Genomic DNA, 72,089 nt, shown 5'->3' with positions numbered 1-72,089 from the left:
ATGTTAAGTTTGAAAATAAACGCAGTTGACAGTGAGAGGACTTTCTTTTTTTTGCTGAGTTTATGTGCATGTGTAGCATGTAACAATAACAGGAACATATCAAGGATAGCATCACAAATGAATACAGAAATACCACTTGAAGCTTGATGATTAGTTGATCATTTCGATCAGCTGTGCAGTGCTGAGGCAAAAACAAAAATGTGCACCCATTTGAGTTCCCAGGACCAGGACTGAGAACCACTGCTCTTCATTGGGACCTCTTCATGTGTAGACAGGTTTCATGGCTCTCTTTATCTGAGGACAGAAAACCTCACAAGACTTCATTATAGTCAAATTACACTGCACTAAATATTATGTTACCATTATCTCCATCCTCACTTCTAGGGACAGGAGCTACACAAAAGTACCTGCCCTAACCAAAATAGCCTACTCTCTCACTGACAGTTGGGTCTACTATCCTATCACCCTCCTCCATGGCTGTTAGCTAGCTACCTACAAATGGATTTGGAGTTTGTTTTTTACAGTGATAAATACATTAAGATAGCTAGCTAATATGAAGTTAGGTAGATGGTGATATTTCATTCACTTAGCTATCTATACGGTATGTGAAGTTGGCTAGATAGCTAGCGAGCCAACTAGATAGCTCATTTGAGTTAGCCTGTAGACGCTAATAATATATTGGGGGTTTTTTCTCACATTTTGGAAATGTATTTACTTATGCGAATAGGTTCTCCCAGCCATGTGGACAATTGGAAACAGGGCAGCAAATTTTGTTTGTCACCAGAGCGTTTTAGAGGATATTACTATTGAACTATGTACTCATTTAATAACCAGACCTTCATACAAACTTGATATCCTAAATCATTGACGCACAATTGAATATGCTGCCAGCACGCCCAAAGCGAGTCACAATACAGTGGCACTTTACCGCTGTATAGTGTACATTCACCGTTAATCAACATCCACGTCTTCCGCTCGCCCGTGGAACAGTGGGTTAACTGCCTTGCTCAGGGGCAGAACGACCCATTTTTACCTTGTCAACTCGAGGGATTTCATCCAGCAACCCTTCTGGCCCAAAGACAATTAATCAATTCGTAAATGCTGGTTATGAAATTAACCAAAACTTGTTTTTCACAAATGTAGCACATTGTGAATTATGCAAACAATGTTTCCACTCAGAGAATGAGAATTGCAAGTGACTGTTGCCGAAATTAATACATGCATTAACATAATTTATGCAACCAAAGTATCTAACATTTTCTAGGCCTACTGGTGACATATGTAATGGGGAATTTATTTAAAAATAATATATTAAAAAAATAATCATAAGGCAAACAATTCACACAATGAATTGGCTGAGTGCATGCATTCTGGAGAGAGATGCTCCATATCTTTGCCACACACTCCCCCCCCTCTAAACATTTTAAATTATTCTCAAGACAAATTATCTTCACACATATTTTAGATGCTTTTCCCTGACAGCCACAACTCAATAATCAGTCAGGCCTATTGCCACATGCGCTGCCCAAATAGTCATAGGCCTGCGCACTTGTGATTTGAAACAATCCAGAGCAAAAAAATGAAGAAGCTAATGATCCTCTGTGGCTAAGTCATGCTCGCTGGTGAAGTATTTAGAATTATTTTTATGTAGACAGTAATTATGTAATTTTGGCGGGAAAACAGCATCTGAACAGTACACTGACAAATTGCCATTCCAAAGTGACTGAAACCAGAGATCTGGTGCCCCAAGGACCAACTTCCCCCAATTGTTTTATTTGTAACAGGCACTTCTATTGTCCCACTAGCACGGACTTTGCTCATACATAGGGTAACGACCCTGGGCCTGCTTTTGCGGCACAGTCGATAGCGCGCCGGACCTCGGGCAAGAACGTCGAGCGTTCGAGACCTGCTCCCTGCCGTTTCATTACAATATGTTGAGTGAAAATATACTTAATACAATTGTAATGTGTTGTCTCAACTAGCTATTTTAAGATGAATTCACAAATTATTAGTAACTATGGATAAGAGTATCTGCTAAATTACTTAAATGTAATAACGAGATACTCATGTCTCCACCCTAACAGTTGTCCTAAAGACCGGAAGGCAGGCAACAAGCTTTGGGCTGCATATTCAGCCCATATAAATCTATTGGGTCTATTCTGGACAGATTTTGGCGCGTGAACACTCTGGTTTCCCCTCTTCCTCTCTGCTGAAAATATCTAACCAGAGAAAGCAAACTGCGCCCCTCTGTGTTACTATATGTAGGCCATGTGTCCGATTCTGTCTGGACATAAATAGTATGGCATGCCATACTATTCTTATCCAGACAACATAATCTACATGTTCTGCACATACTTAGACAGGGGCTTTATCTGAGCTCGATGCGTCTTTCTGTCCGCGCGCCTCTGCACGGGGCATGATGATCAATATTTCAATATTTTATTTGGACAGGCAAGGAGGTACGGCAGTGCGGGCGAGGACCTCTAACGCCGCTCCTGGGTGTGCATGTGTGCAGAGAATGTACGATGTATTTCTTTAAAGTTGGCAATTTCAAAAGAAAAGAGTGCTTCAACAAAATAGGAAAGAGTCAGCGAGGTAGAAACCTGAGGCTATTTTTGCCTCATCGCCTGTCACACCGGCACAGTGCGATGCACGTACACTTTCTGACCTCCGCGATCGAAGCTGTCGCTCGGAGGGTGGCGGCCGTTCCTCTCGCCTGTCTCATTATATGCGCAGCGAGATAAAAAAAAAAAAAAAAAAGCTTGGCTGTGGCTGTGTGCTCACTTCGCAACAGTTAGTAGAAGGAGAATAACAAGTAGAAACTCCTGAACCCCAAAACCAATCAAATTGAAATTCCACAGGCAATTTGTATTATGGTAATTTCTCTAATGCAGATTATAAAGTAATTGCTGACAATGTATACATAATACGTCTTGGCCACTTACGGGTTGAAGACAAAAGACTACACGGATGTCCAGTATACTGCCCTACCAAGAGAAAGAGCAGTAACTGTGCATTTGGTCCAACATTTGTTATTGACTTTTTTTTTCATACATTAAATACATGCTTTATCATGTGGACAAATATCCATCCTCCATTGTGTTGTTGCATGGAGGAAATGGGGTGGGGGGGTCATGTTTGCAGTAACTACAAAAAGTTAAAGGTGAAACCAAAGGAAAAAAGGACAGTAAAACTGCCGTCACTGAGCTTTGTGCTGCAGTGTCTATGGTTGACCTTAGTATTATGTATTGTTCATCGCTGATACAAGTATCAAACTATATGACACTGACAGCCACATACAAATAAATATATTAACACAAGTTTGTGTCAAAAACAATCGGCATGGAAACCTGTTCCAGTCGGTGTACCAAACAAGAAGGCAGTATTATTATGTAACAAAATGTGGAAATAGTGAAGGGGTCTTGATACACTGTACTTCCATCATTTTTTCTAAACCGGAGCTGGTTATCTTAAGATGAGTCCCTTGACACTTGTGGGGGTCGCAGAGCAAAACGGAGAACACCATCGTGTTCGTCAGAGTCTCCCCTTTCCATATAGTTTGTGGGTCAATCGTTTTGTAGGTCAAACCGTTGTGACACTACAGACGTTTTCGGGAGAAGACCGATCTTCAGGATGTCTCATGGTCTGTCAAACACCGTTCTAGCTCTGCCACCTTTCAAGTGCGACATCAGAGGTGGAGTAAGATGCATCCAATGCAAACACATCTGTAGTTTAAACTATATCACAAGCTTAAACTGATGAATTTTAAATGGGGATTAGTTCAAATGTTACTCAGATTGACAACTCTAGGGGGGTTAAAACACTTATTGCACACAGAGTGAACCCATTAAACGTGTTATGTGACTTGTTAAGCACATATTTACTCCTGGACATATGTAGGCTTCCCACAACAAAGGGGTTGAATACTTATTGACTCAAGACATTTCAGATTTTCATTCTTAATTCATTTGTAAACTATCTTGACATTATGTGGTATTGTGTGTAGGCCAGTGATAAAAACAATCTAAACATAATCTGTTTTATATTCAGGCTGTAACACAACAACATGTGGAATAAGTCAAGGGGTGCTAATACTTTCTGAAGGCCTCATTATAATTCTCTGAGTTCTATGGACATTTCCTTGGACTTCACGGAATAGTTTCTGACTTGCACTTCTTCAGTGAGGTTTAATGGTGGTTGGCATTTGTTTATTTCACCTTTATTTAACCAAGTAGGCTAGTTGAGAACAAGTTCTCATTTACAACTGCGACCTGGCCAAGATAAAGCGTAGCAGTGTGAACAGACAACAACACAGAGTTACACATGGAGTAAACAATAAAGTCAATAACACAGTATAAACATTTAAAAAAAAAGAGTATATACATTATGTGCAAAAGGCATGAGGAGGTAGGCGAATAATTACAATTTAGCAGATTAACACGAGTGATAAATGATCAGATGGTCATGTGCAGGTAGAGATACTGGTGTGGAAAAGAGCAGAAAAGTAAATAAATAAAAACCAGTATGGGGATGAGGTAGGTAAATTGGGTGGGCTATTTACAGATGGACTATGTACAGCTGCAGAGATCGGTTAGCTGCTCAGATAGCAGATGTTTAAAGTTGGTGAGGGAGATAAGTCTCCAACTTCAACGATTTTTGCAATTCGTTCCAGTCACAGGCAGCAGAGAACTGGAAGGAAAGGCGGCCAAATGAGGTGTTGGCTTTAGGGATGATCAGTGAGATACACCTGCTGGAACGCGTGCTACGGATGGGTGTTGGAGCTTTACCTAGCATGGACTTGTAGAGGACCCGGAGCCAGTGGATCTGGCGACGAATATGTAGCGAGGGCCAGCCGGCAAGAGCGTACAGGTCACAGTGGTGGGTGGTATAAGGTGCTTTAGTAAATGCCGTTGAGAAATGCTTGTTGCATTACAGCCCCCAACTGCCCCCAACTGAACTGCCCCCAACTGAACTCAAGTATAGATCCATTACACTTTGATACAAAATGGGAAAGGGGAAGCAGGAAAAATATATATATATATATACAGTGCCTTGCGAAAGTATTCGGCCCCCTTGAACTTTGCGACCTTTTGCCACATTTCAGGCTTCAAACATAAAGATATAAAACTGTATTTTTTTGTGAAGAATCAACAACAAGTGGGACACAATCATGAAGTGGAACGACATTTATTGGATATTTCAAACTTTTTTAACAAATCAAAAACTGAAAAATTGGGCGTGCAAAATTATTCAGCCCCCTTAAGTTAATACTTTGTAGCTCCACCTTTTGCTGCGATTACAGCTGTAAGTCGCTTGGGGTATGTCTCTATCAGTTTTGCACATCGAGAGACTGAATTTTTTTCCCATTCCTCCTTGCAAAACAGCTCGAGCTCAGTGAGGTTGGATGGAGAGCATTTGTGAACAGCAGTTTTCAGTTCTTTCCACAGATTCTCGATTGGATTCAGGTCTGGACTTTGACTTGGCCATTCTAACACCTGGATATGTTTATTTTTGAACCATTCCATTGTAGATTTTGCTTTATGTTTTGGATCATTGTCTTGTTGGAAGACAAATCTCCGTCCCAGTCTCAGGTCTTTTGCAGACTCCATCAGGTTTTCTTCCAGAATGGTCCTGTATTTGGCTCCATCCATCTTCCCATCAATTTTAACCATCTTCCCTGTCCCTGCTGAAGAAAAGCAGGCCCAAACCATGATGCTGCCAGCACCATGTTTGACAGTGGGGATGGTGTGTTCAGGGTGATGAGCTGTGTTGCTTTTACGCCAAACATAACATTTTGCATTGTTGCCAAAAACTTCAATTTTGGTTTCATCTGACCAGAGCACCTTCTTCCACATGTTTGGTGTGTCTCCCAGGTGGCTTGTGGCAAACTTTAAACGACACTTTTTATGGATATCTTTAAGAAATGGCTTTCTTCTTGCCACTCTTCCATAAAGGCCAGATTTGTGCAATATACGACTGATTGTTGTCCTATGGACAGAGTCTCCCACCTCAGCTGTAGATCTCTGCAGTTCATCCAGAGTGATCATGGGCCTCTTGGCTACATCTCTGATCAGTCTTCTCCTTGTATGAGCTGAAAGTTTAGAGGGATGGCCAGGACTTGGTAGATTTGCAGTGGTCTGATACTCCTTCCATTTCAATATTATCGCTTGCACAGTGCTCCTTGGAATGTTTAAAGCTTGGGAAATCTTTTTGTATCCAAATCCGGCTTTAAACTTCTTCACAACAGTATCTCAGACCTGCCTGGTGTGTTCCTTGTTCTTCATGATGCTCTCTGCGCTTTTAACGGACCTCTGAGACTATCACAGTGCAGGTGCATTTATACGGAGACTTGATTACACACAGGTGGATTGTATTTATCATCATTAGTCATTTAGGTCAACATTGGATCATTCAGAGATCCTCACTGAACTTCTGGAGAGAGTTTGCTGCACTGAAAGTAAAGGGGCTGAATAATTTTGTACGCCCAATTTTTCAGTTTTTGATTTGTTAAAAAAGTTTGAAATATCCAATAAATATCGTTCCACTTCATGATTGTGTCCCACTTGTTGTTGATTCTTCACAAAAAATACAGTTTTATATCTTTATGTTTGAAGCCTGAAATGTGGCAAAAGGTCGCAAAGTTCAAGGGGGCCGAATACTTTCGCAAGGCACTGTATATATATATACACTAATATATACACATCTTTGTTTAATTACACTACCAACTAACCCTATACTCATTAAAACCTTATTCCACTACTTTTACCCCTATCTGTTCCTACCCCAGGCCAATAGAACAGGACACTACCACTCAACACATGCTGTAACTCTTCTGAAGTCAAATCTCATACCCCAAAGTACTGCTCTGAAGCTGCCACCACAACATATATTTTCTGTGACTATACGTTCCATCTCTGCGTTATAACCATTGCGATCAACGCTAAGAAGCCAACTTTACTGAAACGTACAGTGGGGCAAAAAAGTATTTAGTCAGCCACCAATTGTGCAAGTTCTCCCACTTAAAAAGGTGAGAGGCCTGTAATTTTCATCTAGGTACACTTCAACTATGACAGACAAAATTAGAGAGAAAAAAATCCAGGAAATCACATTGTAGGATTTTTAATGATTTTATTTGCAAATTATGGTGGAAAATAAGTATTTGGTCACCTACAAACAAGCAAGATTTCTGGCTCTCACAGACCTGCAACTTCTTCTTTAAGAGGCTCCTCTGTCCTCCACTCGTTACCTTTATTAATGGCACCTGTTTGAACTTGTTATCAGTATAAAAGACACCTGTCCACAACCTCAAAACAGTCACACTCCAAACTCCACTATGGACAAGACCAAAGAGCTGTCAAAGGACACCAGAAACAAAATTGTAGACCTGCACCAGGCTGGGAAGACTGAATCTGCAATAGGTAAGCAGCTTGGTTTGAAGAAATCAACTGTGGGAGCAATTATTAGGAAATGGAAGACATACAAGACCACTGATAATCTCCCTCGATCTGGGGCTCCACGCAAGATCTCACCCCGTGGGGTCAAAATTATCACAAGAACGGTGAGCAAAAATCCCAGAACCACACGGGGGGACCTAGTGAATGACCTGCAGAGAGCTGGGACCAAAGTAACAAAGCCTACCATCAGCAAGGGCATTGAAGATGAAACATGGCTGGGTCTTTCAGCATGACAATGATCCCAAACACACCGCCCGGGCAACCAAGGAGTGGCTTAGTAAGAAGCATTTCAAGGTCCTGGAGTGGCCTAGCCAGTCTCCAGATCTCAACCCCATAGAACATCTTTGGAGGGAGTTGAAAGTCCATGTTGCCCAGCAACAGCCCCAAAACATCACTGCTCTAGAGGAGATCTGCATGGAGGAATGGGCCACAATACCAGCAACAGTGTGTGAAAACCTTGTGAAGACTTACAGAAAACGTTTGACCTCTGTCATTGCCAACAAAGGGAATATAACAAAGCATTGAGAAACTTTTGTTATAGACCAAATACTTATTTTCCACCATAGTTTGCAAATAAATTCATTAAAAATCCTACAATGTGATTTTCTGGATTTGTTTTTCTCATTTTGTCTGTCATAGTTGAAGTGTACCTATGATGAAAATTACAGGCCTCTCATCTTTTTAAGTGGGAGAACTTGCACAATTGGTGGCTGACTAAATACTTTTTTGCCCCACTGTATATCCTAACATGACTTCGTCAGGTAAATACTCAATCAAAGCTCAAAACAACAGACTGAGTCACCTCTGTTTCACTGGGTCTGCGTCGCACCAAACTCCTGGTGTTTGTTACGCCCACCATCTTCAACTGCTCCACCGCCACACATAATGCTACCCCAGAAATCACTTCATTGCTTGCTGTTAGGGGTTTCAGGCTGGGTTCAGGCTGGGTTTCTATACAGCACTTTGAGATATCAGCTGATGTAAAGAGGGCTATATAAATACATTTGATTTGTTCTCCACTCAACCTGAAACCACCCATGGATCAGCCAAAAGGCCTGGTTCCACCCTCTTCAAAAGTCTTACACCCACATGACCAAATGTATCTTATTCATAGACATGTCCATCAATGCAAGGCTAGGGCGCCGAGCTCCTCACAACACCTTTTCCCCCTTTCCATTTCACCCCTCCAGAACTCAAACTGGTCTCCGGCTCACTCTGTTTGAACTTGAACACCAATCTTCCTCAACATACAGTCTCCCTTGTTATTGCTTACTTCAAGAGATTCAAACCCATCATTTTCAACCCCCTCTCTCTTCCCTCCAATGCTCTTCCCTTAACCAATTACCCGACTGCTTCTGAAAATATTCAACTTTTCCAAACCAAAATGTATTTTTATCCTCCCAGAAAGACACGCTAAGCCCTGTACTACCTCCACTTCAAATTCAGTCAGCCAATCTACCTCGGTGCCCAGTCAAGACCAGTCTGACATGAATTTCTTATTCGGCGGAGTTTAACAGTGGTTGGCATCCAATATGTTACATTACCACCCCAAAGTAAACCGGAGTATACATCTATTAGACTTTGTTATACAAAATTGGAAAATTCAAATAAATATGTATTTTTATGACCATACCAACTAACTACTCTCCTTAAAAACCCAATACCTCATCGACAACTTGAACTCTATCCGCTCCTGCACCATGCCATCGGCATGACATCCATTTTCTGTGATTTCCATTCCATTTCTGTAGTACAGTTGATAACCATTTCTAAGAAGCCAACCTTACTGAAGCATATATCATGCGTTGGCCATGTAGTATCTGTGATCTACATCGGTTTATATTAGTTACTATGCTGTTACTAAGCAGTAATGTTTTACGGCAGTGTTATGTTACTACACCTAATAGGAAATGCACATGCGCACCATTGGGCCGGGGGCTGTAGAGCACGAGAGGTTGACTAAACGAAACTAACTGTACTCCCGTCTCCTGCCTGGTCATTTCTCCACAACACAAAAATTACAGGCCTATCCCTCTGTGCTGTCACAGATCTACTACTCACAGGTGTCCTCTAAGGATCCCTCACCCATGACCCATCCTCCTCTACTTTCTTCACTGCCTCAACAAATGAAACCTGCACTACTTTGACCACTTCAACCTGCCTCTCTCACACAGGACACTTCCAATCCCCCAGCAACATGAGCACCCCTACAGTTGACAACTTTATCCACACAAACTACACAATCCTCTATCCCATGCCCTCCTGCACACTTCCCACATCTTGGAATCTCCCTCCTACACACTGCTGCGACATGACCATAAACGTTGCACCTGAAACAGAGCAATGGGTTCGGCACAAAAGCTAACAGGATAACTGATATATACTAACATGACCTTGTCAAGTAAAGACGGACTCAAAAAGGACTGACAGTGACTGTTTCACCACCGGATCTGCGTCGCACCAAACAGCAGGTATCACAAACATCAGGAATCTTCAACTGCTCCAGCTCCACACTTAGCGCTAGGGCTCTAACCACTCGGCGGCAGGGTAGCCTAGTGGTTAGAGCATTGGGCTAGTAACCGAAAGGTTGCAAGTTCGAATCCCCAAGCTGACAACAACAAATCTGTTGTTCTACCCCAGAACAAGGCAAGGCAGTTAACCCACTGTTCCTTGGCCGTCATTGAAAATAAGAATTTGTTCTTAACTGACTTGCCTAGTTAAATAAAGGTAACATCAGTTTAAAGAACTCCTTACAATTGTGCACCTTGTGCCCACTCCCTCTGGTCAAAGGAAACACAAACAGATATCATAAGTCCACTACATGTTTCAACAACAAGTCCACTACACTGTTTCAACAGCACCTAACTCCTTCCTCACCCACCCTGAAACCACAAATGGAGCCACATTCTCCAAAAATATCACTCCTACTGGACCAGATTCTTCTTCATGCCCATTGAGTTCCGAGCTCCTCACTTAACTCACACTCCTTCACCTCCAGAACCTGTTCTTGCTCACTGGACCGTGCCCCAGGACGACCTGACATGATGACTCCTTGCTGTCCCCAGTCCACCTTACTGTGCTGCTGCTCCAGTTTCAACTGTTCTGCCTTGTTATTATTCGACCATGCTGGTCATTTATGAACATTTGAACATCTTGGCCATGTTCTGTTATAATCTCCACCCGGCACAGCCAGAAGAGGACTGGCCACCCCACATAGCCTGGTTCCTCTAGGTTTCTTCCTAGGTTTTGGCCTTTCTAGGGAGTTTTTCCTAGCCATCGTGCTTCTACACCTGCATTGCTTGCTGTTTGGGGTTTTAGGCTGGGTTTCTGTACAGCACTTTGAGATATCAGCTGATGTACGAAGGGCTATATAAATAAAATTTGATTTGATTTGTTCGCACTCAACATCCCAACTCCATGTTGATCACCTTTCTCAAATTGAAATCCAACCTCTGCTTTCCTAATGACTTTCTCCCTCCCCATTCCTCAGAAATCCACCTTTCTGCGTCCCTGTCCCAACACTCCTTTTCTCCAGACTTCAACACTGCCCACCTCCGAAAAGTGTCTCCTCCAGGAGTCAAGATTTTGAGAGCATCTTCCCTACACTCCTCTCCATTCGCTTTCCTTCTCATGTGCCTGCAAAACATGCACTGGGTTTGGGCTGAATTGGCCACAGGTGGAAGCCAATCAAGTTGTAGTGACATCTTAAGTATGATCACATTTTGTTGCACCTGGGCTCAATTTGAAGTGGCATAGCAAAGGGGTGTGAATACTTATGTAAATGAGATTTCTTTATTTCATTTTCAATACATTTGCTAATTGATTAAATATTTTTTTTTCCACCCATCAACATACAATATCCCATAATGACAAAGTGAAAAACATGTGAAAAAAAAAAAAGATTTAATCAATTTTGAATTCAGGCTGAAACAAAATGTGGATTAAGTCAAGGGGTATGAATACTTCCTGAAGGTTACTGTACGCTCTACTAGTCTGGACAAGGTACACAATTAATGAATTGAATGTCGCCTACAAGTGGGCCAATTGACTGAGGCTGTGATGATCAAAATGTAATGCCTGATTCATACAATACTACTATGGTGAATGCTTACCCGGGCTGATCTACAAATAATGAGTAGTTATGATGCAAGGGGATTTGTAGTCGGTAGGCACCTGCACTGTTAAACAAGCCCATAAACCCCTCCATTGATTGGTCTTTTGACTAAACGGAAAATCTCAAAAGATCTGATATGATTGGGGGAAATCAGAATTGGGCTGCTTCTGTAAACACAGCCTTAGTATTCATCCTTCAATAAACCACCGCTCCAAGCGCAGTTATGAAATGTGAATTGAGAAGGAATTAACATTTTCATCTGGTATAGTTTCAACATTTGTCATTATGTAATGAAGCAATGCAATTATACTTTAGGACCAAGAAAAGCCCTCCTACACACTTTCCCTTTCCAATGAGGCAAAGAGAATAAGTGTGCAAATGCAAATCCTGTATTGGGTGACATGTGAGCTCTATTATAGCACCTGAAATCCCTGGATTGTATATACACTGCCTCCTAATTGGCCTCACCAGGGAGTGACACTGCCCGACGGGGGAGTGTGATTGTATGAATTCAGTTCAGTGGAGACCTTTTCAAATTGGAACCAAAGAAAAACATCTTCCAAATATAGTTTAGTATTACATACCATTTCCAAACAGACAGTGTATGTAATGCTTTTACACTGTAAAGCTTAGCAGAACCATCCATACCTCATAATTACCAATAAAACGTTCAGAGAGACCAGCATAAAAATGAACCCACAACCAAAACTGTGTTTGAGAAATATTTTCTTATTCAGGTGTGTAGCCAGTGAGAACAGACGTTTTAATGGAATACTTGGTTACAGTAGGAGAGTAGTAGAAAGACAGACACCAGACCACCACAGTTACCATGGCATCCCTCAATAGCCAAACTAAGATAGACATCAAAAGCTACCATAAAAGCTACCATAACGGATGGCAATAACTGTCCTCTAAAAGGACACTTTTACTTAAGTCTACGACAAGCATGTTATCATGTTTTGAAAAAGACACCATCAAGACATACTGATATAATTACTCTCGTGTAAAGGTATGAATTCATAGCTGAAATTAAAAATACTGCGTAGTGAGAGTGCGTATGGTAGTTTTAACTGAACTGCAGGAGAGGGCGGGTCTGCAAGTTGTAGGACGCTGGAGGGCAATGCGACCTCAAAATCAGGGTGCTCGGCTTCGTTAGGGGAGATGGGGTTGCCTCTCGCCGTTTACAACATCTTCCTTTTCTCAAACTCCTGTGGAGAGAGAGGGACAAAACAGAGGAGGGAAAGAGAGATTATTTATTCATGTGGATTCACACAGTTTGCTTACATCTGGAAGCTACAGGGGGTGGGGGATGATGGGTGCTAGTAGTCCCCAAAAACGCACTTTCCTTTCTCCCCGGGGGTTGGGGGGGGATGTCTTCTTCACAAATGGCACTCCCATTCCCTACATAGTGCACTACTTTTGACCAGAGCCCGATGGGAGCCATTTGGGATGTAGACAATATATTTATCTCATTGGGGATTCATGAAGAGTTTATAAGTACAAATAAATTCAGAATTGTTATTTCAGATGCAAAGATAAATACCTTACAGACCGAATAAGGCGCCATGCAAGGCTCATATACAGTGTGGAATAGTCCAAAACACAGAAAACATGTATATTCACACCAAAGCATCAAGATCCATAGGCATGTGACATGACAGAGAAAAAAATGTGAAAGCACATACCCAAAAGGATGAAGGAGAACATCACGCATGGGATGTCACCATTTACATACACCATTTCCTAAATAATCAGCAGAGGAAGGGCGATAGAACAAACACTCTCCTTCCCTTCCTCCTAGAATTTCCAATTTCACAGAGGAAAAAGCTTATTTTATGCAAATGTCATTCATCAGGTCTGCAACAACAGATGCATGTTGCTGCCCATTGGAAAAGGCCTTACTTTTAAAATACCTGGATGTCTACTGCCACCAAGTGGTTGAACAGATCTACTTCGGCTCAACACTCAACTTTGACACAGTGCTAGAGCAACTTGGCGGGGTGTGCATGTGTCATCTGTAATGTAATGCTCAGGAGTGTTAAGGGATGGGTTAAGTGGATCTGTACGCACTGATCAAGGTCAGGCCCTTGACTTTCTGAGAAAGAGGAGAGAGAGAGAGAGGAGAAAGCGCATGGGGTTGAGCGGGGCTGTGTTACGGCTTCATGGTGGCCCCGAGGCATCAGGCACTCTCTGATGGATGAAAGGAGGCAAAGGATGGAAAAATGGTCCTCTCAGAGACTGTTCTGTCTGCTACCGCACGGCAAGTGGTACTGATGCCCCAAGTCTGGTCCCGACAGGACCCTGATCAGCTCCTAACCCCAAGCCACTGCTAAATAGTTTACCAATAGCTACTCAAACTTACGCTTGACTCGTCACATACGCTGCTACTGCTTATTACCCGTCCAGTTGCCTAGTCATCCGTACCTATATGTACAGATCTGCCTCAATAACCTCGTACCCCTGCACATCGACTCTGGACCCTCTTGCCTAGTCATCCGTACCTATATGTACAGATCTGCCTCAATTACCTCGTACCCCTGCACATCGACTCGGGACCCCCTTGCCTAGTCATCCGTACCTATATGTACAGATCTGCCTCAATTACCTCGTACCCCTGCACATCGACTCGGGACCCCCTTGCCTAGTCATCCGTACCTATATGTACAGATCTGCCTCAATTACCTCGTACCCCTGCACATCGACTCGGGACCCCCTTGCCTAGTCATCCGTACCTATATGTACAGATCTGCCTCAATTACCTCGTACCCCTGCACATCGACTCGGGACCCCCTTGCCTAGTCATCCGTACCTATATGTACAGATCTGCCTCAATTACCTCGTACCCCTGCACATCGACTCGGGACCCCCTTGTCTCGTCATCCGTACCTATATGTACAGATAATATAATAATATAATAATATATAATAATATATGCCATTTAGCAGACGCTTTTATCCAAAGCGACTTACAGTCATGTGTGCATACATTCTACGTATGGGTGGTCCCGGGAAACGAACCCACTACCCTGGCGTTACAAGCGCTATGCTCTACCAACTGAGCTACAGAAGGACCACAACAGATCTGCCTCAATTACCTCGTACCCCTGCACATCGACTCGGGACCCCGTGTATATAGCAAAGTTATCATTACTCATTGTGGATTTATTCCTCGTGTCATTATTTTTCTATTTTACTTTTCTATTTTTTGATGCATTGTTGGGAAGGGCCTGTAAAGTAAGCATTTCAATGTTGGTCTACACCAGTTTTTTTTTACAAAACATGTGACATAAAATTAGATTTGAAGAGGGCGAGAGAGCGAGCGAGAGATGCAAGAAGGATCGTCCTTGTGCGTGACAAATAGTCAGGAGGGGAGAGTGTCAAAGGTGCTCAAGACAGAAAGAAGGGGAGAGGCGGAGCAAGATGAGAGATGAGGGCAGGATGAAGGAGAGGAGAGAGGGAGGGATGAAGAGTGCTGGTGTGCGACAGGGACATTTTGTCAAGAAGGGAGGCCATGAGAAAGAGTGAAAAATGGAGAGAGCAGCACACATGGGTGAATATATATATATGCCATTTAGCAGACGCTTTTATCCAAAGCGACTTACAATCATGTGTGCATACATTCTACGTATGGGTGGTCCCGGGAATCGAACCCACTACCCTGGCGTTACAAGCGCCATGCTCTACCAACTGAGCTACAGAAGGACCACATGAATGGAGGTTTATGTGGGCTTGACAGAGTCTGGGTGGAATGCTAGGTGAGTGGAGTTTGCACTTTTGGATCTATTCTATCGGTGACAAGCAAGCTTAATCTAGCGCAGTTACAGTATTTGAAAGAAAACAAATACTTGAATCTAGGTGTGGACACAAGGGGAGCTTCACTGACCAAGCAAAAACACTAAAGGGTTGGGCATTGTACTGTACTGAGAGCTGAGCATGTTATACCAAACTACCCCCCACGGGCACTACTTTCTTTGTTTGCTCTGGTGTGTCGTGTGTATTATTACGCCAATTACAGCAGCCGCCAATGAGATTAACAGAGACGTATGAACACAATGGGCTGGGAAATTAACAGGCCGGGAAAGAGTTTTTCATCATTATGCGCAATGATTATGAATTAAACCAAAACAGCGCTACCACCGCACAAATCCATATCTGTGTGTTCGGGTTTGCCACACTGTGCTCGCTCGTAATGAAAGAATAAGATGATGAATGGGTGTAATACACACTTTAACTTTTTATACGTCTTGTTAAAACTGCCGTCCTCCGGTGATAAATTGAAATAAACAGGCAGCAGCGGAGCTAAATTGCCCGCCCCGGCATCAACAGCCATGGTTATTAATTTCCCCCTTTCACCTCGCTGTTGCCTTTTGTTTATTACGTATTAAAAAAAGTTAAATCCCAAGTCCCACAACCTTGCTTGTTAACGAACCCAAACATCAACAGACTCTAGTAGAAAAAAAATCAAAACGTACTTAACCAACAGTAAACTCTGTTTAGTTCATAGTTTTTAGTATATTTGAGGGAAGAGGCAGAGTTGGGATGTGGGACTAAAGTAACCCTTTTGTCGTCCTCCCCCAGCTGCAATGCGTGAACGGTACGGTTCGTCGCAACACTGAATGACAAATGTTCTCTCTCTACTGGTCTCACCCATAGAGTTGGCTAGAGGGCTCTTGAACCATGGAAAGGAGAGATGAGCTCTTTAATACATATCTCTAGTCTCACCTTGAACATGGTGCTGCCCAGCTGGGCAGGGGACATGCTGACCACAACGCCCGCCTGCTGTAGGGCGGCAATCTTCTCTTTGGCTCCGCCCTTGCCCCCTGCGATGATGGCACCGGCGTGACCCATCCTACGGCCCGGCGGGGCAGTGAGCCCGGCGATGAAAGACACCACAGGCTTGGCATTCGCTCCCTGGGGGGGGGAGGGGAGAAAGAGCCCCAGTCACTCTTGTATTCTCAGAGACAAATAACAAAATAGACACTGCAAAACAGACAAAATGTCTTCCTGTTAACAGCCCCTCTTAAATAGGCATTCTTAGAAGGCATCTTACATTATTATTAAAACAGATGATAGTGTACAGTAAATGTTTTATTCACATTCATGTCAATACGATATTACATGCTCTGTCCAGATGTGTGTGAAAGAGTCAATGAGACCATTTAAATTGCATGGGTGTGAGCGTGGATTGGCACACATACACCCTCCACACACACCCCCCTCCCTGCCATTTCATATGATCTCATTCTTGCAGAAGCAGGTAATTAGTCACACGGACACTGATTAGCTCTGGCCCCGTCCGCTCAGCTCGTCCTGATGGATGGCTAAATTCAACATTGGAGATAATCTTCTAGTGCTGGCGGGAGGGGAGAGAGAGCTAATATTTCACACTCAGGAATAACATCATACTGGGGATGAAAGACGCAAGGGTGGGGGGCTTGTTCATTAGGGCACGCGAAGGAAAACATTTTGAAATGGGTAGCGAAAAATGAGCGTTTCCTATTAGACCAGGTACTCTCGTAACTACCCATTTCGGTATTTATTTTTGCCAAATGAACACAATCCAGACCTCTCTTCAGACGCTCTTTCTCGGGTACTTGCCTTGTGATAAGGCTCTCCCTCCATCTTTCTCTTGCGCGCTCTTTCTCTCCCTCATTCCGTATCCTTCAGAGGCGTTAACACGGCGTGTCAAACAAACTGGCCGACAAGCCAGGGAAGGTGGGCCTCCTGCCTATGGCTTGACTTCACTTCTACCATTTCAACACAGGCGTTCCAAAAGGAACGCTCCTGAAACTGGCAGGTAGGTACAGCAAGACGACTCCTATTCATTTCAACACGCTTGAAGACACTGGATAATTGTTTAAGCAGAGCAGCCAATCCGCTCGTCTCTCAGCCAAGAAAATCAATTTTAAAAAGGTTTAAAAATTTTAAAAAAACCTGGCTAACAACGTACAGTATTAACAAGAGATGGCTCTGAAAGCAAATGTTCACTGAACGGGGGAATATGACTGCAATCGAGGGAAAAAAAGGTGCCGAGAGGATTCTAATTATTAGAGGTGAATGTTTCCTCTTGTAAGGTGGCCCAACATTTTTCCCTTTAAAATGGGTGAGATCGAGGGTGGCCATGCCGTCCTGCAGGCTTTTGTTCCACACCTGAATCTACTACTCAGCTGCTTTTCAGGACCTTGACGAGCTGAAGCAGGGCTGGAGCAAAAGCCTGAACATTCAGTAGCTCTCCAGGTGGAGGGATGGCCACCTCAGTTTCAACCTAGCTAATTTCCGATTTAAACGAAATTGTTTGACTACAGAGGTAGCAAAACTGTACTTCAAATCTATGATACTCCCCCACTTAACATACTGCTTGACGAGTTGGGCCCAAGCTTGCTGTACAACATTAAAACCTATTCAGTCTGTCTACAAACAGGCTCTCAAAGTGCTTGATAGGAAGCCCAATAGCCATCATCATTGTCACATCCTTAGAAAGCATGAGCTCTTGAGTTGGGAAAATCTTGTGCAATACACCGACGCATGTCTTGTATTCAAGATCCTTAATGGCCTGGCTCCCCCTCCACTCAATATTTTTGTTAAACAGAAAACCCAGACATATGGCAGCAGATCCACAAGGTCTGCCATGAGAGGTGACTGTATAGTTCCCCTAAGGAAAAGCACCTTTAGTAAATCTGCATTCTCTGTGAGAGCTTCCCATGTCTGGAATACACTGCCATCAGACACACATAACTGCACCACATATCACACTTTCACAAAATGCTTGAAGACATGGCTAAAGGTCAATCAGATTTGTGAACATGGTCCCTAGCTGTGTGTTGCCGCTTTCCATGTTGTCTGTTGTCTGTAGCTTGTGAGGTGTGGAAACACTGTTGCTTTTATGAATTTTGTCTTGCTGCTTTTTGTCCTATGTTGCCATGTCTTGCTTGTCCTATGTTGCCATGTCTTGCTTGTCCTATGTTGCCATGTCTTGCTTGTCCTATGTTGCCATGTCTTGCTTGTCCTATGTTGCCATGTCTTGCTTGTCCTATGTTGCCATGTCTTGCTTGTCCTATGTTGCCATGTCTTGCTTGTCCTATGTTGCCATGTCTTGCTTGTCCTATGTTGCCATGTCTTGCTTGTCCTATGTTGCCATGTCTTGCTTGTCCTATGTTGCCATGTCTTGCTTGTCCTATGTTGCCATGTCTTGCTTGTCCTATGTTGCCATGTCTTGCTTGTCCTATGTTGCCATGTCTTGCTTGTCCTATGTTGCCATGTCTTGCTTGTCCTATGTTGCCATGTCTTGCTTGTCCTATGTTGCCATGTCTTGCTTGTCCTATGTTGCCATGTCTTGCTTGTCCTATGTTGCCATGTCTTGCTTGTCCTATGTTGCCCTGTCTGTATGCCATGTCTTGCTTGTCCTATGTTGCCATGTCTTGCTTGTCCTATGTTGCCATGTCTTGCTTGTCCTATGTTGCCATGTCTTGCTTGTCCTATGTTGCTTGTTTTATGGTGCTATTGTCTATATTGTAATTGTTTTTAATAACCTGCCCAGGGACTGCGGTTGAAAATTAGCCGGCTGGCTAAAACCGGCACTTTTACTGATACGTTGATTAATGTGCACTGTCCCTGTAAAAATAAAAAATAAACTCAAACTCAGAATCTCTATTCACAATGCCTGTCCCTGTCCATACAATCTTATTCATTATGATCAACAAGTCAAAACGGATCCTGGATTCATCAATGCAAGCCCAATGCCATTCCTCTAGCTAGGCCCTCAAGACTCCAGTTCTGGCACTCGCTTGTCCCGTCCTAATGAATTCTCAACTTTGAGAAAATGAACCATCCCCGTGTGTATCAACACTTAAATCTACCTAAACATGTTAGGCTGTAATTAGTCAATTAATGTTTGTCTTCCCTCAGAGAAGAAGTCGGTGCATAACAAGAGAAGCTGAATTAGCATTTGAATGTTCCCACCGCCTTTGTCCTCCATTGTTAACCGGGGAGATGCATTATGTTAGTAATGGAATGAGAGAGAAGAGGAGGAGAAGGTTGTTTCCCCACCTCTTCTTCAGTTTGTTCCCCCACAGGAGGGGTGGAACAGGAGGCAGGGGTTGTTTCTAAAGGGGGAAGCCTTGCTGTATGCTCGAGGGTAGAGCCTCAATCTTGTCAGATTAAGACAAACAGACAATTACAAAATGTACGAGGCCCCCTGTTCACACACTAGATGTGAATGTACGAGTCTGCTGCCCCACCTCTTTCTAAAATCACTCCCCTGCCCTCCTAGACAACAATTGGAGTGTGTTAGTGAATTACAAGGGCTTGGCGTCAGGCGTAAAGCACCTAGGAGAGAGAGAGAATGCAAGAGCAGGGGCTAAGAGTCAGAGGATAAAATGAAAAAGGATTATAGGATATGTTTAGTGTTCACGGAGGGTTAGCTGCCAAATACTCTACACCTGTCTCATTGGAAAGCATGGGCCCAACGGTGTTCGGTCTTAGTAAGCCGTTTAATTTTACAAATGCATGGAGACTGAATAATACTAGGTGGGATTTAGAAGCCTCAAAAAGAAAAAAAGAGAATGAGACCTTCTGTAAAGGTGACTTACACAGAATAAAAATGTAAAAAAATGCAACATGCAACAATTCCACATTTTTTTTACAATTACAGTTCATAAGGAAATCAGTCAACTGAAATAAATAAATTAAGCCAAAATCTATTTCACATGACTGAGAATACAGATCTGCATCGGTTGGTCACCAAATGGCTGATCGCGATCTTCAAGACATTTCCAATGAATGATAAAGGCTTGCTTTTATTTTTTGCGCTGTTGGTGGAAGATAAACTTGATTCAGAAGCCCTGCGCATCGGGTAGGCAAAGTGATCCCATTTCTAACCATTTCATTTGTCTCAAAACATCGTGCCTACAGCTTTCACAACCCCGGCCACAGCAAAGTTTGATACTAGCCTACGTGAGATTTCATAACTTTTAAAAGAATGACCAGAGGGAGACTTCAACACCATTACAAAACAATAATGATGATGTATTTGACCTACTACACAAACCTCATTCCTACAGAACTGTTTTTATTAGGTTAATGTAAGTTAAGTAATGTTTTTTTTTAATCTGAGAAGTAGATCTCTGCCTTATTTTTGACTGGGAAAATGATCTTGACTCAGAAAAGGTTGGTGATCACTGCTTTATACCAACCCTATTTCAACAGTCTTTACCCAGCACAACCAAACCTCTGCCAACCTTAAGAGTATTTAGACAAATTACTTAAAACATGCAGGTAAAATGTTGTACAACTTATGAGAATTTACTAGATGTAATAACGTGCTTTCATAAGGCTTAAGTAACATTATGTTATGTCTATGTATCAAAATGTCAACTGACTCAAAATCAATTTAAGACCAAGAGCTCCGCTGTCTGCCCCGTCTTCCGTAATGGAATCGATACGAGGCCGTCGTTAACGGTGGCGACGTCTCAAATGCACCCTAGTCCCTAAATAATGCACTACTTTTGACCAGAGTCCTATGAGCCCTGGTCAAAAGTAGTGCACTATACAGAGAATATGGTGACATTTGGGATGCACCCAGGGGACATCTAATACATCTCTTCCAGGAAGATAAAGTTCAATTCATGTAATGTTGCCTGACCGTTCATTGATCATGTCCTCTGCGTATTTCACACCAAACCCTCATTTGTAATCTGTCCAGTGTGATGAAATTCATTAAGGAGCAGTCCCAAATGACACCCTACTCCCTACCACACTACTTTTGACCATGGCCCGGGCTTTGGTTGAAAGTAGTGCACTATATAGGAAATAGGGTGCCATTTGGGATGCAACCTAGGATGATGTGTCTGCTGTAACTAATAGATTGACGGTTTTACATCTGTGCAGAAAGAGATCATTTTGAAATGTCAATCTATACTTGTAAGGGCATACCAATGTGATATTGTATTCTACTTTTCATCAGAGTCCCAAATGGCACCCTATTCCCTAGTGTAATTGTATTGTACTTTTCATGTATGATTCCCTTAAGTGTCTGAAAATATGCAGAGCTGATCTTATGACAAATTAGAGTAAAATAAATGTATTTGTGTGCATGTTGTAGATTCAAAAATTCAATACTGACAATAGTATGTGTTAGAGAGTATTCAGATTTTCATACCGTATTACTGGAAGTGCACACAGGGATCTCTATTTCTAAATAAATACATTTTGTATTTATTTTTGAAGCACAACATATTTATTTTTTTAGGCAATATGGATCTTGCCATCTAGCCACTTAGCTAGCAAACCAAATGCATAGATGGAGCCCTGAGCTGGATATAATTTACTTGGCAAATACATGGTTAACTTAGTTATAACTTGTAGTTTTCTAAAAACCTGGGGATTTGGGAAAGCTACCGACATTTTGCAACCCTAGAAAAGAAAATGTCTGATGCATGGAATTGTTCAATGAGAATCTAAAGAGAGGAACGTCAATTTAGGGCTGGCTTTGCATTCAGTGTTTTCATTTCTCAACGTTGACAGAACAGCAGCCCAGATGAAACAATTTCAGGCTTTGGTTAAACTGCTGCCTCTGTGTGGAGCGTTGAACACCAATCGACTTTCTGAGAACTACCCGCGGCTTACACGCTCAAATTGGATGAGCCGGGTTGTACATGAGGAAGGGAGAGAGGCTGCGTCCCAACTGGCACTGTAATCCCCATGTAGTGCACTACTTTTGACCTGGGTCCAAAGGGCTCTGGTCAAAAGAAGACCACTATTAGGAAATGGGGTGCCATTTTGGCCTTAGCCAAAGAGTTGTTCTCCCGACACAGAGGGTGGTGAGAGAGAGATTTGCATGCATTAGGGCAGCAGAAAGCACATCAAATTCATATTTATCTGCCGAACACCTGACACAGACAAACCGCATAGTGTGTGCACATACGCGTCACAAAAATCTCCTTGCTCAATCAAAATTCTGTGTCTTGACAAATCTAGAGGGCAACACACACACTTGGCAATAACTGTCGCGCTGAAAGGCACTTAACCACTTTTCAAGCCTTGCATAATTCACCAGCCATGCTCCAATCGTCAGTCTCTCCCACATCTGCCTGAAGTGTCAATCAAAGGTGTGTGCCGTATTCTGCACCATGAACCCTAACCCTCTCCCTCACTGGAAGTACATGCACTCTAGCTCACACCCTCAGCCTATCCAGAACCCAAGGTCCATTAGCAGGTGGAAATACACACAAACAGTGTCTTACTATACTTGAGGACTTTTGGGAAACAACAATTGTTTCCTATTTAAAATCCTATTTTCCCTAACACTAATTCTAACCTTAAAAATAGCCTTTTTACAAGTGAGGACCGGCAAAATGCCTCACTTCTCTGAATTTGACTTAGTTTACCATTCTTGTGAGGACTTCTGGTACTCAGAAGTATAGTAGAAATGCGTCCACTCGCAAACAAGTTTTGGAACTGGGGGCTCTGGGTGTGCCCTCCTGAGGGCAGAATCAAAGCGATGAAAGGGAGTACCTGACAGAACCACTCATCTTTCCAAAAGGGTCTGGATGATTCCCAAAAGCACTGGTGGACCATTGACAAAGTGTTAACAGTCTGGTAGCATGTTAATAATGTGTGTGTCTCCTCTTACAGAGTTGTGCTGTTTGAGGTAATCGGCAGCATTCTCCTCGGCGTTGCCGCCGATCTCGCCGATCAGGATGATGCCGTCAGTCTTGGGGTCCTGCAGGAACACCTCCAGGCAGTCGATGAAATTTGTCCCATTGAAGGGGTCCCCACCGATGCCTGAACAAAAACCACACAAACCATTAGAACACAGTTACGCTGCTTATATCCATAAGATGGATGTCAGATGTGACCGTAGGCATAGAGTACAATGTACTTGTCATTTTTCTTTTTGATTTAATATGTCACTAGGAAAGTGTTACGTACGCATTAAAAATAACTACACCGAGTATACAAAACATTAGGAGCGCTTTCCTAATATTGAGTTGCACTCCTTTTCCCCCTCAGAACAGCCTCAATTCGTCAGGGCATGGACTCTACAAGGTGTCGAAAGCATTCCAGTGATGCTGGCTCATGTTGACTCCAATGCTTCCCACAGTTGTGTCAAGTTGGCTGGATGTCCTTTGGGTGGTGGGCCATTCTTGATACACATAGGAAACTGTTGAGCATGAACAACCCAGCAGTGTTGCAGTTCTTGACACAAACCAGTGAGCCTTGTACTTACTATCATACCCCGTTCAAAAGGCACTTAAATATTTTGCCTTGCCAATTCACCCTCAAGTCTCAATTGTCTCAAGGCTTAAAAATCCTTCTTTAACCTGTCTCCTCCCCTTCATTTATACTGGTTGAAGTGGATTTAACAAGGAGCATTCAACAAGGGATCACAGCTTTCACCTGGTCAGTCTCATGGAAAGAGCAGGCGTTCCTAATGTTTTGTAAACTTAGTGTACAATGTCTTCAGAAAGAATTCAGACCCCTTGACTTTTTCCAAATTTTGTTACGTTAGACTTATTCTAAAATGGATAGAGGAAATACATCCTCAGCAATCTACACACAATACCCAATAATGGCAAAGCGAAACCAAGTTTTTCGAAATGTATTTGAAAAAAAACAAAAAAAAAACTTGTTACAGGAATTAAATTCCTATATGTTTTAATACCAAATTCAAATTAAACATCCTCAATTTCTAAGAATTTGTAAGACTCTTATTTGCATAAAATGGACAGAGACCAGTCTCAAAATCAATCAGCAGCGTTTATTCTCGAGAGTACTGAACATGATACGGTTTACCACAGGTTATAAACTGAAAATGACGTCATTAGTTTTCGAACTGTCCCGTCTCTTCTTCACCCTGGTACAAAGGCTGTATAGTTCTCAAACCTTCCCACATCGTCTCTCCCTACTTAGATAATTTATGACCGAGCCAAGGTCTGCCTGTGTAGATAAGCATTCTAGCCAGTCTAACTAGAAGTTCATTCATTTCTACCAAGGAACAGACAGTCATTGTTCTATTTCTTGATTGTAATTACACACATTATATTCAGTACTAGGATAAAAAGAAAATTCATACATCTATACAGTAACAATGGTATTCTGATTAGTCAGTCCTGATTGAAATGTATACATAATTAGTCATTGATAAAAAATCCCTTGACACTTATTTACATAACTATTCATACCCTTTGCTATGAGACTTGAAATTGAGCTCAGGTGCATCCTGTTTTCATTGATCATCCTTGAGATGCTTCGACAACTTGATTCGAGTCTACTTGTGGTAAATTCAATTGTTGGACATTTTGGAAAGGCACACACCTGTCTATATAAGGTCCCACAGTTGACAGTGCATGTCAGAGCAAAAAAACAAGCCATGAGGTTGACGGTATTGTCCGTAGAGCTCCGAGAAAGGATTGTGTCGAGGCACAGATCTGGGGAGGGGTACCAACATTTTTTGCAGCATTGAAGGTCCCCAAGAACACAGTGGCCTCCAGCATTCTTAAATGGAAGAAGTTTGGAACCACCAAGACTCTTCCTCGAGCTGGCCGCCCAGCCAAACTGAGCAATCAGGGGAGAAGGGCCTTGGTCATGACCAAGAACCCAATGGCCACTCTGATAGAGCTCCAGAGTCATTTGTGGAGATGAGAGAACCTTCCAGAAGGACAACCATCTCTGCAACAGTCTACTAATCCAGGCCTTTATGTTAGTGGCCAGACCGAAGCAGCAACTCAGCAAAACGCACATGACATCCTGCTTGGAGTCTGCCAAAAGGCACCTAGACTCTCAAACCATGAGAAACGAGATTCTCTGGTCTGATGAAACCAAGATTGAACCCTTTGGCCTGAATGCCAAGCGTCACATCTTGAGGAAACCTGGCACCATCCCTATGGTGAAGCATGGTGGTGGCAGCATCATGCTGTGGGGATGTTTTTCAGTGGCAGGGACTGGGAGATTAGTCAGGATCGAGAGAAAGATGAATGGAGCAAAGTACAGAGAAATCTTTGATGAAAACCAGCTGCAGAGCGCTCAGCACCTCAGACTGGGGCGAAGGTTCACCTTCCAACAGGACAACGACCCTAAGCACACAGCCAAGACAACGCAGGAGTGGCTTCGGGATAAGTCGTTGAACGTCCTTAAGTGGCCCAGCCAGAGCCTGGACTTGAACCCGATCAAACATCTCGGAAGAGACCTGAGAATAACTGTGCAGCAATGCTCCCCATCCAACCTGACTAAGCTTGAGAGGATCTGCAGAGAAGAATGAGAGAAACTCCCCAAATACAGATGTCCCCAAGCTTGTAGCGTCATACCCAAGAAGACTTAATACTGTAATCGCTGCCAAAGAAGCTGTAACAAAGTACTGAGTAAAGTGTCTGAATTCTTATGTAAATGTGATATCAGTTATATATATATATATATATATATGCTTTGTCATTATGGGGTAATGTGTATAGATTGATGAGGGGGGGAAAAGGATTTAATCAATTTTAGAATAAGGCTGTGACGTAACAAAAAGTCAAGGGGTCTGAATTCTGTCAGAAGGCGCTGTATTTTGTCTATACCAGGGGTGGAAAACTAGCAGACCTTTTTGTAGTCCCGCAGAAAAAAACTTCTCTCATGGCAAAGTGTAGAATTGCATTAAATTACTCTAAAACGTAAGAATATTCTCTCTGCTGATATTTTCCTTTGGGCTCTCAAAAGGCTAGGGCCGGCTTTGTGACTGCATGGGTTGGGACGCAGACCCGCGAGCCACTGAGGCCCCATCATTATCAGTTCAGATGTGTTAGTGGCTCCCACCCCATCAAAGTTGTATATCGATGGTTTATAAATTTGCAGTATCTTTATATCATAATGTTTAGTCCCACGTACCGATGCAGAGAGACTGTCCCAGGCCAACTTGTGTAGTCTGGTGCACAGCTTCGTATGTGAGAGTTCCCGACCTTGAGACAATGCCTGAAAAATAAGGAGAGAATGAGGACAAGTTCCAATTCTCTTAACAAGCATCCTCCCCTTTTCCCCTTCTTTGAGCGGTAAGGAGGAAGAATGCATGTAAATATGGAAAAGGACCTGTATTTATACTGTATGGGTACGGCCCAAATTGCACCCTATTGCCAGGTTCTTATTTGTCCAGAGTAAATAACCCACGGACACTAGAGATGCTTTAACCAAGTTTAATTCTTCCCAAAGGTTCTTACAGCTGTAATCAGACAGCAAAACATTTCTCTCCATCAAAGTTATTTACATCCTACTTAAAGACACTCCCTCTCTCCAATCCTTAGTTTATGCCCAACAGGAAGAAGGTAACCAGACACTAAACCATGATTACTCCCTTAAGGGGAACTGACCTCACCCCTCACCTCCTGACCTCAACCCCTCCTTCACCTAATCCACAGATATCCATCGGTCTTCCCTAAATCAACATGTCGCTCTCCTCTCCTCCATCAAACACATGTCAAAGCCTTCTGGCTTTCTACAGAGAACCCTTAACTTCTAACATAAAGCCCATTCTCTCCCACTCTTTCTATTCAGGGCTTCTTCTCTATCCTCTATTTAATATCTCAATGTTCAAAATGTCAAACCCAACACTATACAGTGCAATACGTTTGACTGGAGCCCCATAGACTATAGTGAATAGGGTGCCATTAGGGACGCACACTGTATGCTTTTGCAACGAGCAGCAAGTGGTCGAGGATGTCAGTGCAGCGATGCAGCTCCCCAGCAGTCACTCCATCACTACACCTGTGCAGGCTGGTGGGAGGAGCTAGAGGAGGATGGGTTCATTGTAATGACTGGAATGGAATAAAAAGGAATAGAGTCAAACATGTGGTTTCCATATGTTTGATGTGTTTGACAGCGTTCCATTAATTCCATTCCAGACGTTACAATGAGCCAGTCCTTCTATAGCTCCTCCCACCAGCCTCCAATGCACCTGGAGAAACATTCGCTATGGCTGCGTCTGATGCCTAGTGCCTACAGGGCCGCAGCACTGACATCTTCTCAAACTGTCTGCCGTGAGACAGTGAAGAAAATAAACCGTTTGTTCGCTCGCCGAGCAACTAGCGTGGATAGCCACATGGGTCCTTTCTCCTTCTCGGACTCATTCTCCCGATTCAACTACACACATGTCATTTTGGAGACTGAAGCATGTATCGTGGGATCTCTAACCTACTGTTAACTTTCCATAAGGAACAGAACAAGCCGTTGGTCTGTCAGCATTATGACACTGCTGCCAAGTAAAAGCGGATTTTATTCAATGAGTCACTGAGATGAATGCAAGTGAGCCAGGCAAAACTATCTCACCAATCCTTCCTTTCTTGTGAATGTGGCCCGGCATGATCCCGATTTTGCATTCTCCCGGCTGCAAAATAGGAAAACACAAAGTTGATACCAAAAGTGTGTGTGTGTGTTCTAGCCTCTTACGTTGATCATTCTAGAGCAGTTGCTGCCAATGAGGCGCGTAGTGCCCTGGCGCAGCAGCTTGTGTGTGTATATATATGTGTTCTTACATTAATAACGCCGGGGCAGTTGGGGCCGATCAGGCGGGTGGTGCTCTGGCGCAGCAGCTTGTGTTTGACCTTGACCATGTCCTGCTGGGGGATGCCCTCTGTGATGCACACCACCAGGGGCATGCCGGCGTCAATGGCCTCAATGATGGCGGCACCCGCGAACGGAGGGGGCACGTAGATCACTGTGGCCTCTGCCCCGGTGCCCTCTCTCGCCTGTAGGTGCGGACAGAGGGACATGGTGAATTTAGGGCTTGCTATTCATCAATGTATGCATTTAATTAACCATTTCTTAACCAGGCAAGTCAGTTGAGAACCAGGTCTCGCTTAGGGCTGAATTAGACCAGAGACAAGAAATAAAAGAACACATTTAACCTCCTTGACAGAGTTGAAGACGGGCACGCCGAGGTGTGTCCTCCCCCCCTTGCCGGGGGATACGCCACCGACTAGCCGGGAGCCATAGTCGATTGCCTGCTGGCTGTGAAACGTCCCCTAGAGATGGAGAGAAGGAGGAAGAATCAGAGAGAATCAGCTAGTCCCAATCCACCCAGTCGTTTCTCACTTGACCCTAGCCCACTTCAATGTTTGATTGCAGATCTGTAAGATGGAAGCAATATCGTGGAGTTCCTTCAGTTCAAAGGATTAGGGCCAAGGGGATGGGAGGCAGCGGCTGACTGTGATAGATGGAGCGGGGAGTTGTCCAGGTCACTTGCGGCACCGATCGCAAACCTTGAGATATCATTAAAGCCAGGTATAAGGGAATGAGGAGAACAGGCCTGCCATCCACCATTAATCAACGGGGCAGAATGGTGCCCAGTGCCCGCTGAGGGAGGGGGCAGGGGGATCAAGCTGACATGGATGGGCACACGGACACTGCCAGCATATTAAGACTAGGTACAACAGCAGGTAAATCAAGGACTATGTGAATGGTGCTCAGAGAGGAGATTTGGTAAATGATATTCAGGTATTAGACTTTGTCTAATTGTCACTTAGTCATGCATTTAAGTCAATGGGAAACTAAGTAAAACTTCTACTTAAATGTAAGTTAGGATTTGCCTGTAAGTGAAAGGGGCTTAGGTTGGCATCACATACAATCAGTTTAAATCCAACTCAGGCGCACCAAACGACCATAATCAATGGCCTTGTCTCTGTATTTCAAGAGGTCATCAATAAAAAAGCATTTTTTCTTTTTAAATCACTCACAGTCCCAACTTTACTTTTTCAGGGACACAGAGTCCAATAATGTGTCGTAATATTATTAATATTCAACCTGCCAAGTTCCATCAGCCTTCTCAGTTAATAATTACAGAGGCTGTCTAGAAACGCTATAGATAAGTGGCTACGAGGGCCAACTACGACACGTCCAAATCAATGACCCTAATGTTAAAACTATAATTACCAGCAGTAAAGAGAAAGGAAAGACTGAGCCAGCACTTTTTCCCCCCCTCGCAACGCAGACATCTTTACATTTCAATATTTCTTCCCTCCGCCAGTCTCATCTTTTTTCTTCCTCTGTTCATTTATAATGCAACGTCTGCTCACTTTGCTCTTTTCTCCGGTGGTGGCGGTCCTAGCGATCATCCACTAATGAGCAGACAATGAATTTGAAGTATGGTTTGCTTATCAAGCCACGGAGGAAAGTCAGTGTGCAGCAACACTTGAGTCATTGCTCAGCCCTTTCTAATTAGCATGAGTATTCATTAGAAGAACTATATTTAATAACCCTATATTAAGTTGATGAAGAGTTGTTGGAGGGGGAGGGGGGTATTAACCTACAAGGTGGAAGAGGAGAGAGTTGTTCGCTTGTTGGACAATGATGCCGATACTCTTCTTTTGTCTGGGCCTACCATCCTCACCTAAGACAATATTGGGGAACGAGATTATGCTGTCATTTGTCTGGGGATAAAGTGCTCAGTTGCAGATAAACTAGCTACTGTGCTACTGTAGGTAGATCGTCAACTATGTCTGTTGACAACCCTGATTGGGTTATTGTGTTTCACTGTCAATAGATAACCCAATCAGGGTTGTGTTCATTCGGCACCAAACGGATGAAAGCAGACAGAGGGACTACCTGGACTTGTTCAATAGGAAATGCAAATTTTCAATAATTTCAGTTGCAAAAGTTAAGATTTCCTTTGAGTGCCGTAATGAACACAACCCAGTTGAATGCAGACAGCAGCCGGTGTCGGCCAGGTGTTGTGTAGCCGACATACCTGCTTCCCTGTGAAGCCTTGGCAAATGACCTTGGTGTCTTTATCAATGTAGAGGTTCTTTCTTGAAGCAGTATAACAGCTCCTTACTCCATTTTGCTGCACTGCAAACAGAGACAGAAGGAGAGGTGACATTTCACACACACAGGTGACATTTCCAAAAAACATTATTGTCATGATGGAAAGGGGAGAAGGATTGCCATCTAGGAGACAGTCCAGTGTTGTTGCCTGAGCTGTTGTCACATGTGCCTCTAATTACTTTAAATCAAACAGACCTGATGGGCTCTGGGCCTATGTTCCAAAACTTACAGTAGAACTGTCAGCAGTAAAACACACATACATTATCCAAGCATAGTGGTCTATATAACGTGTTTTTGCTGCCCATTGTGCCTTTTCTCTCATGATTGATATTGAAAAACAGGAAAAGGGGGATACCTAGTCACTTGTACAACTGAATGCATTTAACTGAAATGTGTCTTCCACATTTAACCCAACCCCTCTGAATCAGAGGTGTGGGGGACTGCCTTAAATCGACAACCTACTGTTCCCCAGGTGTGGATATCTGCCTTGCTCAGGGGCAGGAAGACAGATTTTTACCTTGTCAGCTCAGGAATTTGATCCAGCAACCTTTTGGTTACTGGCCCAATGCTCCTACCCGCCAAAATTAGCCTATGAATGGCATTAGTCTGTGCAGTTCTGTATGACAGTCACGGTGAGATTATTATTTCACAAAAGGCAAGTTATAAATAAGGGAAATGAAACAAATGACCATGAATGTGTATAGTAATCTACAGACATGTGTGAGACTCAGAAGTGGAAGTGGAAATTCTGCTATTTGGCCACGAAGGCTTGCTTAAACAGAGGGCAACATCGTGGTTGCATGTAACGTTCGTTTGCTAGCTAACGGTTAACACTTCATGTTGTTGTTAGTCCTCCATTTGTGTTGAGCATTGAACTAAACTGAGGCAGAAAATCCATTTTAAAAAACATTGATAGGATCTGATAGGCTACTGATTGATAAGGTTATTTTCAGGCTTCTGCTCAGGGGCAGCTGGTCCACAGAATTAGCCAATAACCCTATGAGCTTTTGACCTATGCTATTTCTATGAGCTGGTCAATGTGTAGCTAGCAGATTATAACAGGTTTATGTGATACTACTAATGTGATACTACCTTAGCCGTTACAGGATAGGTGCTGTTTGGCGTAGCACAGAATTTGAAACCAACCTTAACGATACCATCTTCGTTCTCGATTCGGCCAAACGTATCGCCAAGTTAAGGATGGTCGAAAATGATCTGTGCTACGCCAAACATGAACTTACTTATCCGGTAACGGTTAATGGAGCATTGTCTTAGCCTATTGCTATTGTAGAGCAATGAAATGCTAAAAACAATTGAGTAAAGAGAAGAGACGGAATGGATGGGTGACTTAAGTCGTTTCATACCAACCAGTGTTGGAGTAGTGAACTACATGTAACGGATGTGAAATAGCTAGCTAGTTAGCGGTGGTGCGCGCTAAATAGCGTTTCAATCGGTGACGTCACTTGCGCTGAGACCTTGAAGTAGTGGTTCCCCTTGCCCTGCAAGGGCCGCGGCTTTTGTGGAGCGATGGGTAACGATGCTTCGTGGGTGACTGTTGTTAATATGTGCAGAGGGTTCCTGGTTCGCACCCGGGTATGGGCGAGGGGACGGTCTAAAGTTATACTGTTACACTAAATCACACATTCTGTTATCATATCATCTATGATATCACATATGTACAGGTGCAGTGATATGTGAGCTGCTCTGACAGCTGGTACTTCAAGCTAGTGATGGAGATATGAGTCTCCATTTAAGTAAACCATTTCTTAAATTTAAGGTATACTAAAGCTGTTTCTTTCAGAGTGAAATAATTGGTAGCTTGGTTAACTCTTTTCAGAGTACGAGTAGCTTCCCCCAACACTGCAACCAACAGCCTGTAGCCACTTCCATATAAAGAGATGTAAATCACAAATGGAAAGCTTTACTAGCTGGTTGCAGCGTACAATACAATGGGGGAGTAACGTTAACGTTAGGTGGCATTAGCTTACAAAGGTACCAAAACAACTACATGACAGTTACAGTATAGCTAACTACATGTCCTAATCTCGTTTATAGAATTGACATGCTAAATATAAAGCCTAAAGGACAAGCACGGTCAAAGTTCAGTAGTTCGGACTGTGGCCTGGAAATTTATGCGCTATCAGCATGCTAAACGAGTTAGCCAGTATAGATGTACGAGGGCTGAGTGCCATGGCTACCCTGTGAGCAAGAACCAACAAATCCCGTGCAAAACGTGCTTCGTGAAGCACTTAATTACCCCAGAAACTAAGCATTGAATACTTTTAAGGAGAACACATATGTTGTTCTACTTACAGAGCAGCCGGGCAAACAATCTACTATGCGACATCTCCGGTCATTCACCAATGACACCGGAGGCTAGGGACCTAAACGTAGAAGGCAAAGGGCTGACTATAAATATGCCCAACTAAAAAAATGTGTTGTAAAAATGTTTGGATTTGTTCAACCGAGATACCAATGAAATATGTTGTAATTATACAAATGATTTAAGTCGCTGACAAAATTAGTATAACCAGTGAGATGGAATTTTCTCAAGGTAAATATTCAAGGTTGGCTTTAAACAGCAAAGAATTCTGGATAGTGGAGTTCAATCACTGTCATCATCAACTCGGATGAGGCCTGCATGCCTCATATACTAGAGTGCGTGTTAAGCCCATCATAGAAATCCCAAGGGTAAAACCTGCTATGGAAATGTGATTCTTAGAGTGAACAAAAATGTAAAAGCAACATACAACAATTTCTATTTTTTTACTGAGTTACAGTTCATACCAGGAAATCAATACATTTTAAATGATTTCAGTAGGCCCTAATCTATGTATTTCACATAATTTAATAAATGCCATTTAGCAGACGCTTTTACCCAAGGCGACTTACAGTCATGCATGTCATGAGTAAAACTGCCTCTCAGTGCAAGAGGTATCATTGCAGTCCCTGGTTCAAATGCATCACATCCAGCTGGGATTGGGAGTCCGATAGGGCAGCGCACAATTGGCCCAGCGTCATCTTGGTTTGGCCAGGGGTAGGCCATCATTGTAAATAAGAATTTGTTCTTGACTGACCTGCCTAGTTAAATAAAGGTAAAATGCATGCATACATTTTAAGTATGGGTGGTCCCATGAATCAAACCCACTAAATCAAATCAAATCAAATGTATTTATATAGCCCTTCGTACATCAGCTGATATCTCAAAGTGCTGTACAGAAACCCAGCCTAAAACCCCAAACAGCAAGCAATGCAGGTGTAGAAGCACTATCCTGGCATAGCAAGCGCCATGCTCTATCAACTGAGCTACAGAGGACCACAACTGGGAATTCCCAAGATGCATCTGTTGGTCACAGATACCTTGAAAATAAAGGTAGGGACATGGATTTTTTTTAAACAGTATCTGGTGTGACCATCATTTGCCTCATGCAGTGCGAAACATCTCCTTCGCATAGAGTTGATCAGGCTGTTGATTGTGGCCTGTGAAATGTTGTCCCACTCCTCTTCAATGGCTGTGTGAAGTTGCTGGATATTGGCGGGGAGTGGAACATGCTGTCGTACACATCGATCCAGAACATCACAAACATGCTCAATGGGTGACATGTCTGGTGAGTATACAGGAAAATGGGAGAAATTTGAAATTTTTTCAGCTTCCAGTAATTGTGTACAGATCCTTGAGACATGGGTCTATTATCATGCTGAAACATGAGATGATGGCGGCGGATAAATGGCATGACAATGGGCCTTAGAATCTCATCAAGGTATCTCCATGCATTCAAATTACCATCAATAAAATGCAATTGTGTTTATTGTCCATAGGTTATGCCTGCCCATACCATAACCCCACTGCCACCATGGGGCACTGTGTTCACAACGTTGAAATCAGCAAACCGCTCGCAACACGACACCATTTATCCGGTACAGTTGAAACTGGGATTCAGAGCACACTTCTCCAGTGTGCCAGTGCCCATCAAAGGTGAGCATTTGCCCACTGAAGTCAGTTACGACGCCAAACTGCAGTCAGGTCATGACCCTGGTGAGGGCGAAGAGCACACAGATGAGCTTCCCTGAGACGATTTCTGACAGTTTGTCCAGAAATTCTTCAGTTGTGCAAACCAACAGTTTCCTCAGCTGTCCGGGTGGCTGGTGTCAGACGATCCCGCAGGTGAAGAAGCCGGGTGTGAATGCCTTGGGCTGGCATGGTTACACGTAGTCTGCGGTTTGGACGTACTGCCAAATTCTCTAAAACAACATTGGAGGGGTCTTATGGTATAGAAATTAACATCCAATTCTTTGGCAACAGCGCTGGTGGACATTCCTGCAGTCAGCATGTCAATTGCACAATCCCTCAAAACTTGTATTTTCCCCAGCACAATGATCATGCTCTTTAATCAGCTTCTTGATATGCTACACAACATTTGGGATAAATAAGCTTTTTTTGTGCTTATGGAAAGTTTCTGAGATATTTTATTTCACCTTATGAGACATGGGACCAACACATAACATGTTAAGTTTATATTTTGGGGGGGATTCATGAGGAAATAAATATCTGGATAACTGGATATGGAAAGTACAACGGGATGCATGCTTTTCCTCTGTGCATTTCAATAGTCCTTCCATTCATCAAAGGTGAGTTGAAATAATTTGACAGGCGTAAGCAAATTCTCTGAACACATCATCATTCACAAAGACTTCACCTCTTCTGTGTTTTTAGATCACCACAGATTGCATGACGGAGGAGACAAGGACAAACCATTTCGTCCTATGGAGAGAGAGAAAGCCATCTTTTAAACTGAAATAATTTGAGATTATGAATGATGCCTAAGACATAGATATATGATTTAAGTTGCCCCTAAACCTTTAAGTGGATCCCATTTGTAGCCAACTACTCACATCACACACACACACACACACAAATACACGGACTGGATGACTATTCAAATAGATACATCCCAGCCTGTTTAATTTCCTCTTGAAGTTCTAATCAAATTATTATTATATGAGTTAAATTATGAGTATACAAACATTTACACGTTTGCTTAGTAATTACACGTTTGCTTAAATTAGCTACTTTCTATGTATTCGCTTCATTATAAACTGTCCAATCAGATGACACCAACTCTGCCAACGTTCATTGGCTACATGTTTTAGCGTCATCTTCCGCAATTGCGTCTATTCACCAACACATCTACGCGTCTTCTCTATTTATTTCTATTGCACGGACAATTTTTACGCACCGGTCAAGACTTGAGCTTCTAAAATAGCGTAATGACGCAAACGGACCTCAGGAAATATCCAGCTCAAACTAAAACCTGCCTATAGTTTCATTCAAGATGGTTTTAGAAACGATTTCAAGGATAATAAAAATCCAGCTTCCAGCCTACCTCAAGAAGCTCCCCCTTCCCGAAACGATTGGAGGATTTGCGAGATTAACAGGTAAATGGTTACAATGTTGCAATGGTGAAAACAGGAAAGACAGAAAAGCTTGTCCCCATGCATGCACGCACGCATACAAGATTAGCCACAGTAGTTCGCCAGTTTTAATGTGTTTTTTTCAAATGTATTATAGATTGTCGGGGTTTTCTGTGTGGCTGTTAAAGTGCTAATCCACTTCATATTGAATAAAGTTCCTTACTTGGTTCAAGTCAAGTTGATTGAACATTGAAGGGTAGTTTAACAGTGCACTACTTTGAGATACGTTTGCTTGTACGGTTACAATGTATCAGACTCCGAGTGGAAACATTGTATCAAGTGTACTGTACGGTAGGAGTAGGCAAACAAATGTTTCGTTTGTATGTAGCACATTTCCTCTCTTGGCTATGGAAGGAAACTAAACCACGTTATTCCAAGCATATGAAACATGAGGCTACAACAAAATAGATGTACAAATTAAAATCCAAGTGGAGGCTGTTTTATACTTTGATATACAGGCTACAGTGATGTGTGTTTGACATACTCCCGTGTGCATAAGCAACCATCTCCAAGCTTCAGTTGATGGAGCTCATTGCTTGACATGAGCAAAGTATATGCTATTAGCAGTGATGATTCTTGTTCTCATGGCAGGCAGGCACATTGAGACCAGTCAGTCAATGAAGCAAAAGTGTCTACCTTCTGAAAGTCACCTTAAAAACAGAAGGAACCAACTATAGGCCCATTGGTGGTCTAAATGTTTAAAAGACGATAATAACACTTGAGAAGCTGCTTTAAGTAAAACGTTACCGACCAGTCACATGTAGGCTAATCAGACTCACTGAACAAGACTTTATAGAAGTTCCCTTTGAAACTGCTTGCTAATATAATTTGATGTCACTAAACGGTGCGTCTACAAACCTTTCCTTTGCCTTAGCTGCAAAACCATAAATACGCTCTCACAGTATTCCCATAGAGCAGTGTAAATCTAGGACGGCGTGCTTCCTCAATGGAGAACCGATTCCTCTCACCCTACACCTGAACGAGGCTCACACACTAGCTTTTCTGAGTAGTTGTGAGAGAGAGAAAAAAGGTCTGACGACAGTAGCTGTCCGTGCACAACATTGAAAAGTTATGCCTTGAATTGAAGTACTATGACAAACCCACTGTAAGTGTTGGCTTTAAATGAGCTATGGGACCTCTTAGTTGTTTGAAGCTTTGACAACTTGAAGAAACGCTTAAGTTTGACCTTTGGGGTGAACGCTGTAGGAAAGTGTCAGATTTGGGGCCTAAAAATAGCCCTAAACTAGTGGCTGGGGTTCTGAGTTGGGCCTTCATACCAGATATCCTTGAGTGTGGAGATTACATGCCCCTTGCTAAGGAAAACAGCAGACCTGGGTTCAAGTAATATTTCCAAATCTTTCAAATGCTTTTAGTGTTTTCCCCTATTCTGTGTGGATTGCCAGATGGGAGGGGGTATGCAGTTTTGGGACTATTCTATTTGTCCATGAAGCCAGGCATGCTCAATCAAGCACAGACAATATTTGAAATGAATTCAAATAGGATTTGAAACCAGGTCTGGAAAGCAGTAGTGGTAAATTATGGTTTCTCCCATTGCCCTGAGGTGCTCCATACTGAGAATCATTGACGTTGTAAACATTGATTTAATAAGTCTTCGCTAGCAAATCTATAGGAGATGCATGAACATGAAGTGACTGGAATAATTGGCATGGCAATGGAAGCTCAATTATAGTTCATTTCATTGCTATGTAGCTTTGAAGTTATAAATTGCCTGAAGTCGGTAGCATAAGTACTGAGGTTTTTTCCAGGCCTATATTATATTTGTTATTTTAATGTTTTCACTCTCAGGAAAAGATGGGAGTCAAGTGAAATGTCCCTGCAGGAATCTAAAGACACTATGGCTGTGTTTAGACTGTCAAAAGACTAAATAGTGGAAAAAATATATAAGGCTGTGTTTACACAAGCAGACTAATTCTGGTATTTTTTTCACTAATTATTGACCAATCAGATCAGCTCTGAAAAAGATCTGATGTGAAAGATCGGATGTGATTATTGAAAAAAATATCAGAATTGGATGCCTGTGTAAACGATGCCTCTGTACAGCCATATTCAGTCTAGCAGCTTCAAGGATGAGCGCCTCATTCAATTATTTTATTATTTGTTCGGATTTGATGGTGTTTTTACATTTGCCTTTTGAATGAGAGAGAAATCGTATAATGAGATCAACATTCTCCCATTAGGCACCCTTCTTTTTAATCAAAAGCCATTTCATTTGATTGCCGTGAGATTCAAATACACAGCCCTCAAAGGTGCCATAGGCGTCATAGCATCGGACACTGATACAGGACACCCCAGGCAGAATGTTATGGGAACCGCAGGGATGGAACAATTTGAGGAGATCCAACATCTGTGTGTGTGTGTGTGTGTTTTCTTCCCAGTCTCTGACTGGCTCCGGTTGCTGCCTCTCCTGGGAATCTTGGCCCTGCTGGGCTACCTCACCATCAGGCCCTTCCTGCCCAAGAAGAAGAAGCAGAAGGACAGCCTGATCAACCTGAAGATCCAGAAGGAGAACCCCAAAGTGGTCAACGAGATCGATATTGAGGACTTGAAGAGAACAAACGTCTGCTACTGCCGCTGCTGGCGCTCCAAAACGGTAAGTTGGACTAGAAGTAGAGTAGAATGGTTATTGCTAACACTACACCCTCTTAGTCATTTCGGCACCCATATTGCCTTGTTAAATAAAAAATAGATATTCACAAAGTCTCTCAGTAGGAGTGCTGAGAATCAATGTTGCCAGACAGATTATGAATAAGACTATATGGACAGGGGGAACCTAATTCTAGATCGCATTTCTACTCTGAGATGCTTTTTGAATACAGGCCCTGATCAGCCTTTATGCGTTGGGGCCAAGGAAATTGGATGGGGGGGGTTGGCTTGAGATTGATTTTAGATAATGTTAGACGCAAAGACTTATTGCTATAGCTAGTGGTCTTCTAACCTCTGCAATTTATGCGGATGTCAGCAGTTTATTTTTCCCTTCTCACGGTCTTTTGAGGCCAAGGGGAAGCAATAAGACTAAATAAATGGTCAACTATGCAGGGGGGGCTCTAGTTCTCCTATCTATAAGCAATTCCTCGTACTATGTGTATCAGCTAATATTAAGTTGTTTCCTGTTGCAGTTTCCTGTTTGTGACAAATCACACATAAAGCACAACGAGTTGACTGGAGACAACGTGGGGCCTCTCATACTCAAGAAGAAGATATTGTAATCCATCTTTAACACTGTAAGGGGAGTCGTCGTCTTTATTCCCTTCTGTCTTTAGTTACTTTAAAAATCAATGTATTTTTTTTTTGTCTGTATTTTAGCCTTTTGCACTCTGCCAATTTGTCTTTTTTTTTGGTTAAAAAAAAATGTGGCGCATACTTTGCTTTTAGTAATGATATGCTGGAGAAATGTTGGTGACGCCTTAACTCCTCAAAGATTTTTACCATCAACACTTTTGTGAATCCTATTTATTTGAACTTGCCAATAATGGGCAATAACTGAGAAGGTTTGAAAGGTTTTATGTTATCACCACTCCCTCTTATTGTCTCCTGACAAGTTTTTGTACAGTGGCCATTTTCCAGTCCGGCTATCTCTCACTCTATCGTTAGAAACAACAGCTAACCTTGGTCTCCTTGGTAGCGCCGCTCGGTTCCAAACTATTGGGACCACATTGAGGGGAATTTGAACTTCAATCACTATTGCAATTAGGCTAGCAACTTGCTATTTCGGGTAGTAGTATATTTTGTTAGGTTGAAAGAAAAACTTTACTGTCCGAACTACTGTAAGCTTGAAGTCTTTCACTTGCATACAAAAACACTTACAGGATTTCCCCCTGCCATTTCTCTTTGTTCATAACCTTATAAAACATGCCTTAATTCTGTGTTCATACTATACTGTGTCCTCGTATTCAAAACTGAAGATCTTAAGACATTTCAGAACATCTTAATTTCACTAAACTCCTCCCCTCAAGAAACAATGAACCCTTATTTTTCTACACAAATATTTAAGTAATGAATTTTTGTTGCCTTTACAGTATCAAACATGTCAGTTGTCCAATTTCCTTTGCATTCAGACAATGTCATGCAAATATTTCCTAATTCATTCAACAACATAAGATTTGAAGAAGGGATCTGCTCCTTTGGTTACTTGATCCTTACGTTAATGACCAATTACAGTACATAGATCTGTATTTTTCGTGTTTTACTGGAATTTAGGCAAACTGTGCCCGCCTGCATACTTTTGTAAAATAAAAGAAAATTGACCTGAGTTACTTTGTTTCAGAAAATTAGTGTTGTCAAATGGCAAGAAGAAAGAAACAGGTAGGCCTTGAAGTTTTGGGAACTGTTTGGACAAGTGATTTACAATCATTTGACACATATTTTCCATGGGTTATGTCTGAACAAAAATGTTGACAACTATTGGGTGGTGTTTTCATACTCCAACATATACCCTGTGCAGCACCAGTTACTATTTGCATCTGTTTTCCATTCCAAAACATTGACGCTAGGACCCGACCTGTGCTTTCTGATGGTGATAGGAAAATCTGACCCTTTATAATAAAATATCACTACATTAAAGATAAGATCTTTGCTCACCTCTAACACACAACAAAAACACGGCGACTACAATACGTGTGGGGCAGCAGGGTAGCCTAGTGGTTAGAGCGTTGGACTGGTAACTGAAAGGTTGCAAGATCGGATACCTGAGCTGATAAGGTAAAAACAAATATGTCGTTCTGCTCCTGAATAAAGCCGTTGACCCACCGTTCCTAGGCCATCGTTGAAAATAATAATTTGTTCTTAACTGACTTGCCTAGTTAAATAAAGGTAAAATAAAATGTAGCTTCTACGCTGAGTGTTAACATTAAGGACAATCTAGAGGTGAAAGAAACACCTATTTAGGCGAGGTGCTGGCTAGTGGAGTAGAACACTTAAAATAAAGGAGAGCCGCTCCGATGCAAAAATATTTATGTCCAACGTTTCGACAGACAAGCTGTCTTCATCAGGGTATAAGACCGCTTGTCTGTCAACGTTGGACATAAATATTTTTGCATCTGAGCTCCTAGAGTGTGTGGCTCTCCTTTACTTAAAAATACGAAAACATTAAGGACACCTGCTCCTTCCATGACAGACTGACCAGGTGAAAGCTGTGATTCCTTATTGATGTCGCTTGTTAAATCCACTTCAATCAGTGTACTGTAGATAAAGGGGAGGAGACGGGTTAATGGAGGATTTTTAAGCCTTGAGATGTGGATTGTGTGCATTCAGAAGATATTTAGACTCCTTGTATTCAGTCTCCACATTTTGTTACGTTACTGCCTTATTCTAAAATGGATTAAATCCCCCACCAATCTACACAAAATACTCTCAAATGACAAAGCAAAAACAGGTTAATATTCGCACATTTATTAAAAATAAAATTGAAATATCAATATTTACATAAGTATTCAGACCCTTTACTCAGTAATTTGTTGAAGCATCTTTGGTAGCGATTACAGTATTGAGTCTTCTTGGGTATGACGCTACAAGCTTGGCACACCTGTATTCGGGGAGTTTCTCCCATGCTTCTCTGCAGATCCTCTCAAGTCTTGTCAGGTTGGATGGGGAGCATTACTGCACAGCTATTTTCAGGTCTCTCCCGAGATGTTCGATCAGGTTCAAGTCCGGGCTCTGGCGGGGCCACTCAAGGACATTGAGACTTGTCCTGAAGCCACTCCTGCATTGTCTTGGCTGTGTGCTTAGGGTCGTTCTCCTGTTGGAAGGTGAACCTTCTGAGGTCCCAGTCTGAGGTCCTGAGCAATCTGGAGCAGGTTTTCATCAAGGATCTCTGTACTTTGCTCTGTTCATCTTTCCCTCGATCCTTAGTAGTCTCCCAGTCCCTGCCGCTGAAAAACACCCACAGAATGATGCTGCCACCACCACGCATCCCCGTAGGGATGGTGCCAGTTTTCCGCCAGATGTGACGCTTGGCATTCATGCCAAAGAGTTCAATTTTGGTTTCATCAGACCAGATAATCTTGTTTCTCATGGTCAGAGTTCTTTAGGTCTCTTTTGGAAAACTCCAAGCGGGCTGTCATGTGCCTTTTACTGTGATGTTGCTTCTGCTTGGCCACTCTACCATAAGGCCTGATTGGTGGAGTGCTGCAGAGATGGTTGTCCTTCTGGAAGATTCTCGCATCTCCACAGAGGAGCTCTGTCAGAGGAACCATCGGGTTCTTGGTCACCACCCTGACGAAGGCCCTTCTCCCCCGATTGCTCAGTATGGCTAGGTGGCAAGCTCTAGGAGTCTTGGTGATTCCAAACGTCTTTCATTTAAAAATGATGGAGGCCACTGTGTTCTTGTTGACCTTCAATGCTGCAGACATTTTTTGTACCCATCACCAGATCTGTGTCTCGACACAATTGTGTCTTGGAGCTCTACGGACAATTCCTTTGACCTCATGGCTTGGTTTTTGCTCTGACATGCACTGTCAGCTGTGGGACATTCCATATAGACAGGCGTGTGCCTCTCCAAATCAATTGAATTTAACACAGGTGGACTCCAATCAAGTTGTAGAAACATCTCAAGGATGATCAATGGAGACAGAATGCGCCTTAGCTCAAGTGTCATAGCAAAGTGTCTGTTAGCAGTTGATGTTACGCTTCAATAACACAGACCCCAAAGCAAATCAGGCAGAGAAAAATAGGTTTATTCAAAGAGGACAAATCATAGATGTTATGCTGAGAGGCAGATGTTCATTCTTCCCTGTCCTCAGTGATTCTCTCCACAGAACCAAGTGACAGGATGTAATTTATAACCTAACCCTAGCCTGTGGTTGATCAATTAGAATTCCTTGCAATAAAACTAGGCCAATGGCCAAATAACAAGTACCCTGTTTCAGACAACGTAGACCAATTCCTCCCATGTCTCTGACCCATTGATCATTAATGCCCTATTACAGAAAACCCACTATTTCCATTGATCGTTAATTCCCTCTTGACCTTTAGTCCTCTGTGTTGTACATTTATCTTCAAAATATTCTTACAGGCCCTAATACTTACATAAATAAGTTTATTTTTAATACATTTGCAAAAATGTTTCAACCCGTTTCAGTCATTATGGGGTTGTGTGTAGATTGAGGATTTTTGATTGAATCAACTTTATAAGGCTGTAAAATAACATAATATGGGAAAGTAAGGGTTTGAATACTTTCTGAATGCACTGTATGTGCCATTCAGAGGGTGAATTTCATTTGAAAAGTGTATTGCACCGGTTTGTGTCAAGAACTGCAACGCTGATGGGTTTTTCACACTCAACAGTTTCCCCGCGTGTATCAAGAATGTCCTTTGAGTGCTGGACATTCCAGCCATCTTGATACAACTGTAGGAAGCATTGGGGCCAGCATCCCTGTAGAACACTTTGACACCTTGTAGAGTCCACGTCCAGACAAATTGAGGCTGTTCTGAGGGGAAAAAGGAAGGGATGCATCTCAATATTAGGAAGGTGTCCTTCATGTTCTCTTACAGTGTCAAAAGACTACCACCTTCGTTAAAGGGCCATTGCAGACATGTCTCTCTCAATATCAAATCCTTTCTGGTATGAATATATCATTTCCGGGTATAATATTCTGGCTGAGCTAGACCTACGGTTTATATGCTCTCCGGAGCAAATTATAATGGAATTAGTTTGTGTAACAGATCAAATTGTCATTGAGCTTTTTGAAGTTCAAGTTTCAAAAGCTATACAGGACTTTTACATGGTATGATACACTACAAATGACCCTTTCAAGAGTCCATATAAAACGTAACAAAAATGAAAATCTAAATCAACTGCATAATTAACTCTTTATGGAATCAAAACTATAAATACTGAATAATAAAAACAAATGAATAGAACAAAAAAAACAGACCATTTTGGCAGTCTTTTCTTAAAAACATTGATTTTACAGTTATATTGCTCAGAATGTGATGCTATTACCTGAGCTACACTGATTTTGCATTAAAGTCTTAAATATATCTCAGCTAGGGGCCCATATTATTCATGTTCTTTTGTTACGTTCACATTTAGTACACACATGATTTGAATATTGCTTAATTGGAAACGTACAATAAATAAAAATGTCTTGCCTTTGTCCTGCGTCTAGCTAGCAACAACCGTCCATCGCTATATATAATATTTTCTCTGTATCAAACCACAGTACAACACACTTCTCAAATACATTACATTCACACAGAATACAACATCAACAGCTGGTAAATTGATGTATAAGGCCTAAGGACAACAACAAAAAATTGTGAGGCCGTACATACAGTGTACAGTGTGATAATGAACACACAACATATGCCTGATGGTCAATGTCAAACACATTCAATTCCAGTGGCTCCGCTCTTCGAACCACTATTATTATATATGATCGGGTATAATTTTAGTAGTGGCATTACTGAATTTTAAGCCATTGTAACGTTACAGTATAGTGCAGAATGCTTGGATATCGTGGCTTGTTGGTTGAGTGGCAGCCATGTTTATTTATATCTCCCCTGAGGCCTAAAAACTACCCTCAGGGGAGATATAAATAAACATGGCAGGGTGTCAAACACACCAAGGACATATAACACAGATGAAGTGGCAGAGGCCCTCTGAAAACCCCACTGTCCGAAAGGCAATATCATGGGTGTCACAAGAGTCTGAAATAGGAACCCTGTTCTCAATACAGTACAGCACTTTCAAGGGAATAGGGTGGCATTTTTACATTTAAGTCAGTTAGCAGACGCTCTTATCCAGAGCGACTTACAAATTGGTGCATTCACCGTATGACATCCAGTGGAACAGCCACTTTACAATAGTGCATCTAAATCTTTTAGGGGGGTGAGAAGGATTGCTTACACTAGAATAGGATGCCATTTAGATGCACCTTTGAAGTGCCCCCATTTTCCCTACGATCCATCCATGTCATTTCCTCAGTGAAGTGTTCTTCCTGGTTCCCACCACCGACGTTGGTTTGGTATCAGAGGGTACTCTCGTAGGTGATTGGGGACTCGGTCATAGTTCCGCTTTGCTCCCGCTCTGCATATCCAAGGAAAAAGGGCAGAAAATAATTTATTAAAATGGCTTTTACCGTGTGTGTGTGTGTGTAACTGAAGTGCCTCTGAGTATAAACAAAATATGACTATAGGCCAAATGGTCAACATGGAAAATGTCTCAGTGAGTGTAGTCTGAGACACAGCGATGGGCAGGTAACACGTTTCACCAGGACACACAGTGTAGTCATAAAAAAAATCTCCCTGCAAACCTGAAGAGCAAAAAAAGCCACCATTGTTTGGTGACAGGGCTGAGACGAAGCATGACGCAGGAAACAAAAGACTACCTGAAGCCACAATGCAAATCATTCTCCAACCCACGGCTTCTCTTTATTAGCCTGAGATTCTGACTGATAAGCTCTGTTTCACCACTGTCAACAATGTTGAAACAAAAGCATAACAGTTTGGATTCCAGGTTTTCCAAATAAAGATAATCTCCGTCATAAAGAGACACTGCTTTTCATAAGCATGCTTCCTTCCCTATGCTGTGTGGACAAAGCTATGACAAGCTGGTTTAAAAACAAAAAGCACAATGGTGTATAATAGGAGTGGAGGTTAAAACCATAATGTGCTGTATAAGGTCACCATTTATGTCATGTGGAGGATGACAGCTGTCACTCAAGCAAGGTTAGTAGTAGTTGTGGGTTTTTGTGTGCGCTTCGATTTTAAAAACACAGATGGTGAGGCGGCAGTCCCTATTACTGTGTGTGTGTGTACACTTCGGTCTGTGCATTTATGCAGACGATGTGTTTGTGCGTTCTCACCCCAGGCAGGGTTCTTTGGTTTCTGCAGCAGGCGAGGTCCCATGAGTCCGATGACCAGGGCCCCTATGGGGGCGGTGAGCAGGATGGAGAGCACGGCCACTGTCAGCACGTCCATGCCGTACTTCTTCAGCTCTGTATCCTCCTTGATGCGGGCCATGTCCAGCGCTGTGGAGCCGATGGCCGCCTGGGGAGAAAAGAGGAAGGGAGGAGATCGACACATTGGCCACGTTACCGTAAACATTGTGAGTTAAAGCACCTACAATTTATTGGAAAGCTCAAGTCAAACTTAACGCTGATGTTGGGAATGATGACAGATTTTCCCCAAACCCTTCCCCTTCTCATGCAGAGCAGCACCAGAGTGTGAAATTTTTTATTTTTTACTCACAATACTAATATTGTTACAGACAAAAACGTGTTGCAATCACAAGTTAGTTACAATATTCAAATGCTATGGTTATTTTGCTTTTTGAAACCTTTTATTGTGTCAGGAAAATTGTAGCCTTAGAATCTTGTTCTTGTTTTTTTTTTTTTTAAATAGAGAGATGAAAGGTAGGAGAGTGCTGAAAGAGCATTAAGCTGGATTCGAGCCCGTGTTGGCAGAGGTAAATCGTACGTGTGCTCCACAGGTAGCGGCTTAGACCACTCCAGGCCACCTTGGTTCCTGTTTAACGTTAAGTACCTGTACGGTTGCTTTGGGTAGCCAGGCCAGAGCGATGAAGAGCTTCTCTTTGAAGTTGAAGCCGGCACACAGCACACAGACGAAGGTAAAGAGAACACGCACCAGCAGACCAATGGCCAGAGAGCCTATGCCCAGGCCTGGTGGGACAGGGAAGGGAATAGGGGGTAGAATGATAAACACTTTACTCAGGTTGAAGTAGGAAAACACACCTGATAGAAGATCTCCAAAGAGCAGGGTATAAAGGTATATGTGGTGGGTGTGTTCTTACTGACTGTGTGTTTATGCGTGTGTTTGTGTTCTCACCGACAGTGTTTTTGTCCAGCTTTGAGATCTGGATCTCAGCCCCGATCAGGCCAAAGAGCAGTGGCTGGAACACTTCCCAGGCAATACCCACTATGTCCTCCACAGGGACCTGCACACAAACACAGACTCAGTCAGACACACACGTTACGGTTTCTCAAATTACTGACGTTTTCAAACACAATTTGTGAAAGTAGTCAAATGGAAGGGTTTGAGAAGCACTATCAAGACAAGTGATTAAAAAAAAAAAAAGTTTTTGTTAACACTTACCAGACACAAACCAGACTACAGAGAGAGTTCAGCAAACACCAAGACTTCACAACTTTGTTTCTCTACTAGAGAATCTGCCTCCCAAAGAGACAATATCAGATGTGACTCGGTGACTGTATATTTTGGATTGGGCCTCTGTATACTGACTGGAAGGGTCCCACTGTGTCTTAAGACAACAGTTTGTGCTACACTGGAACGTTCAAGCTGTCCAGCTGCTATCCGATGCTTTAGTTTAGTCCACTGTGTTAGAGGTAAGGGCTAGAGGGGCATTTGGGTGTTGGGTGAGAGAGTAAGTGCCTAGCTAGAAGATGTGTGGAGGGTTGAGTGAGGGGTCGGCACGGGATGGGGGTCGTTGACTGACCTTTGACCTTCTCCAGCCCAGGCCAGCCAGGAAGGCAAGGACCAGGGTGCAGAGGCCCCCTGAGCCGGGGAAGCCAGCCACGTTGCTGCCGAACACGGCAAACACCGACAGGCCCAGCAGCAGGAATGAGCGCTTCATCACGACGTTGTCCTACAGGAGAGAGAGCGAGAGAAGGAAGAAAGGACGCATTAATAAAGTTTCCCAAACAAAGACTATGTCCCTGGACTAACATTACTGAGAAAGGGAAACGCTACTGAGAAAACTGAGCTCAGTTATAGGTCAACTCTACAAGCGAGTTTCCTAGACCTGGCCTACTCCTAGACTAAAAGCTAAGTGCTTTCGATGGAGATTCCTACCTGGTCTTTGCTGGGAAAATAGCGCAGCAGAAATCCCAGCAGTACCCCAGCTACCATTCCCCCTCCCACCTCCAGTATACCTCTCAGCAGGTTGTACCACATGGAGCCTGCAGAGGGAGACACAGCACAACAAAACATATGAAGTTAATATCAAAACAGATGGGATCGTCCCAAGTGTTACCCTGTTACTTATAGAGTGCACTACTTTTGTCCCGAGTCATATGTGGACCCTGGTCAAAAATAGTTCACTCTATAGGGAATGGGATGCCATTAGGGACGCAGTATGCAGCGGGAAGTCAATAATACAAATCATGCAATACAGAGGAAGACACCGTAATAGCTCATACGAAATGGTCCTGTGTAAGCTCAGTTGGTAAAGCATGGCGCTTGCAACATGGTTCGTAGGTTTGATTCCCGAAGTGTGAGGGTGCCATCTATTGGATCCAGCACGGATTGCAGGAAGATCTCTAGTAACGTAGCAACAAAAACAGATAATAAAGTTCTATTTTTTTCTACTGGTCTCCTCTCATCATTGGCTCAGAGCAGAGGCACAAATCAACATGCTCCCGACTAATTGGATCCCTACCGGTGGCGAAGGCCATGCCCATGCAGGTGGTGAAGCCGGTGATGGCCAGGATGTCGTCGAAGCTGCCGGCGGCCATGAGAAGGGTAGGGATGCCCTGCTCCAAGCCGTAGCCGTCCTTCTGCAGCAGCAGCATGGAGGGAACCACCACGGCCGGGGACACGGCTCCCAGCACAAATCTACAAGGGACGGGAGAGCCAAAGTGAGGGTTAATCATCATATTCATCAGGTTTGGGTTGCCAGAATGGGTGAGTTTGGGTTTCCAGGCTGAAGAATGACCTTTGAAGTAACAGTACAAACCTACAGGAGAGGAGACGCACTATGAGAGTTCATCATATAATGTGGGCCCGTGGAAGATGCTTTCAAAGGTCGGGTTACTGTAAAAGCACTTTGACAACTGTTGATGTAAAAAAAGGGCTCTAAATAAAAATAACACATTTGATTGATTGATTTGAAGACATCACAAACCTAGAAGGGACAGGGGAGGGGAGAATACAATGAGTAAAGAAAGTGTTTAATGATGCAGCTTTACTAATAGGGATTAGTTTGAGATATACACTATATGTGGACATCCCTTCAAATGAGTGGATTTGGCCATTTCAGCCACACCCAATGCTGACAGGTGTATCAAATCAAGCACACAGCCATGCAATATTCCATAGACAAACATTGGCAGTAGAATGGCCCTACTGAAGTGTGGCAGATCATCACATTTCTGCCCTGCTAGAGCTGCCCCGGGCAACTGTAAGTGCTGTTGGCAATGTCTAGGAGCAACGACTCAGCCGTGAAGTGGTAGGCCACACCAGCTCACAGAACGGAACTGCCGAGTGCTGAAGCACGTAGTGTGGAAAAATCACCTGTCATCAGCACAAGAACTGTTCGTCTGGAGCTTCATGAAATGAATTCCCTTGGCCGAGTAGCTGCACACAAGCCTAAGATCACCATGCACAATCCCAAGCATCGGCTGGTGTGGTGTAAAGCTCATCAGTGCCCAACCGCACTAATGCTCGTGGCTGAATGTAAGCAAGTCCCCGCAGCAATGTTCCAACTTCAAGTTGAAAGCCTTCCCAGAAGAGTGGAGGCTGTTATAGCAGTAAAGGGGGGACCAACTCCATATTAATGCCCATGATTTTGGAATGAGATGTTCGACGAACAGGTTTCCACACCCTTTTGGTCATGTAGTATATTTAGAGGGATGGATGAATAGAATGATGGACAGATCAGAGTGAGAGACCATAAAAGTGGAGAGGACAAGAGAGAGAGCAAGAGGAGCGAGGACGAGAGAAATAGAGAAGACAGAGATATAGCAAAAGAGAGGGAGAGAGCGAGAAAGAGAGGAGAGAGAAAGAAAGAGAGCAAAGGGCTAAGTGTCAGGATGAAATGAAAATGTATAAAGGCGGGGTCTCCAATCCTGTTCATCGAGGGCTAACCATCCTGTCGGTTTTTGCTCCAACCCCAGTTAGAACTAACCTGGTTAGAGCTAATTATTAGAATCAGGTGCACTAGATTAGGGTTGGAGTGAACTCCTTCCAGGAACAGGATTAGAGAGCCCTGGAATAAATGATACTTCAAGTGTTCATGGTGAGGTAGCTGCCAAATACTCTACACCAGTCTTATTGGAATGCAAGCGGTGTTAGGTAGCCCTTTAGCTTTACAAATGCATCGGGAGGCAGAATACTGAATGGGATTGAGAAGTAGAAGGCTCAGAGAGGACGACAGAGCGACAGCGAAGAGAGATCGAGAGAGAAAGAGAGAGACAAAACGAGACCGAGAAAGAGAGTTTACCCTAGGATGAATCCCCAGATCCAGGGCAAGCCCATGAGGAAGTGGGAGACGATGGCGACGGTGCAGGCCTCGATGACGCAGGGTCCCATTCCCACGCGCGCACACACCATACTCAGCTTCTTCAGAGCCTGGGAACACACATGTACACACACATTAATGGAAAAATCCACATTGCATTAGTCCATTGTGGATACAGTTTTGCATGTCTGCAGTGAAGTTTTGAAGAAATAGGAAGCAAAGTGTCAATTGCTACATCATCATGATGATGACGATGAGTTTTGCATCATACGATGTACTTTGCGCCATGACGACGTGGCAAGTGACACTTTGCTTCCTGAAAGTCATGAAAACTTAACTGCTGAAATGCAAAACATTTTGGGACTGTATCAACAGTGAACTAATGAAAAAGATATACACATATATAGTTTGAGGGGATGTTTCCTTTAACACAGGAACTTAAATAATAAAAGACAAGTACTAAACACTAAAAGCGTCGGCCTATGGAGAGAGATGAGTGTTTGATTGACATACCGAGCCGTCCAATCCCAGGCCTGCTCGGGCCAGGATGACAGCGAGGGCAATGTTCCTCAGGGAGGCAGACCATCGGGTGTCGATGTACACGGCGTCCGTTACCACGGGGATATTACGCAGCAGGAAGCCCGTCAATAGCATACCTGTAGAGAATGACAGAAAACAATGATAACTTTAATATAATAGTATGATAAAAATAATACTTTTATAAAAAAAACATGGTGTTATTCTTTGGACTTCTTTGGACTTGTTCTGAAGACAACCATGTTTTTTTAAAGAGTTAAACAGAAAACTTCAGGCTAAGATATTCAAATGCCAAGAAATACACCTTGTATGGAACTGAATATTACAAAAGTTGAAGATCAATTGGTTTAAGATATCAAAGGCTTCTAGGCATAGGAGTCTTTTGGGAGTAAAGGAAAAACGTTTCCAAGTAGGGATAATGCAAACATTGGAGTCTTTAATCTACTGTATGAAATTTAATTGCCTTTTGAAGGTCAGAAAGATCAATGTGGTCCTGTGTGGTTCAGTTGGTAAGAGACTGGCATTAGCCAACGCCAGGGTTGTGTGGATTTGAGGCAACGTAGGCCAAAAAAAAGTCTGTTCAGTTCAAACAATGAAACAGGGACTTTGAACTGGGAAACAGAGTTCCTCTGGGTTTACACAAAGAAAAACAGGGGTTGGAGAGACATTAACTATCAAAGATGTACATCCAACATTCAGGACTTTACTTCTGAACTATGGGAGTGGCCTCTGATCGTTAGTGTAGTGTCTATCCGACAAAGATGGCAAATCAAAAGACCCACAAAACACTTATTTATTATCTACAATCTCCTTTCTGGACTGTTGAAAGTGAGGAGCAGGTTGTGAATCTAAACGTCTGACTATCTCCTTGTGGGCTGAACGAGTGGCCACTGTCTTATTATAGGGGTCTATGCAAACTACAGGACTTGTCATGTGGTTACCGGCATCAAGACTTTGGTCAAAGCTGCGCCGTGTCTCAACCAAGTCTCTATATTGTGTTAAGAAATGCAAATAGATTTGAATTCACTCCCTATCAGTCTAAGTCAACAAGGTTGTTCATTTGGTTAGAAATGGAATAAGGTGGGATATAAACTCACGCCACTGTCTAGGTATGGTAGTAACACATGTATGACGTACTACACACAAAGTAGCAGTGTTGGCAAAGCCAGACAGAATAATAAAAGACTGTTTGACCATGTTACATGCAGCTGAAACAGTCCCATTTGACATGTATAGTAAAGAGCAGTAGTGAGGGGACAAGCAAGTGCATGCATGCTAAATGTAGTGAGTGGGTGTGTTTAATCTGAATGTGGGTAAGTCCCCGTTTCAGTGTGTGTTCTATCTACGATAACAGCAGATATATATTACCAGCAGCCAGGCCACCACTCCCATACCAAAGACAAAGAAAAAGATGGCGTCTCTGACTGTTACTGGGGGCGGCAGGGTAGCCTAGTGGTTAGAGCGTTGGACTAGTAACCGGAACACACAAACACATATATATATACACACACTCTCTCTCTCCATTCGCATTACCTACCCAGTAACGGGGGAAAGGGAGGCAATTTGGGCAGATGTATGAGGCCCACCAGTTTGCCCCCGGTGACGGAACAGATGAAGAGCACGGTGATGCCGAACAGGTTCCCCCTCGGCAGACACTCCTTCTCTGTGATGGACCACACCACGCCAAACAGCACTAACGCAATGAGGACTGGGAGGGAGGAGAGGTCAGAAGTTAGTACGTGGCCAGTTAGCAGTTTTTGCCTTTCACCTGCCAAATAAAATAAAATGTGATGTACTTGATTTGCAAGGTATAATGGATTCAAAGGTCTACTACTAAGCCTAAATGTTAACTTGTATATTTCAGTACATCAGGGACAGTGGGTAGTGCCTTAGTCCATCTGTAAATCTACTCCCATTGTGCTATATAAATGCCTCAGGGTATAACTGTGGCACTGTTCAACAGCATGCACTGGATAAAAATCAGCAATTCTAGAGGACCTTTGTTGCCTTTATTGACACACACTGGTTCTACAAACTCCATCCTAACATATTACCCGCTCTCTCCATTTTCCACTCGCCCAAGCACAAAACACTACAAGATGCCAACCCCTGATCCCATAGCAATGTCACCAAGGTAACATTTCTATGGTAGCATTAGCCCCCCCTGGTGCCCAGAATTAAATAAAACACAGACCACAATGGCATTACCAGCACATTGTAGCGTTATGAAGGTTCATTAGGCAAATATTGTTATCTCTATTCTGGTGTCCATAGAAGTAGAATTCAATTCTATGGGCACCAGCATAGAGACAATATTAGAGTGGCCTATTTCTATGCTGGTGCCCACCCTTGGTGATGAGGGAGGACAGGAGGCCTCGTGGCGGGCACGGGCATTCCCGACGGAGCCTGCCACAGCAGATGACCGGGGGGTCGGTGTTGGTGCCCGCATCCACCACCGGGCTACGGGGGATGAAGTAGGTCTCCTCCGTGACTTGGGGGGTGGAGCTCCGGCGCACCACCACCTGAATCTGGTTCACACCCAGGAACTACCGGGGGAGGGGGGGGCAGAGACGTAGAGGAAAAGGGTCTTAGCTCCAAATGAAAATGTGTCAGTAGTCATACTTTTTAATGAAACTTTCTTACTACAAAAATGACATTTCAATACAAGCTTCTGAAAAAGGAACACCCTTATTGGATATTTGTTATTTTTTTGCCAATGAGACACTTGACACGAAGGGACACTTCGATGTTTTTCCAAAACTTGCTTCCAAAAAGCATCCTTACGACCCCATCGTACTCTGATCCCCGTTAAAAGGTGCAATATGCTAAAATTCGAATATATAGCGTAATTTCAGTTTATGTAACAAAACAAGCAATGTATAGTGTATGTGTAACCTTTATTTAACTAGGCAAGTCAATTGAGAACAAATTCTTATTTACAATGACGGCCTACACAAGCCAAACTCGGACGACGCTGGGCCAATTGTGCGCCGCTCTATGGGACTCCTAATCATGGCAGGTTGTGATACAGCCTGGAATCGAAACAGGGACTGTAGTGGCGCCTCTTGCACTGAGATGCAGTGCCTTAAACCGCTGCGCCACTCGAAGTAGAGAATCCTTGTACCATTTAAACCTCTGAAATATATTTTCAATAACCAAATATATTGTTTTTTCAGCAGTTTGAAGCTGGTGTACAAAACCAAAAGATGCAAAAACAGACTTAACGGAAGCATTGAAATAGTGCAAAGAGAACAGCTCTTGCTTTCAATGAGAATGACTGATCTATAACTAACATTTCCATGCGAATTTGGACAGGTCGCCCAAAAAGTTGCATATTGTAGCTTTAACTTTGCGAGGTGAAATTTTTGCATTCTTTCAAGAGAGAATGATTGTGGTGTCGAACTTGTTTAGTGTAGCCTCTCCTAACAATTGAAAGTTGATAAGAATTAGAGGTCGGCCGATTATGATTTTTCAACGCCGATACCGATAATTGGAGGACTAAAAAAGCCGATACCGATTAATTTGACGCTTTTTTAAATGTATTTGTAATAACGACAATTACAACAATACTGAATGAACACTTATTTGAACTTAATATAATACATCAATAAATTCAATTTAGCTTCAAATATATAATGAAACATGTTCAATTTGGTTTAAATAATTCAAAAACAAATTGTGGGAGAAAAAAATAAAAGTGCAATATGTGCCATGTAAGAAAGCTAACGTTTAAGTTCCTTGCTCAGAACATGAGAACATATGAAAGCTGGTTGTTCCTTTTAACATGAGTCTTCAATATTCCCAGGTAAAACATTTTAAGTTGTAGTTATTATAGGAACTATAGGACTATTTCTGTCTATACCATTTGTATTTCACTAACCTTTGACTATTGGATGTTCTTATAGGCACTTTAGTATTGCCAGTGTAACAGTATAGCTTCCGTCCCTCTCCTCGCTCCTACCTGGGCTCGAACCAGGAACACATCGACAACAGCCACCCTCGAAGCAGCGTTACCCATCGCTCCACAAAAGCCGCGGCCCTTGCAGGGCAAGGGGAACAACTACTCCAAGTCTCAGAGCGAGTGACGTTTGAAACGCTATTAGCGCGCACCCCGCTAACTAGCTAGCCATTTCACATCGGTTACACCAGCCTAATCTCGGGAGTTGATAGGCTTGAAGTCATAAACAGCTGCTGGCAAACGCGCGAAAGTGCTGTTTGAATGAATGCTTACGAGTCTGCTGGTGCCTACCATCGCTCAGTCCGACTGCTCCATCAAATCATAGACTTAGTTATAACATGATAACACACAGAAATACGAGCCTTAGGTCATTAATATGGTAGAATCCGGAAACTATCATCTCGAAAACAAGATGTTTATTTCAGTGAAATACGGAACCGTTCCGTATTGTATCTAACGGGTGGCATCCATAAGTCTAAATATTCCTGTTACACTGCACAACCTTCAATGTTATGTCATAATTACGTAAAATTCTGGCAAATTAGGCGGCCCAAATGGTTGCATATACACTGACTCTCCGTGCAATGAACGCAAGAGAAGTGACACAATTTTACCTGGTTAATATTGCCTGCTAACCTGGATTTCTTTTAGCTAAATATGCACATTGATTTTAAGAAAGGCATTGTGGTTAGGTACACATTGGAACAACGATACGCACCACATCGATTATATGCAACGCAGGACACGCTAGATAAACTAATAATATCATCAACCATGTGTAGTTAACTAGTGATTATGATTGATTGTTTTTTATAAGATAAGTTTAATGCTAGCTAGCAACTTACCTTGGCTTACTGCATTCGCATAACAGGCAGTATCCTCGTGGAGTGCAATGAAAGGCAGGTGGTTAGAGCGTTGGACTAGTTAACCGCAACGTTGCAAGATTGAATCCCCCGAGCTGACAAGGTAAAAAATCTGTCATTCTGCCCCTGAACGAGGCAGTTAACCCACTGTTCCTAGGCCGTCATTGAAAATAAGAATGTGTTCTTAACTGACTTGCCTAGTTAAATAAAGATTAAATAAAAGTGTAAAAATAAATAAATAAATAAATAAATCTGCCAAATTGGTGCCCAAAAATACAGATTTCCGATTGTTATGAAAACTTGAAATCAGCCCGAATTAAATCGGCCATTCCGATTAATCGGTCGACCTCTAATAAGAGCGGTACTGGAGCAAATGTCAACGCTACTGGCTTTTTTGCCTCCATTTCTTTGACACGCCTATGTTAAGTGGTTCTTCATTGTTGACAAAGAGGTTAGTCATACTAACAATACACTACTGTGTTCCCAGTAAGTAATAGTTCTCATGCTTATCATAAAGAGTAGATACAGACTTTTACTACAAAGAGTGTACCACAATGAGAACAGTTAGTGTCATGAAAAAGGCTGTTGTTCCAACTTATACCATACTCTGTGAAAAAAAGAGGCTGGCAAAAGTAATGGGAAAATCTGCTGGTAGGGTACATCTCGAGGTATGTTTCAAATGACCTAACAAAACGTCAGCAATGATTTTACTTTTCTTTTCCCATAAATAATTGACCCCATCAATGCATAAAGCCAAATAAGAGTGCACAGTACACTGCCAATAGGAAATGTAAACTAATGCCTTCAAAACTGATTCTAGATCAATGTATGGAACTAGTATTACGCCAAAGCTTCCGGTCCGCCATTTCTCATAGATTCAGTGACTCGGTATCATTAAATGATGTAAAGGCTATCTATTAGCAGTTTGGCTAAAGCACTAGATATACTATACCTCTGAATGGTTCGTTACTGGCGAGGCTCCGTCACTGTGTTCTAGGTCCAGCAAGGGAGAAGGTGTAGGTGGCTTCGACTTGGGCTGGTCGTCCTCCATCATGGCATCTAGTACAGTTCACGTTCTCCTCCTCACTTCTCTAAGCTCACAGCAAATGCAGTGGAGGGTTGGCCATCGGTGCATTGCTGCTCTGTTCCTGTTGTATCCCAAGGTCTGACTGTCCAGCACTAGCTCCCATTCAGTGAGTCATCAGTCAAAGGCAGTGAGAGTGAGTGTTTGCTTGGTGGAATTGGCCAGAGAGGCATTTGAGGCAAACACGGGCTGAAGAGATAGGAGGTGGAAATCAGCCAAATGCAGGAGCAATCAAAGGTGAAGGTAAACAGTAACTGTAAAACAGACAATAAAGACTGAGGTTTTCACATTTCAGCATTCTGCTATGAGTATGGAATGAGACTGGGAATAAGGGCATCAACGCATGAATTCATAACTTCATATAGAAATCATACTATGTATTAGCTACATTGCCACCACTCTCCTTCTCCTATGATAAAGGCATTCAATATAATGGCATTTCAATTACAGCAGTATCCATTTTATCGGAACCAAGCTGAAGTTCGATTACTTTATATGAACACGTTCCACCCAGTTTTTATGCGAGTAAAGTCATACTGAATAAAAATACATTGTGACAGCTGTGACGGAAACAGGAAGTGTCGGTACAATTTTAGAAATGCCGACAGATCATTTGTTCGTTCAACACGGTTGGATCTTTTTGAACTTCACAGGGTGGCGACAATGCACAGTGATGCGCTTGATGCCGCTTTCCAATACATATCTAGGTCCTTATTCTGGTGACATGATGATCGGTGCTTGACTGCCGTTCGACAAAAAATACAAATATTCTCATCATGTAGACTTGCCTACCCGCACGCAGAACTTCCTTTCATAGGATAACCAAATCGAAAGTCATTCTTATCCATCAGGTGATTAGTTGAGCTTTATTTGAAGGCGTGACATCACTTTGAGCATCACCGTACTAGGCGGTGATACAGCCCGACAGGATGCTCTCGATTGTGTATCCGTAAAAGTTTGTCTGGATTTTGGGTGACAAGCCAAATTTCTTCAGCCTCTTGACGTTGAAGAGGCGCCGTTGCGCCTTCTTCACCACACTGTGTAGGTGGACTATTTCAGTTTGTCCGTGATGTGTACGCCGAGGAACATAAAACTTTACACCTTCTCCACTGCTGTCCTGTCGACATGGATAGGTGGGTGCTCCCTCTGTCGTTTCCTGAAGTCCATGATCATTTCCTTTGTTTTGTTGACGTTGAGTTAGAGGTTGTTTTCCTGACACCATACTCCGAGTGCCCTCACCTCCTCCCTATAGGCCGTCTCGTCGTTGTTGGTAACCAAGCCTACCACTGTTGTGTCGTCTGCAAACTTGATGATTGAGTTGGAGATGTGCATGGCCACGCAGCCATGGGTGAACAGAAGGGGGCTGAGCATGCACCGTTGTGGGGCCCCAGTGTTGAAGATCAGCGAAGTGGAGATGTTTCCTACCTTCACAACCTGGGCGGCCTGTCAGAAAGTCTAGGACCCAATTGCACACGGTGGTGTTGAGAGACCCAGGGCTTCAAGCTTAATAATGAGCTTGGAGGGTACTATGGTGTTGAATGTTGAGCTGTAGTCAATGAACAGCATTCTTACATGGGTATTCCTCTTGTCCAGATGGGATAGGGCAGTGTGCAGGCGATTGCATTGTCTGTGGACCTATTGGGGTGGTACGCAAATGGAAATTGAAGTGGGTCTAGGGTGACAGGTAAGGTTGAGATGATATAATCCTTGAATAGTCTTTCAAAGCACTTCATGATGACAGAAGTGAGTGCTATGGGGCGATAGTAATTTAGTTCAGTTACCTTTGCCTTCTTGGGTACAGGAACAATGGTGGCAATATTGAAGCATGACTGAGATAGGGAGAGATTGAATATGTCTGTAAACACACCAGCCAGCTGTGTCTGAGCCGTTGAATTGCGACTCCACTTTGTCTCTATTACATACAATTCGCTTGCCTTGCGGAGGGAATGACAACAGTTTGTATTCAGCCATATTCACAGTCATCTTTCCATGGTGAAATGCGGTGGGTCATGCTTTCAGTTTTGCGCAAATACCACCATCTATGTTGCCAACGTAGCGGTGCGCACACTGAATGATGTGGCACAGATGTTGGTCACACACTTCAAGATTCTTCACTTGTTTGTGAGGATTCTCAATACCACGCAGTCTCATGAAAACAATTGTGTGATTACATTTAATGTAGCTATGAGCTGAGTGTGGCGGTATTTCAAATATAAAGAGCTGGCTCTTTTGCTAGTTGTCCTGATGTATCTGAATACGTGCCAGGAGGTAAGATATGACTATATATAGCTAGCTCCCACAGCCGGGTCAAAGCTAGCTAGCTATATTGAACTAAAATATAACATTTCAAAGATTTGATTGAGTTACAGTTCATAGAATGAAATCAGTCAATTTAAATAAATTCATTAGGCCCTAATCTATGGAGTTCACATGACTGGGAATGGGCGTAGCCATGGGTGGGCATAGATCCACCCACTGGGGAGACAGGCCCAGGCAATCCGAATGAGTTTTTCCCCACAAAAGGTCTTTATTACAGAAAGAAACCTACGCAACCACAGGTGAAGAATCTGGATGTGGAGGTCATGGGCTGGCATGGTTACACGTGGTCTGCGGTTGTGAGGTCGGTTGGACGTACTGACAAATTCTCTAAAACGATGTTGGTGGTGGCTTACGTTAGAGAAACAAACATTAAATTATCTGGCAACAGCTCTGGTGAATATTCCTACAGTCAGCATGGCAAGTGCACACCCTCTCAAAACTTGAGACATCAGTGGCATTGTGTTGTGGGACAAACCTGCACAGAGGCCTTTTATTGTCCCCAGCACAAGGTGCACCTGTGTAATGATCATGCTGTTTAAAAAAAATCAGGAGAAATGCTCACTGACAGGGACGTAAACAAATTTGTTCACAACATTTGAGAGAAATAAGCGTTTTGTTTGTATGGAACATTTATGGAATCCCTTATTTTCAGCTCATGAAACATGGAACACTTTACATTTTGTGTTTATATTTGTGTTCAGTATAGAAAGAGATTCCATAACGTTAGGTTACGCGAGTTACCTTGCCTCACCGAGTACGGTTATATTTACACAATAGTACGATTATTGTGAATCATCAGATTAATATAATAGTTAGTTTAAAACGTTTACATGTTTTGCCGGAATAATGATTTTGCTAATAATCCTGTTTAACGTTTTACATGGACACATTTGAAATCAGGCTACATGATTGGCGATTTTCTGCTTTAAAAAAAAAATATATTCCTATCAAAATAAACATGCGCTCATACATTCATTAACACGAATAATTTGATATTCAACAGATTATCGGATAAGGCCGAGTATGGCGTTAAGTGTTTACATGACCATCTTCAATCGGTGTAACGTCAAAATCGAAGTAAACAAACACCGATTAAAACACCGGGTTTTCTAAGCAAATTTTGGAATTTGGCGTTCAAGCACTGTAATTGATATGCGCATGTGCCAGCACCGGTAGCTCGAACAAACGGGAAGTATACGTTTTAGAAATCGTTTTCGCATACAAACTATATGTCCGAACTATTGTTGTGTGCATGTAACCGTCCTCGAGTCTCGACGTCAAACTGCAAAGTTACCACACAGACACATTATTACAAAACAGCCATCGGGATAGTGAAAATGAGAACCAGTACCGCCAAAAAATATGACGTTGTTTATGCCAGTAAACTACACTGACTGACGTTAATCCAATTTTGAAGAACAAAACACTAATCAATGCTAGGTTTAACGCGAGACCATATGGCACCTTTTATGAACCTAGCTACTTTAGCTGGCTAACGTTATTCTCAAGCCTATGGCATATGGTCTCGCGCATTAGCAACAAACTAGCTAGTTGGCTTCATCGTATCTTTACATTCACATGATTCATATCGATGGCCTTTAAAAAAAAATTATTCCCGTAGACGCTTAAAACATAACTGCTTAACACTACGGCTAACTATTATGCCCCGGCGGTCTAAAACCGCAATGAATTACCGCGCGCTAACCTTCAGAAAAATAGCTACCAAATGTTGTTTTATAAATCACACCATAAAGTAGTCACAATGACTTGTCACTCACCTCAAAACGCAATAACTGCCATGCCCATTGTATGAACGGTGTGTGCCTGCTAACGGATTCCACAGGATTAGTGATGTCCACTCCTGCACGGAGTTGCTACAGTACGTGATGATGGGCAGGAGGGATGATGAGATCAGTGTGTATTATTACAGTAACACACCGTTTTTAATTCAGGATTTTGACTGCTACAAGGCTAAGCAACAATATAAAAATAAAAAGTACATAATTTAAAAAAGAAACATACATAGCAATAGTAGTTGGACCTATTGATCGGATCCGTATACTGTTCGTTCAATCAAAATCCGAATTTAAACAACGAAGACGGATATGAATTTCCACTGCATTACATTGTTTTCTAATCTCATCCACAAATTGTTACTCAATAACAGAAAGGCGTGGAGAGCAGCGGCTACAAACTGGATAAATACACACGGAGGGGCGTGGCTAAATGTGACCACGCCCCTGTGTAGGGGACAGCGGTAGTTTACTCCCATGTGTCACGCTAAACCAGGTATTCCCAAACTGGGGTACGCGCAATGCCGTCGGGGGTACGCCAAATTCACATTTTTATTTTTAATTAAAAATTTAAAAAATCTTCACATTTTCAAACAGTCCATTTATATTTTCCAACAGGGCTATACATTTGGGTGAGTTTTTTTCTCGCATCAGTAACCTCCTTTCACTGCCAAAAATGAACATGTTATTATCTAGTGTTCAGCGAAATAACAACACAATGTCAAAAACAGGTAGCCTAGTTAAATAATTAACATCCAATCACATTAACCATTACTCTCTCGTTGGAATTCCACTAACGGTCCGTATGTAGCCAAACTTAGATGTTGCTCATTTTATTATTTTTTTATTTCACCTTTATTTAACCAGTTAGGCAAGTTGAGAACAAGTTCTCATTTACAATTGCGACCTGGCCAAGATAAAGCAAAGCAGTTTGACAGATACAACGACACAGAGTTACACATGGAGTAAAACAAACATACAGTCAATAATACAGATTATTATTATTATATTACAGTATAAACAAGTATATATATGATGTGAGCAAATGAGGTGAGAAGGGAGGTAAAGGCAAAAAAAGGCCATGGTGGCAAAGTAAATACAATATAGCAAGTAAAACACTGGAATGGTAGTTTTGCAATGGAAGAATGTGCAAAGTAGAAATAAAAAATAATGGGGTGCAAAGGAGCCAAATAAATGAATTAATTAAATACAGTTGGGAAAGAGGTAGTTGTTTGGGCTAAATTATAGGTGGGTTATGGACAGGTGCAGTAATCTGTGAGCTGCTCTGACAGTTGGTGCTTAAAGCTAGTGAGGGAGATAAGTGTTTCCAGTTTCAGAGATTTTTGTAGTTCGTTCCAATCATTGGCAGCAGAGAACTGGAAGGAGAGGCGGCCAAAGAAAGAATTGGTTTTGGGGGTGACTAGAGAGATATACCTGCTGGAGCGTGTGCTACATGTGGGAGATGCTATGGTGACCAGCGAGCTGAGATAAGGGGGGACTTTACCTAGCAGGGTCTTGTAGATGACATGGGGCCAGTGGGTTTGGCGACGAGTATGAAGCGAGGGCCAGCCAACGAGAGCGTACAGGTCGCAATGGTGGGTAGTATATGGGGCTTTGGTGACAAAACGGATTGCACTGTGATAGACTGCATCCAATTTGTTGAGTAGGGTATTGGATGCTATTTTGTAAATGACATCGCCAAAGTCGAGGATTGGTAAGGATGGTCAGTTTTACAAGGGTATGTTTTGCAGTGAAGGATGCTTTGTTGCGAAATAGGAAGCCAATTCTAGATTTAACTTTGGATTGGAGATGTTTGATATGGGTCTGGAAGGAGAGTTTACAGTCTAACCAGACACCTAAGTATTTGTAGTTGTCCACGTATTCTAAGTCAGAGCCGTCCAGAGTAGTGATGTTGAACAGGTGGGTAGGTGCAGGTAGCGATCGGTTGAAGAGCATGCATTTAGTTTTACTTGTATTTAAGAGCAATTGGAGGCCACGGAAGGAGAGTTGTATGGCATTGAAGCTTGCCTGGAGGGTTGTTAACACAGTGTCCAAAGAAGGGCCAGAAGTATACAGAATGGTGTCGTCTGCATAGAGGTGGATCAGAGACTCACCAGCAGCAAGAGCGACCTCATTGATGTATACAGAGAAGAGAGTCGGTCCAAGAATTGAACCCTGTGGCACCCCCATAGAGACTGCCAGAGGTCCGGACAGCAGACCCTCCGATTTGACACACTGAACTCTATCAGAGAAGTAGTTGGTGAACCAGGCGAGGCAATCATTTGAGAAACCAAGGCTGTCGAGTCTGCCGATGAGGATGTGGTGATTGACAGAGTCGAAAGCCTTGGCCAGATCAATGAATACGGCTGCACAGTAATGTTTCTTATCGATGGCGGTTAAGATATCGTTTAGGACCTTGAGCGTGGCTGAGGTGCACCCATGACCAGCTCTGAAACCAGATTGCATAGCAGAGAAGGTATGGTGAGATTCGAAATGGTCGGTATTCATTCCATTTGCTCGAAAATAGATAAATGATTTTAAAAAGTAAGTCCATAGAGCAGTGGTGGGCCGTCAGGGCCAGCAAGGCCTTCTCTGCTGGCCTAAACATCATCAGAATATATATATCATTTTAATATATTTTCCCACAAATATATATTAAATTATTCCCCAGAGTACTCTTCATTTCATAGCTTTCCTCTTGGTTGCACTGTTTCCAGCCCCAGGTTGAGATTTGGACTGGGCTGGTCTTTATGTTAGATCTTTTATCCAGTCATATTCAGCCATCATGTGTTGCCAGGGGTCTAAAATCTGCCCCCAGGCCTTCAGAATCAACAGTGCGGGCGCTTGTAGCTTAAAGTGAATGGAAAAGAACATTTAGTGTCAACCAATCAGCTTTAGAGTTGGCTATTGTACGCCTGCTGGGGGCAGGCATAGTGCGTGCATGTCTTTTGATTGGATTACCAATATTGAGAGGCAGGTCCTATGGGCAGGTCTATACAGAACCTCAGAACTAGGAATTTGAATTTGATAAACAAATTCATTTGCATACTACTAAGCTGTTTTTTCAACCCACAATGGCGGAAGGAGGAGAAGATATCGATTTGGTCGAGGATATAATTATAACGCCATTCTCAAGACAAACTTTTCAAGAAAAGTTAGACATTGTAAGGAGAGGTCGCCCGACGCCGACGCTACAAAGCCTGTCACAGGCGGGAAAGGGGTTCGTTCGCCACTTTCAAAGTTCCAACTACGAGCGCTATCAATGGCTAACAGGCTCCGAGAAGCACTGCAAACTCTACTGCTGGGAATGCCTATTATTACAATTGAGCGAAAGAGGCGCAGGTTCAGTCAAATCTACGATGACACAGCGCATCTCAAGTTCACCCAGCGCACGCAGAGGCCCAGCACAAGGAGACCCTCACACATACTACCAACAACTCCACAGCAATATTCTGGACAATTCTTTGCCAGATTCGAAACAGGTTTCAAGACCACGAAAAATGTATGTTTCTCTCCCTCCTGGACCCCCAAGCACTTTCAGACCTACCGGAAAAAAATTCCCCCAAAATTCCCCCAAACAGCCTTCTCCTTAACAGAACACTGTTCAACCTATCCAAGCTAAAAACAGAACTGACTGTAATGTATGCTATGACTGATTTTGAAGGGAAAAGTCCCTCTGATCTCCTTGATTCCCTTAATCAGAAAAATCTGAATGGGGACATGTGGCAACTTTACACATTGGCATGTGTGACAGTGACTATCCCTGTTTCCACGGCTTCTGTCGAGCGGTCATTCTCGGCCTTAAAGCGAATCAAAACGTATTCCAGAAATGCTACTGGACAGACTGGGCTTTCAGCATTGGCCTCCATGTCGATAGAAAAGGACTTATTGGTGGAACTAAAACACACAGATGGACTGTACAACAGAGTCATTGAAGTCTTCTTGAGCTAAAGAAAGGAGGATGGATTTTGTGTTCAAATAATCAGTCTTTGGTGAGTAGGCATACAATGCATTTTATTTTTTATTAAATGTGCATGTATGTTTCGCATTTTATTTCGTTGATATTAAATAGCCTATATATTAACAAAATAAAATGGCAAATAGCCTATGTTGCAAATTATTTGTTTTCTTTCTTTTATATTCAGTGAATAGTCATGTGTCTTTATCATCACGGTGAAACTGCTTTGGGTGCGACGTGACGCCTGGTTATACTGCGTTTCTGTCTAAATGTATAGTTTCCAGAGCCATGGCATCATAATGATGGTAATAAGAGGTGGATTAATTCGGGTGGGACTGTGTAGGACCTCACTGAAGGCCCAGGCCCCAGGCCCACGGCACGCCACTGCCATAGAGACACATTCCAGCTCTACTGGTAGTACTGCTACTACCAGCAGTACTACACCTGACGACGACACAAGTTGTTCTGCTTCCACAAGCACATCCAATGCTAGCATCAGTAATTCTACATTTGTTGTTAGCCCAGCTAGCATGGACATTGACAGTTGTGAATCTGATGCAGCCGAAGAGCTACTCCCCATTACCCGGGAAAGCACCGAACAACAGACAGGGACGTTGGAGCATCAAAGAGGCGCAAATATGATGAGAATTACATTGATTTGGGGTTCACTTATATTGGGAGTTGTGCCTTTCCTCAGCCACAGTGTGTTATATGTGCAAAAGTACTATCTCACAACTCAATGAAACCTTCACTCCTGCGAAGACATTTACAAACAAAACATGCCAATTTGAAAAATAAGCCACAGGAATTTTTTGAGCAAGAATTAAGAAGACTTTTGAGTAGTAATAAATGTATAGCAACAGATACCATTAATAGGAATGGGCTAGAAGCATTTCATATGGTGAGCTACCGAGTGGCTAGGACAGGCAAGCCCCATACTATTGTGGAGGACTTATTTCTTCCTGCTGCCGCGGATATGGCTGGGACAATGCTGCTCCCGACGCCACTTGGGTACACTGCAGCATCCACCGAGAGGCTCTTGCTGCCTGACAGCTTGAAAGACGTTTTGGACACTACAGTGAAAATGGTCAACTTTGTTAAAGCAAGGCCCCTGAACTCTCATGAATTTTCTGCACTATGCAATGACATGGGTAGTGACCATGTAACACTTCTACAACATGCAGAAGTGCGCTGGTTATCAAGGGCAGAGTATTAACAGTTTTTAAAAATTGAGAGATAAGCTTAAAGTTTTCATTTGCTGACCATAATTTTCATTTGTCTAACCGCTTGCATGATGACGAGTTTCTCACACGACTGGCCTATCTGGGTGATGTTTTTTCTCACCTGAATAATCTGAATCTAGGATTACAGGGAACCTTCGCAACTATATTCAATGTGCGGGGCAAAATTGAGGCTATGATTATGAAGTTGGAGCTCTTCTCTGTCTGCATTAACAAGGACAACACACAGATCTTTCCATCATTACAGACAATGTCAAATGTGATATAGCGAAGCACCTGAGTGAGTTGGGTGCGCAATTACGCAGGTAATTTCCCGAAACGGCCGACACAAACAACTGGATTCATTATCCCGGTCATGCCTCCAGTCCACTTACCGTTATCTGAACAAGAGAGCTTCATCAAAATCTCAACAAGCGGTTCTGTCAAAATGTAATTTAATTTAATCAGAAGCCACTGCCAGATGTCTGGATAGGGCTGCACTCGCAGTATCCCGTTTACATACACTTAGGTTTTTCAACCACTCCACTTGTTAACAAACTATAGTTTTGGCAAGTCGGTTAGGACATCTACTTTGTGCATGACACAAGTCATTTTTCCAACAATGGTTTACAGAATTCCAGAAAATGATGTCATTGCTTTAGAAGCTTCTGATAGGCTAATTGACATCATTTGAGTCAATTGGTGGTATTCCTGTGGATGTATTTCAAGGCCTACCTTCAAACTCAGTGCCTCTTTGCTTGACATCATGGGGAAATCAAAAGAAATTAGCCATGACCTCAGAAAAACAATGTACACCTCCATAAGTCTGGTTCATCCTTGGGAGCAATTTCCAAATGCCTGAAGGTACCACGTTCATCTGTACAAACAATAGTACGCAAGTATAAACACCATGGGACCACGCAGCCGTCATACCGCTCAGGAAGGAGACTGTTTGGCCATAATGACCATCATTGTGTTTGGAGGAAAAGGGGGAGGCTTGCAAGCCGGAGAACACCATCCCAACCGTGAACCACAGTGGTTGCAGCATAATGTTGTGGAGGTGCTTTGCTGCAGGAGGGACTGGTGCACTTCACAAAATAGATGGCATCATGAGTACGGAGAATTATGTGGATATATTGAAGCAACATCTCAAGGCATCAGTCAGGAAGTTAAAGCTTGGTCGCAAATGGGTCTTCCAAATAGACAATGACCCCAAGCATACTTCCAAAGTTGTGGCAAAATGGCTTAAGGACAACAAAGTCAAGGTATTGGAGTGAACATCACAAAGCCCTGACCTCAATTATATGGAAAATTTGTGGGCAGAACTGAAAAAGCGTGTGTGAGCAAGGAGGCCTACAAATCTGACTCAGTTGCACCAGCTCTGTCAGGAGGAATGGGCCAAAATTCACCCAACTTATTGTGGGAAGCTTGTGGAAGGCTACCCAAAACTTTTGACCCAAGTTAAACAATTTAAAAGGAAATTCTACCAAATACTAACTGAGTTTATGTAAACTTCTGACCCACTGGGAATGTGATGAAAGAAATAAAAGCTGAAATAAATCATTCTCTCTACTATTATTCTGAAATTTCACATTCTTAAAATAAAGTGGTGATCCTAACTGACCTTAAACAGGGAATTTTTTACTAGGATTAAAATGTCAGGAATTGTGAAAAACTGATTTGAAATCAATTTGTAAGTCGCTCTGGATAAGAGCGTCTGCTAAATGACTTAAATGTAAATGTAAATGTATTTGGCTAAGGTGTACAGTGGGGCAAAAAAGTATTTAGTCAGCCACCAATTGTACAATTTCTCTGACTTAAAAAGATGAGAGAGGCCTGTAATTTTCATCATAGGTACACTTCAACTATGAGCAGTGATGTTTTGGGGCTGTTGCTGGGCAACACGGACTTTCAACTCCCACCAAAGATTTTCTATGGGGTTGAGATCTGGAGACTGGCTAGGCCACTCCAGGACCTTGAAATGCTTCTTACGAAGCCACTCCTTCGTTGCCCGGGCAGTATGTTTGGGATCATTGTCATGCTGAAAGACCCAGCCACGTTTCATCTTCAATGCCCTTGCTGATGGAAGGAGGTTTTCACTCAAAATCTCACGATATATGGCCCCATTCATTCTTTCCTTTACACGGATCAGTCGTCCTGGTCCCGTTGCAGAAAAACAGCCCCAAAGCATGATGTTTCCACCCCCATGCTTCACAGTAGGTATGGTGTTATTTGGATGCAACTCAGCATTCTTTGCCCTCCAAACACGACGAGTTGAGTTTTTACCAAAATGTTATATTTTGGTTTTATTTGACCATGACATTCTCCCAATCTTCTTCTGGATCATCCAAATGCTCTCTAGCAAACTTCAAACGGGCCTGGACATATACTGGCTTAAGCAGGGGGACACGTCTGGCACTGCAGAATTTGAGTCCCTGGCGGCGTAGTGTGTTACTGATGGTAGGCTTTGTTACTTTGGTCCCAGATCTCTGCAGGTCATTCACTAGGTCCCCCCGTGTGGTTCTGGGATTTTTGCTCACCGTTCTTGTGATCATTTTGACCCCACGGGGGGAGATCTTGCATGGAGCCCCAGATCGAGGGAGATTATCAGTGGTCTTGTATGTCTTCCATTTCCTAATAATTGCTCCCACAGTTGATTTCTTCAAACCAAGCTGCTTACCTATTGCAGATTCAGTCTTCCCAGCCTGGTGCAGGTCTACAATTTTGTTTCTGGTGTCCTTTGACAGCTCTTTGGTCTTGGCCATAGTGGAGTTTGGAGTGTGACTGTTTGAGGTTGTGGACAAGTGTCTTTTTATACTGAGAACAAGTTCAAACAGGTGCCATTAATGAAGGTAACAAGTGGAGGACAGAGGAGCCTCTTAAAAACAGGTCTGTGAGAACTAGAAATCTTGCTAGTTTGTAGGTGACCAAATAGTTGTTTTCTACCATAATTTGCAAATAAATTCATTACAAATCCTAAAATGTGATTTAATGGATTTTTTTTCTAATTTTGTCTGTCATAGTTTAAGGGTACCTATGATGAAAATTACAGGCCTCTCATCTTTTTATGTGGGAGAACTTGCACAATTGGTGGCTGACTAAATACTTTTTTGCCCCACTGTATATCATCCTCGTCACACCCTGACCTAACCAAAATAATGAAGAAAACTAAGATCAGTAAGGTCAGGGTGTGACAGTACCCGGCTGCAAACCTAAACCCATATGGGAGGGTCTGGGTGGGCATCTAACTTTGGTGGCGGCTTAGGTTCTGGACGCCCCTTCTTTACACTGAGGGCTGGGGACCCCGGGCTGAGGACCGTCGTGGGAGGTTCCGGACTGTGGCCCGTCGTTGCAGGTTCCAGTCTGTGGCCCGTCGTTGGAGGTTCCGGTCTGTGGCCCGTCGTTGGAGGTTCCGGTCTGTGGCCCGTCGTTGGAGGTTCCGGTCTGTGGCCCGTCGTTGGAGGTTCCGGTCTGTGGCCCGTCGTCGGATGCTCTGGACTGGGTACTGTCGTTGAATGCTCTGGACTGGGTACTGTCGCCGGACGCTCTGGACTGGCGAAGCGCACTGTAGGCCTGTTGCCGGCACTGGTGGTACCGGGCTGGGGACACGCAACTCATGGCGAGTGCGAGGAGCAGGGAGTACTGGACCCTGGAGGTGCACTGGAGGCCTGGTGCGTGGTGCCGGCACTGGTGGTACCGGGTTAGGGACACGCACCTCAGGGCGAGTGCAGGGAGGAGGAACAGGGCGTACTGGGCTCTGGAGACACACAGGAAGCCTGGTGCGTGGTGTTGGCACTGGTGGTACTGGGCTGGGGACACGCACCTCAGGGCAAGTGCGGTGAGGTGGAACAGGACGTACTGGACTGTGGAGGCGCACTGGAGGTCTGGAGTGTAGAGCTGACACAACCCGTCCTGGCTGGATGTTTATTTTCGCCCTGCAGATGCAGGGCACTGGCACAGGACGGAGAAACAGTACGCAGAGCCGGCGCAGAATATCCTGGAGACCAGGAGCGCTAAGCCGGCACCCTCCTTCCTGGCTGGATGCCCATTCTAGCCCGGCCAATGCGAGGAGCTGGAATAGAACCCACCGAGCTAGAATAGCGCACTGGAGACACCATGCGCATCTCTGCATAACACTGTGCCTGACCAGTTTCACGCTCCCCACGGTAAGCACGAGGAGTTGGCTCAGGTCTGCTACCTGACTCAGCCAATCTCCTCGTTTGCCCCCCCAAAACAAATCTTGGGGCTGCCTCTCGGGCTTCCGTGCTAGTCGTGTTCCCTTATATCATCGCCGTTCCTCCAGTGCTATCTCCACTTGCCTCCATGGTAGATGATCCTCTCCTGCCAGTACCTCCTCCCACATCCAGGATCCTTTACCGTCCAGTATTTCGTCCCATGTCCGTGCTGTCTGCTCCATTATACGCTGCTCCTCCTTTTCATGCTGCTTGGACCTTTTTTGGTGGGGTATTCTGTCACGTTCGTTGTAACGAGAAGACCAAGGCGCAGCATGATGAGAATACTCTTTATTAAAGGAAGGACACTTAAACTAACCAAACGAACGTGAAGCTATAAACACTGGTGCTGACATTCAACTATACATAGACAAAACAACAAAACGACCGTGACGCTATAAACACTGGTGCTGACACAGGCCCCTATACATAGACAATAACTCACGAAATACCCAAGGAATATGGCTACCTAAATAGGATCCCCAATCAGAGACAACGATAAACAGCTGCCTCTGATTGAGAACCAATCTAGGCAACCATAGACATAAAAACACCTAGACAAGGTTCAACCCCATAAACATACAAAAACCCTAGACAGGAAAAAAACACATATATCACCCTCGTCACACCCTGACCTAACCAAAATAATAAAGAAAAGTAAGAATACTAAGGTCAGGGTGTGACAGTGTCTTCCGCATTTAACCCAACCCCTCTGAATCAGAGAGGTGCGATTACTCATAAAACGCTAAGGAGCACTAACAAGCAGCAGATCTCTCTGTTGCGTTTACAAGATGAAGAGGACCATCTTTGAAGTTTAGTGCATTATCAAATTGTACTGACATGTCAGGATACTGCTGAGCAAAGTGCTGCTCAGCACTTGCTGCTGTCTTCAGATGAGAAGGGATCACTCCTAAAGATTTCTACCCTGGTCAATGTAGATCCCACATCTTCCCTATACATGTCTGCCTGTACTGTGGCGCAAGGCACCAGCTCTTCCCCAGTCTTTTAAGGGCATCCTCATCCATACTCTGCCAAGTGATTGGGTATTCCTTTGCCTGTTCCAGCCATCACTAACACCTCATTTAATTAACTAATTGTGGTTTAAATTGTAGGCCAAGAATAGTTGAACATTGTGTTTGTCCTGGGCAGCAATACAAATGTGCACAGAGTGCAGTTTCCTGGGACAGAAATCACCAACGTCTGTATTTTAGAATGAACTTCATATGTTACATTGAGCCGACAATTGTGCATGATAGAGAATAACATGAGTGGACTGAAATGTATATATTTATACTGTATATAGTTTAAATTAAAATGACAACAATATAATACAATGCAATATAAAGACAATACGAAATGGCCACTCCACTGTGGGTGCTCTGGTCATTGGGTACGCTTGCCCCCACCCGCCCATAGATGCTGGCAGGGTGCCACCAGGACCAGCACACACAGTGTGAAACCAAAACACAAAACATAAATAACTAAACACAAAACATACAATAATCACATTCCCACCCTCACACCCGATTGGAGGACCTCAAGCAGTTATACTGTGTATTTGTGGATGCATGTATTCCCACATTTATTCAATCAAACCTTCAGACAACCACTATCAACCCATCTTTCCCAGTAAATCATCATTCTACCATTTCCCTCCAATATACTGTATCCCAATATATCCCTCCATTCTACCGTTGTGTCTCACTAGGGACTTGAACCTCCCCATTTGCAACATTTCTGCTGCAATTGCCCCAAAAATAAACACTTTACCCAAGAGCACAATGATATTTCTTATTGAATGACTGTAGTCCTTCAAATCCCCCAACAATACAGTTTACAGTCACTCTTCTCTCTCTCTCTCGGTGCATGCTGGGTGTTTTTGGAGTTTGAGTGTTTGGTGTGGAAAGCTCTATCCTAACTAACTTTATTGATTCTATTCTTTTCTTTACATGTTATTTTCTATGGTGGAGGGTTAATGCAATATTTGTTTTTAGCGGTATCCAAAGTTTTTTTTTCAAAGTTAGGGTGGAAGAGGACAGAGTAACGTTCCTGGGGGTTGGAAGGTGTAGTGTGCGCAATGGCTTCTCAGCCTAGCGCGCAGGAGACGCTGTTGATACAGCATGG

At 43.0% G+C, this 72,089-nt stretch overlaps 3 protein-coding genes across 3 annotated transcripts; 1 reads left to right on the top strand and 2 right to left on the bottom strand.

Moving 5' to 3' along the window:
* Positions 1–12,277: 12,277 nt before the first annotated feature.
* suclg1 (succinate-CoA ligase GDP/ADP-forming subunit alph) lies at positions 12,278–32,826 on the bottom strand. The gene is made up of 9 exons (XM_035789100.2): positions 32,667–32,826; positions 30,277–30,377; positions 28,439–28,555; positions 28,067–28,279; positions 27,861–27,918; positions 26,430–26,513; positions 23,197–23,348; positions 16,290–16,478; positions 12,278–12,776 (listed from the first exon to the last, which is right to left on the bottom strand). Exons 1-9 carry the CDS (start codon positions 32,698–32,700, stop codon positions 12,750–12,752), a joined length of 975 nt encoding a protein of 324 aa, XP_035644993.1. The 5' UTR covers positions 32,701–32,826; the 3' UTR covers positions 12,278–12,749.
* A 2,714-nt stretch (positions 32,827–35,540) lies between these two features.
* Positions 35,541–40,095, top strand: cisd2 (CDGSH iron sulfur domain 2). The gene is made up of 3 exons (XM_035789099.2): positions 35,541–35,789; positions 38,222–38,436; positions 38,963–40,095. Exons 1-3 carry the CDS (start codon positions 35,687–35,689, stop codon positions 39,050–39,052), a joined length of 408 nt encoding a protein of 135 aa, XP_035644992.1. The 5' UTR covers positions 35,541–35,686; the 3' UTR covers positions 39,053–40,095.
* Positions 40,096–42,496: 2,401 nt separating this feature from the next.
* LOC118395352 (sodium/hydrogen exchanger 9B2-like) lies at positions 42,497–60,924 on the bottom strand. Its single transcript, XM_035789097.2, has 14 exons — positions 60,785–60,924; positions 60,541–60,636; positions 56,312–56,632; positions 52,886–53,084; positions 52,076–52,246; positions 50,515–50,657; positions 49,984–50,111; positions 48,202–48,377; positions 47,616–47,722; positions 47,260–47,409; positions 46,632–46,740; positions 46,329–46,465; positions 45,650–45,833; positions 42,497–44,871 (listed from the first exon to the last, which is right to left on the bottom strand). Exons 3-14 carry the CDS (start codon positions 56,411–56,413, stop codon positions 44,813–44,815), a joined length of 1,665 nt encoding a protein of 554 aa, XP_035644990.1. The 5' UTR covers positions 56,414–56,632; positions 60,541–60,636; positions 60,785–60,924; the 3' UTR covers positions 42,497–44,812.
* Positions 60,925–72,089: the final 11,165 nt, after the last annotated feature.

The sequence above is a fragment of the Oncorhynchus keta genome, chromosome 16 (assembly GCF_023373465.1).
Source record: "Oncorhynchus keta strain PuntledgeMale-10-30-2019 chromosome 16, Oket_V2, whole genome shotgun sequence".
Taxonomy (NCBI): Eukaryota; Metazoa; Chordata; class Actinopteri; order Salmoniformes; family Salmonidae; genus Oncorhynchus; species Oncorhynchus keta.
Note: the sequence above shows the minus strand (reverse complement) of the source record. Positions and strands in the feature narration are given on the sequence as shown.

Coding starts and splice junctions, on each gene's coding strand:
- cisd2 (XM_035789099.2), top strand. CDS start 35,687: ATGGTTTTAGAAACGATTTCAAGGATAATAAAAATCCAGCTTCCAGCC. Junction 35,790..38,221: donor AGGATTTGCGAGATTAACAG/GTAAATGGTTAC, acceptor TTTTCTTCCCAG/TCTCTGACTGGCTCCGGTTG. Junction 38,437..38,962: donor GCTGCTGGCGCTCCAAAACG/GTAAGTTGGACT, acceptor TTCCTGTTGCAG/TTTCCTGTTTGTGACAAATC.
- LOC118395352 (XM_035789097.2), bottom strand. CDS start 56,413: ATGATGGAGGACGACCAGCCCAAGTCGAAGCCACCTACACCTTCTCCC. Junction 47,410..47,615: donor ATTTTCCCAGCAAAGACCAG/GTAGGAATCTCC, acceptor TCTCTCCTGTAG/GACAACGTCGTGATGAAGCG. Junction 46,466..46,631: donor GCTGGACAAAAACACTGTCG/GTGAGAACACAA, acceptor CTGTCCCACCAG/GCCTGGGCATAGGCTCTCTG.
- suclg1 (XM_035789100.2), bottom strand. CDS start 32,700: ATGTCGCATAGTAGATTGTTTGCCCGGCTGCTCT. Junction 27,919..28,066: donor ACTGCCCCGGCGTTATTAAT/GTAAGAACACAT, acceptor CCTATTTTGCAG/CCGGGAGAATGCAAAATCGG. Junction 26,514..27,860: donor TCACAAGAAAGGAAGGATTG/GTGAGATAGTTT, acceptor CTTATTTTTCAG/GCATTGTCTCAAGGTCGGGA.